Source organism: Phoxinus phoxinus (assembly GCF_949152265.1).
Source record: "Phoxinus phoxinus genome assembly, chromosome: 18".
Taxonomy (NCBI): domain Eukaryota; kingdom Metazoa; phylum Chordata; class Actinopteri; order Cypriniformes; family Leuciscidae; genus Phoxinus; species Phoxinus phoxinus.
Genome location: NC_136893.1, coordinates 30810233 through 30882321, shown reverse-complemented (window position 1 = coordinate 30882321; position 72089 = coordinate 30810233). Strand labels below are relative to the sequence as shown.

At 42.1% G+C, this 72089-nt stretch overlaps 2 protein-coding genes across 2 annotated transcripts; one reads left to right on the top strand and one right to left on the bottom strand.

Annotated features, from left to right (window-relative positions):
* Positions 1–38210: 38210 nt before the first annotated feature.
* On the bottom strand, positions 38211–43196 carry LOC306985987 (uncharacterized protein; the record flags this gene model as incomplete). The annotated part of the gene is made up of 14 exons (XM_079588819.1): positions 38211–38439; positions 38581–38745; positions 39356–39552; positions 39723–39827; positions 40115–40206; positions 40292–40501; positions 40578–40601; positions 40784–41069; positions 41151–41514; positions 41646–41714; positions 41811–41885; positions 41994–42066; positions 42249–42355; positions 43045–43196. 14 exons carry the CDS (start codon positions 43194–43196, stop codon positions 38211–38213), a joined length of 2148 nt encoding a protein of 715 aa, XP_079444945.1.
* Positions 43197–44905: 1709 nt separating this feature from the next.
* Positions 44906–55276, top strand: ogfr (opioid growth factor receptor). Its single transcript, XM_079589319.1, has 7 exons — positions 44906–45398; positions 47415–47483; positions 47560–47641; positions 47719–47797; positions 50607–50673; positions 50797–50945; positions 53662–55276. The coding sequence occupies exons 1-7, from the start codon at positions 45294–45296 to the stop codon at positions 54566–54568; spliced, it is 1458 nt and encodes a 485-aa protein (XP_079445445.1). The 5' UTR covers positions 44906–45293; the 3' UTR covers positions 54569–55276.
* The last annotated feature ends 16813 nt before the right edge of the window (positions 55277–72089 follow it).

The following is a 72089-nucleotide window of genomic DNA, read 5'->3' as shown; positions in this document are numbered from 1 at the left end:
CGTGGTCAAAACTCAAAATGAACACAGATTGACATGAAAATATAGTAATCTCACCATAAATGCATCTAATTAAATTATAGTCTACTACTATTTGTCATAGACATCTTTTTATTTTAAGCCCGGGGTAAAAGCAATTAACACTTACCAGGAGTAGGCCTATACTTTAGCAAAAATAAAAAAAACTAATGAATAATAACTAAGCCAAAAGTTTTTATTTTATTATTATTATTATGTGAGTGAATGCAGTATGTTCTGAGTCGAGAGGATTTATCGCGTTTAGGGTAAAAATAGGTTTGGTGCTTCGCCGTTTGTTGTTGTTTCAAAGCAGCTTTACAGAGATAAACGTATAATTTAAGGTAACAGATTGTTTTGGCTTTATAGCGATTTTTGAATAAAGATATTTTCCAGCTAAAGTTAGTTTTGATTGATTCACTTCCTTCGAAAGGATCATTTGTTATTAAATTAGGGGCCGCTAAGACGACACCGTTCTCTCTACACAGACTTTAAACGCGAAACTGTGAGAAACGCTGATGCCGCTCACGTGCGCATCAAGAATTAATTCTATAGTTATGTGCGTTTGAATATATGTGCGCATGTTTGTAATTCCCTGCAAACCAAGCCTTAAACTACTTGTCTTAAATTTTGATACAGAATTTTATTTTATCACTACGGGGGAGATACGCGAGCTGAAATTCCCCACAACTCTTTATCTGTAGAGTGGTAAAGGGATCCTCCATAGGGAGAGACTAGTTAACACTTCAGCACTGCGTTGGCATCGGGTCCAGGCGAAGGTCCTTCGTCAGATCTGGATACGGCCTGGATCCGGCAGGCTGCGGGAAAACCTCGGGATAAACAAAGACACTAAAATTAGCGTAGATGCCATTCTTCTTATGATGTAACGAGTACATCAGGATTTACGGGAAGTGTTCCCAGTTCCGGCTGACCTAATCTATGCAGCCTAACATTGAGTTATAGAAGTCTATAATGTGTTATGTGTATGCTAGGCCGAAGAGATGTGTTTTTAGTCTAGCTTTGAACTGACAGAGTGTGTCTGCTTCCCGGACAATGGTAGGAAGATTGTTCCAAAGTTTTGGTGCTAAATAGGAAAAGGATCTACCGCCAGCAGTCGATTTAGATATTCTAGGTATTATTAACTGGCCGGAATTTTGAGATCGCAGTAGACGTGAAGGACTATAATGCGCTCAAGTACTGCGGAGCTAAACCATTTAGTAGGCAGCCAATGCAGTGTTGACAGAACGGGGCTAATATGGTCATACTTCCTGGTTCTGGTAAGAACTCGAGCTGCTGCGTTTTGAACTAGCTGTAGTTTGTTTATTAAGCGTGCAGGGCAACCACCCAGTAGAGCATTACAATAATCTAGCCTTGAGGTCATGAACGCATTAACTAATTGTTCTGCATTATTCATTGAGAGCATATGGTGTAATTTAGATATATTTTTAAGATGAAAAAATGCGGTTTTACAGATACTAGACACATGACTTTCAAATGAAACATTGGTATCAAAGAGCACACCCAGGTTCCTAACCGACGACGAAGACTTAACAGAGCAGCCATCAAGTGTTAGACAGTACTCTAGGTTATTACGTGTGGAAGTTTTTTGTCCAATAATTAGAATCTCTGTTTTTTTCTGAATTTAGTAGTAGGAAATTACTAGTCATCCAATTTTTTATATCAGCTGTGCATTCCGTTAATTTTGTGAATTAGTAGGTTTCGTTAGGTTTTGAAGAAATATACAGCTGAGTATCGTCAGCATAACAGTGAAAGCTAATTGCATGTTTCCTAATGATATCTCCTAATGGTAGCATGTACAGAGTGAACAGCAGCGGTCCTAGTACTGAGCCTTGTGGTACGCCATACTGAACTTGTGATCGATAATACTGTACATCTCGTCATTTACTGCTACAAACTGGGCCTTATAGGATCTTCTTCATGTAGCCAATCAAATGAGCTTATCGCTGACTCTCATTTTACTTTGATTGGTTCAATAAACACGCCTGTCGCCAGAACACATCTTTATCTTCTTTTAGCTCAGCATCGTTCTCGTTGCCGAAATTGTACTTTTAATGCACACAGACATGTTACATAAATAAATAAATAAATAAATCATGATTGCTTAATAAGCTGTGCACCATTAGGCTGACTATATGAGTTAATACTGAATTTCGAGCTGGTGTGTTAAAGGAACACTCCGACTTTTTGGGACTTTAGCCTATTCTCCTTATCCCCGAGAGTTAGATAAGTCCATACATACCTTTTTCATCTCCGTGCGTGCTAGAAGTCTGTTTGACGCACCCACCGCTAGCCTAGGTTAGCACAAAGACTGGATGTAAATGGTTGCAGCTAGCATACTAATCCAAATAAGTGACAAAATAACGCAAACATTTTCCTATTTACATGTTGTGATTTCTTTGTATAGTCACAGAGTGTACAAAAAACAAAGTCACATGAGACACAGACATATTTTAACCGTATAAATACTGGGAACTATATTCTCTGAAGGCGAAGCACTGCTACTTGGGCGGAGTGATAACCGCAGCACCTGAGACATCACGTTGGTTTTGTTGACAGAAGAAACAACGGCGCGTCTCAGGTGCTGCGGTTATCACTCCGCCCAAGTAGCAGTCCCAAAAAGTCGGAGTGTTCCTTTAAGAAAGAAAATATCTGTATTCAGTTCATGGATCCTGCTCATCATCCTCCTCAGCAGGCCACATTAGTTTGTAATCTTGATGCTGCTGAATGTAGGCCTAGAATCTGCACTACTGCATGAGTAATTTCACCTGTCTACTGATCAGGGGTGATTCCAGAATCATTATTTTGATTATTTTACTAAAATGAGTTATAATAATATTTTTCCCTTTAACATGCATTTCAAGGGCATCTCTAAATTAGGTGTAACGGGTGTCTGCAGTATTTAACAATTAATTAATTAAATTGCTATTGGTGCAGATAATTCATCAGAAGATTCTTTTTTTAGCTCATAAAGGAGGTCACGGGTTGTGGTGAGGAACAACAAACGACACAGGTTGAATACGAACTGGTATGTAATTTGGTTTCTAATGAAAAAAAATCAGAAAGGGTAATTACAATGTCAGTCAATTATACACACAATTCAAACATGAAAATTCCCCTAGAGTGCACTCTTCCTTTACCCCAAACATACACAGATAATTGCAATGACAGAAGAAAATAAAATAAAATGAATAAAATAATGAATAATGGAGTGGTGTCTTTTTTTCCTTTTTTCCCCCTTAAACACTCTTTTCAAAGCACATATCAGTTTTGTATCAGTCTCTGTATTCGTCTTTAAATCTTGAAGAAAAACTCAACAGTCTCTAAATGTGAATTGTCTTGCTACAGCAAGACTGGAGCAGAAAGGAAAGGATATTGTCCTCTTCTTTACGAATTGTTGTCCTTTAACCGTAGTAGATTCTTTCACCGTAACAGATTCGGGTGGCTCGCCATCAAACTTGAAATTTCTCACAGGATATCACAGATCATCACCATCCGCAGAATCAAGGACACAATAGAAATGCAAAGAAGAAAAAGAAAGAGAAAACAAAACAAAAAACCTCTAGAACAATCCTACTTGTCTTTCTCACACAAGCGCACGTGACCAATAATGGCGCCAGTGAACTCTATATTAATCGTCTTTTGCTTTCACCCAGGCGCGTCTCACAGGCCAGCAATGGCGTCGGTGAACGAGGAATATCCACACGATTCACTATAATCTCGGAGTAAAATGCAACTCAACACTCACTCAGCTTCTCCATACACTGCACGGTATGAATTGAATTAAATTAACGTTTTTTCTACTTTTCTTATATACTCTATATACTTTTATCGCGAAGATCGACTCACGTCTTCTCTCCTCTATGCTCAACTCTCTTTTTTCCTCTCGTTACGCACAGCGCGTGATGTCGGGAGCGTTCTCATTGGTCAATCGCAAATCAACTAATAATAACTGCTTTTCTTAAATCACCCACTATTTTTCTTAAATCGCTTTTACATCACTATTTTACCTTCATTAGAGAAATTAGATGTTAATAAATTAAACTTAACTTCCTTTATTTAACCAGGGTTACATATGCACCATTTACCTGCAAATACATTGTGTAACCACTATAAGGCTGTATAGCCCTATATATAAACATATCTATGCTGTGTATTCCCTGGTTTCTGGGTTTTTATTCAGACATAATTAGTTACTTTGCATTTGATTTTGCATTTGGATATGTATATTTAGACAGACATTATTAAAGACTACTTCAACGCAGTGCTGAAGTGCCAACTAGCCTCTCCCTATGGAGGATCCCTTTACCACTCTACAGATAAAGCGTTGTCGGGATAATTTCGGTTTTGCGTATCTACCCCGAAGTGTTACAATTCGGTCTAAAATGTTTTAAGGACAGAGTAGTTTAAGGTAGTTTAAGGTAGTTTAACCCTCTGGGGACCAAAAACGCGGCGGCGCGTTTTCCTCTGTTTTTTTCACATAGCAGCAAAATAGACTTAAAATACTCCCGTCATTTTTTGTCATACAGGCTTAAGAAATATGAAAAAATAAACTGTTAAATGTCTTATTTATGGGTTCACTTAAAATCGAAATAAAACATTGTGCTTTTGTAAAATAAAGAAAGTAAACAGGGAGTGCTTTCTGCCTCTCCGTCTCCGTGAACTTTTTTTCTAGAGCACGTCTCTAAACTTAAACAAAACTCAGCGAATACTATCCAGCAATATATCTCTATAATCATTTAAGTGTGTAGTTTTAATTATCTAATTCAAAACTAAAACAAATATTCTCTGTTTATGTAATCTATATATAAAGAGCGAGAGATCAGCCGTTCTCATTATCATTCTGGCAGCTCATTACTCTGCTAATGTGACACGCCCATCGAGAGCGCGCGCTATTCAAACGCAGATCTGAAGCAACACATGCAAACCAGTCAACGCCCACAACAGCTGGAAAACACACTCGCTGTGAGGAATAATAATATCGTGATAATCCTGGAAATTTGACCTCAAACGTGCTGGAGTAGCCTAACAACGGATCCAGCTGCAGATCATCAGTAAGTGCTTTGATCTAATCGCGATATGAAATGGTGTCTGCAAACCGCAAAAGACTGTTTAAATTTAAATCGCGTTTCTGTGTTTGAATGAATGAACGGCACATGTGCATGCGTTTGTTTACTAGCCTACAGCTCGCGCATGTCTGTGTGTGTGAATGAAATATCTATATTGCCTACTGAGATGAGTAAAAATCGACTGAATACGTTGAAATAAAATGTCTTTGTATAAGCAACATATTAAACTGCAAATTAACATTTATGCCCTAATATATATTATAAAAGACGATATGTTACAGACGAAATATGAAAGACAACATTTCGTTTTGGATAGATTATAAAGTTTTTACTGCCACATCAAAACCTAATTTACAAGGTGCAAACAAAATCTTAAAAGGTCAATATAAGCCTTCTCTTTAAATTATTTTTGACAAATTTGGGGAGAGAATAGCCTACATATTACAAAACTTTCTGAAAATACGAATGAGAATTAACTGCACAATTACTAGAAATGTTTACCTTGGATATTATACAATTTGCAAGCATACAAAGTTTGTGGAAAAATAAACTTTTTTTCAAGATGTTTCCAACTCTGAACCAATTCTGTAGTAATATATATATATATATATGTGTGTGTGTATGTATGTATGTGTGTGTGTTGTCTTTGCATTCTTTCTTGTGGCTCAGTGACACCTGAATGAAAGGCTCATTAGTATGCAGCATTAGCAGGTCTTTGTCTTCAGGTGTGAATGAGGACATTATTCATGACCTTGTTGGATCATTCACGCCCACCTGCATATTGCCTTTCCAAACAAAAAGTGTTTTACAAAATTTAAATCAATCTATTGTTTAATGTGAACGATTAGCCCGGATGATTTTCAGATCATATTGAAGTAAAAACTCTAGCCGACAACATCCATTAGTCAAAAGTATTGTGGGAATATGTGAAGTTGGTCGTTTGTGGTCTTATATCAGAAAATTTAAGTTTGAGTTTTTTGAATACACATAAATAATATTGGTAAACACTTTACAATAAGGGTGCACTAATAAGCATTAATTCATGCTTAACTAATGCACAGATAATACTGAATTAATGTATTACTAATGATTATCTAAGCTATTAATTAATGATTGCCTCATTAGCAACTAATGAAGAGTCTGTCTGGTTAATATACTAGTTCATATATGAATTGTTATTAATTAAATATGAAAGTGTGTATTAATTCCATACTACCTTATTTTATTAACTAATAGTGTTAATTCATTACCATAATATTCTCTCAAAAATGCAAACATGTACATACATGTTGCTCACATATTATGATAGCCATGTTTGTGCTAAATAGAGTGTAATTACCAGGACAAGCTTCAGTCTGCGTGAAGGACGAGAGCGCGCAAGTGTTTTTTTCTTAATATTCAGTTCTCTTGTTGTTCAGTGTATTATTTTCCAGAAAGTAGGGCTATTTTCGATTCTGTGGTTATTTGTACATTTTTACCTTCAAACAAATCTGTATTTTAATTAGACGCATGACTACTCTAAATAACAGCCGCGTCTGAAAAGTATTGAAGTTTAAATTTTATAGCACTTAAGTGTAGCTGTCCAACAGGCAGTTTCGATTTTCTCCCATTTTCGGATTATTTGTTTTGCCTGTGTTAATTGCTTGGAGAGACAGCTGTCCTCACTCAGGCGTTTGAAAGCACTATATTTCTGTAGTGTGCGCGCTGTCGCGGAAGCGTCAGCGGTAGCGTTCAGCTCTCCTCGTGTGAAGACCGACTCGGGTAAAGACCATCGACTCTACCTGCGCGACTCCACCGAGCAAGGACACCTAAAAGCACTTAAGTATCCTCTTCTCCCTCTTCCTTTCACACTGATATAGTATTTCCCAACTAAATATGTGCTTTCAATACATTCCTGTTGTCTCTCGACGACGATCTCTCATCACGCACAGAAGGCAGCGCAATACTGCTAATCTGCGTCACATTCTCTCATCCTCACACACACCTCTCTCTCTTTCTGTGGGTCTATGGAATTGTCAGTCAGCGGTCAACAAAGCTGATTTCATTCCAGCCTTTGCATCTCATTCTACTCTTAATATTTTAGGCTTGACTGAGACCTGGATTTGTCCAGAAGACTCAGCAACCCCTGCTGCTCTCTCTAACAACTTCTCTTTCTCTCACACTCCTCGCCAGTCTGGGAGGGGTGGGGGCACAGGTCTTCTCATTTCTAACTATTTTCAATACTCAACCCTCTCCTCTCTATGCAATAACTACTCGTTTGAATATAATGCTATTACACTTACAACTCCCATTAAGATCCATATTGTAGTCATATATCGCCCCCCATGTCAACTGGGAAGCTTTGTAGAGGAGCTGGATGTGCTGCTGTCTTCTTTCCCTGAGGATGGCACCCCACTTGTAGTCTTTGGTGATTTCAACATTCATCTAGAGAAGCCGAATGCAACAGACTTCATCTCTCTCCTAGCCTCATTCGATCTCAAACGGCTCATCACCACAAGTACTCACAAATCAGGCAACCAACTGGACCTGGTTTACACACGCAACTGCATCACAGACAACATTTTGGTGAAACCTCTCCATGTTTCTGATCATTTCCTCATTACTTTCAATCTACAACTCTCTACCCATGCTCCACCAACCCCCCTACCAGTTACTTTCAGACGAAACCTGCGCTCACTCTGTCCCTCCCATCTTTCCTCTGCTGTGTCATCTTCTCTCCCCTCACACTCACAATTCTCATCTCTGGATGTTAATACCGCAACAGTTTCTTTATGCTCCACTTTAACCTCTTCTTTAGACAATATCTGCCCTATCTCCTCCAGGCCAGCACGCACTACTCCCTCTAACCCCTGGTTATCTGAGGTTCTTCGTGAACACCGGACCAAACTCAGGGCAACAGAGAGGAACTGGAGACACTTCTGACCTGAGTATGTATCAATCTCTGCTCTCTTCCTTTTCTGTTGATGTTCATGCTGCAAAATCTTCTTATTTCCACAACACGATCAACAGCACCGCTAACACACGAACACTTTTCAAGACATTCAACTCTCTCCTCTGTCCACCTCCACCACCACCCACCTCCTCTCCTACCATTCATTGCGAAAACACTTGAACGAGTTGCCTTCAACCAAGTATCATCTTTCATCTCTCTGACCAACCAACTAGATGTAAACCAATCTGGCTTCAAGAAAGGGCATTCAACCGAAACTGCATTGCTGTCAGTCACAGAAGCCCTACGGATCGCAAAAGCTGCCTCCAAATCATCAGTTCTCATTCTCCTGGATCTGTCTGCTGCCTTCGACACTGTGAATCATCAGATCCTCCTGTCCACCCTCTCATCACTGGGCATTACAGGAACTCCTCTCCACTGGTTTGAGTCCTATCTCACAGGTAGGTCCTTCAGGGTCGCATGGAGAGGTGAGGTATCCAAAGCACATCAACTGACTACCAGTGTTGTTTTTGGCAGCCCTTTTAGTTTTAGTTTTAGTCTTAGTCTTTTTGACGAAAATGCTTTTTAATTTTAGTCACATTTTAGTCACTTATAAACTTGATAGTTTTAGTCAAGTTTTAGTCGACGAAAACGCAAAAAGGTTTTAGTCGACGAAAACACAAAAAGGTTTTAGTCAATTTTAGTAAAAAAAGAAAAGAAAAAAAAGTAGTCTTTAACAAATTAATTTAGGTTAAAAAGTATTGGAAATGGGCTTAGGTTTGACAGGTTGCAGCAAGTGTTGCAATTCATAAAACAACAGTTAACCTTAAAACCTTTGCATAATAAACTAGACTTTCTGAATAATTCGATTGGTTGGGTCCTTACATGCGCTTCGTGAGGCACACACGCACATTAGCACACACACGCAAGGTCTCTCGCTCCCTTTCTCTGCTGTGCACGCGCTACACATGCGCGCTCTTGCTCGCTCGATCTAGATTCCGGGAGAATTTAACTAATTTGCGGGCAATTCTGAAATTATCGTACATTATGGGATTTGTTTCATTATTGATCGTACATCGTACAGAGGTCAAAATGATCGTATTTATAGGCAGAAATGACATGCATTGTGAACGTCAGACTTATAATCATTTTCGTTCCATCTCGTCTCGTCAACGAAAACTAGAAAACGTCTCGTCATGTTTTAGTCACCTTGGAGCCATTTTTAGCTAGTCATCGTAACGTTATCGTCATAAAAAAAGGTGCGTCAACGAAATAATTGCGTTATCGTCATCGTTGACGAAAACAACATTGCTGACTACAGGGGTTCCTCAGGGTTCAGTTCTTGGACCGCTCCTCTTCTCCATTTACACCACATCACTGGGACCCATCATACAGGCACATGGCTTCTCTTACCATTGCTATGCTGATGACACCCAGCTCTACCTCTCATTTCAACCTGATGATCCCACAGTAGCTGCACGTATCTCAAGCTGCCTGGCGGACATCTCGGCATGGATGAAGGAACATCACCTGCAGCTCAACCTGGCAAAGACTGAGCTTCTCGTCCTCCCTGCCAATCCGTCTCTACAGCACGACTTCACTATCCAGCTAGATTCAACTTTAATCACCCCATCAAGGTCGGTCAGAAACCTTGGAGTAACACTTGATGAGCATCTGACCTTCACAGACCACATCACAAAGACAGCTCGATCATGCAGGTTTGCACTGCACAACATCAGGAAGATCAGGCCTTTTCCTAACTGAGCATGCAACAACACTCCTCGCCCAGGCCTTGGTTATCTCTAGGCTTGATTACTGCAATGCTCTTCTGGCTGGTCTTCCATCATTTCAGCAATTATATTTATGTCAAAGTTTAATTTTCATTTTAGTAATTGTTTTTTTTATTGTAAAATTGTTGTATTTACTATCAAAAAAATATATAAAACATATAATTGACATACGAGTAGGGTGTCTGTAGCAGTAACATTCCATAAATTAATTTTAAAATTAATTTTAATTTTAAAATTAACAGAATGTGGCACACATTCAGTAAATTTTGTTTATTGCAAGCAGTGGTTTGAACAAAAGAAAAAGTGCGTAGTTTACAACTGCAACATGTGGAATCAGCTCTTATTCTTGTGCCTCTGGGTGCCCTGTACACAAAGAAACACAAAAAAGCTTTTCAATTATAAAAACAAAAACAACATGTGAAAGTATGATGGTTTATACAATATCTGCATCAACAAAATGGTAGAACCATGGACATTAGTGTAAATTTTGCAAAGAGAACATTGTCTTACATATTCCTCTGGTGTGCTGTGTCCTCAGAAGCTCCTCCGTTGAAGGTGCTGGCACTCCAGAAAGGGTTCCAAGACGTCTTGGGTCACCAGGTCGTCTTGTTGTCTTAACGGGAAGCCCTGCGGATGCCAACCTCTTCCGTACAATATCAACTTGTAACTCTGTGATGTAACTGTAGTCTTTCTTGTCCTTTACGGAGTAGAGGCGCCATCTCCGGGACCGTTTGCTGTAAAGCTTTGCATATCTATAAATAAATAAAAAGTGCGTATAAGGGCATCTTAATATTTCAATGTTGGTAACTTAGTGCTACATTTAATTGACATTTCTGAGATCAACAAGCACAGTTTTGTGTTTTGCTGTAAAATATAGTGTATGGCAATAGACGTTGTTCCAAAACTAGCTGAAGTTGTGTGCCTTGATGCCAAGGTATGTGTGGATTAACTAATAACCCCTGCCTATCAGTCAATACTTTACATAACAATTCCTCCGTGACCAAACTGACCATCATGCATAGATTAGCTTGGAACATCTTACTGAAGAGTGCCATCTTTCTTTTTTCTTGGTGCCCTGTTGATGTGGTGATTGTAGTCGAGTGCCGCAAGAAAGACTTGTGAGCTGTACACTGCATGTGTGAAGCAGAAACGCTTGCTGGCGTACATGAGGATGTGATTGTGGAAAGACTCAAGTTCTGCAGTTGATCTGAGGGAAACAAAAATGATAAGTTCAACCATTTCCAAACACTGCACACATGCAATGTGTTGGCAACAACAGTCTTACTCACCTGATATGCAGATACTTGTGAACATCCTTGAGCCATCGTGCGTCAAGAATTAGTTCACAGAGTTTCTGATGGGCTTCTGAGTTAGGAGCTATCCAATCCTTTTCCCTTGGCTCCACAAGGGGACCGTGATGGCAGCTACCCAGAGCCCAAGAGTGCTCCCCCGGTTACATGGTGGAGTAGGCCGATCCACATGTCCCTAAAATTTAAATGAATGCAGAAATTTCAATTTCTGTGACAAGCAAACAGATCCAGCAACTCATAACCTTACTTGTGCAGTAATCAGGTGATCAATTCAAAGAAGTCTGGGAGAACTAGCAAACAGAGAAACAGATCCGTCAGACAGATCTGTTTCAAAGCATTTCAATGTTCTCAAGTGTTATACTGAGGAGTGTGCAGACATGGAAAATAGTGTAGAAGTGCTTTGCAAACATTGGGTAAGTCATGGACTGCTTCTTTTGCACAAGCACTTCTTTCCATTTTATGAGTTTTACACAGTTATCTGTCGAACACTTGAGATCATACAAACATCATAAAGCAGATCTGACTTGATTCCAATGTTTTCCTGAGTGCAAGTAAACAAATTTATATCCACGTGTCAATTATTTTTTTGAGACTGTATTATAATTATAGATGTCAGATTTGTTGAAAAAATACATACAACAAATTCATCATAGTTCTCTGCGGTCTTGCAACAATGCCAAAAATGGTTGCAGATGTCTCTACACCATTGCAGAATAATTGAGCACCCCTTCTGTTGGCCTAACTGTAAAACAACATAACGTGCATGAGAACAAAAAACTAGTGATTTATGGCATAACACAAAAATACTATTACATGTGTTAAAATACAAAGTATGTCAATACCGCAGTCAGTCTTCTAGAAAGATTTTTGGAACCATGCCAGACATCGAGAGAATGGTGAACCCCCTTATCTTTGAACTTCCCTGTCTTGGTATCTGTAAAGTAAGAACAAATAAAAGAGATACATGTTTCAAATTTTGTGACAAAACATGTTTAGTCAAATGTGTTGCAATACAAAAGATAAAGCCAATTAAATACTGAATTATAACCACTGAAGCATTACCACTACTTACTGAAAAGAGCCGAAATCTGTAGGTTGGCATCCGTGCAAAATTCAGCCAGTTTGAGATCTCGACAGAGGTCATCAAATGTTCGGAGAAACCCCTCCTTCTCCATGGCCACTGAATTTATTGCTGTCTCCCTCTTGTCAATATTGACAATGGAAATAATTTTTTTTGTGTCATTTTCCATGACAGAGTAAGAACAGTATTGCGCACAAAAACCAGGACTGTCCATCCGGCCATCTCCTGTTTGCATGTTGGAGAAGCAAATGTGAGAATAGAAGTGCGGTTATATTGGCCCGTGACATATATAAAATGAGCAGTCAAGTCCAGAGTTATTTCAAAACGAGACTTACCCAGGGCCACCACACTTTGCTTCGACTGAAGCTGCCTGATGAATTCTGTCCTTTTTGTGTCCCAAAATTCTTTTATTGGGTCGATGCAGAAGTGATCCTGGATACTGAAGAAGGTTGTCTGGTTGACTATTCTCATATTCATGAACTTGAATAGTAAAGCAATCTTGGTGTAATTGTTGCCAGACAACAATATGTTGGTGCTAAGTAGGAAGTCGCCGGCATGCATTCCTTGTGCAAACATCAGTTGCGAAGACCACTTCCACACGACGTGACCATGTAGACATATCTGTAATACATTTAAACATAAGCAATGTGAATAGTTATTGTCACAAATGTGATACCTAATACAGTCTATTACTCGACACAAAATGACAAATCCCTGATATGAAAAATAATTAAAATGTACCCATTCAACAACTGCAGCAGTGCCCCTTTCCCGGACAACCACCTCAAATGGTTTTGGTGCACCACAACGTTGCTTGGTGGTCCGGTCCATCGCTGTACATGCTATGGTTGAAATGTTCAAATACTGCAAAAGCTGCTTCAGGCTGCTGTGGTACACTATGAAGCAGGCACACCAATGATGTCATCTTCACATATAACTTTAATTAAAAAAGGAGATGGTGAAGCATCAGCTGTGGTCTCTTCATCTTTCTCCTCCACCTCCTCTATATCTTCAAAATCATTCAGTGTGTCTTCCATATTAATTTCACGAAGATCATCCAAGTTTAATGGTGTTTCAAAGGCTCCACCAGTCCTGTTGAAAAGCATGATGCTGAGAAATCATAATCTGAGTTTGAATGCAGAGCAAAAAAATATTCATGCAACAATGATGGGTATGACATACCTGACACAAATCCTTGGTATGTACTCACTATCACTATCAGAACTCCAGGCTTCCTCTTGGTAGTCTGAACAGCTTATGGTGTCCTCGTCTGGACAGCTTATGGTGTCCTCATAGTCTATACTACACAAATTGTTAAGAAAAAAATATTAGTTTGGGATGCTTTTACAAATTTGAGATCTCCTTGAAAAATACACAACCACAATTACTTACATGGCATTCCTAAGGTCAATGAACACATTCTCATCGATTGTGAGTGCAGTGACTGTGGCCTCATTCAGATCAACTGATGACATACTATAAAAAAAATTAAAACAGTATCAGACTATGTTTTGTAAATACAGCATGGGTCTAAAACAAACATAGCTATGTGTGTGATGCTGCAGTGGCCAATGACAAGGTGTGTGATAGCAATATTCAAGGCCAATGATATTTTAGAAAGGTTCTATTTATGACAGCAGGTAGTGGAATAGTGTTGTGTTTTTCATAGAGCCCTATCCAGTGTATTGAACAACACTACAACGAAAAGAACACTTCCATATGAAAGAAGGTAGATATTTTTGTTCCTGCAACCAGGATAAACGTGAGTTCATCAAAAATTTAATCAAAGCAAACTCAATCAAACTCAATCCCTGTAGTTATTTTACACACCTGGCTTCCAACTGTTCAATCACTGATAAAGTGCTACGATCCATAGCTTCAACTCCCTCTATGGAAAAATCAACTCTGTACATCAGCACCACCAACACAAATATATAAAAAAGAGATTTACACATAATTACATTATGCATACCAGAAATGTGGACTGTAATCAATGGCAAATTGTCTCACCGTCCAGACAAAGACTGTGAGCCTATGCTAGATAATTGTGGTGGTGAAGGTCTCCCGGTCCCGGTCCCAGCCCTGAATGGCGTGGAGGTAAATTTGTCCCTATCGTAGCTGCGTTGGCAACAAATTGAAATGATTGTTAGAAAATAAAGTCCCTGAGCACTTACAGCTTTTGGTTAGCGCAGTGGTTCCCAAACCTGTCCTGGAGTACCCCCAATACTGCATGTTTTCTTTGTCTCCCTAATCAGACACTCCTGATTCAATTAATCAGGTCAGTTGAATCAGGTGTTTAGGGAGATTAGGGAGACAAAGAAACCATGCAGTATTGGGGGTACTACAGGACAGATATGGGAACCACTGGGTTAGCAAGTGATTTGTGTGGGCATAAAGGAAAGTCAAAGTAGTCACTACAAACAAAGTAGAGTTTTATTGATACTTCAGTCAATGTGTAATGTCACCAAGTTAGGTAAGTGCTTTTATAAATTGCAGAACAGAATACATAAAAAGAGAAACTTTATTTGAAAATCGTTTCGCCACCAGAGGTTATAATTATAGCTTCCATACAAGGACGCAATAATAGCAAGATAACGTTAGCTTCGCGTTTCCCAGTGAGCATAAACAACGGCGTCGGCGTAAACAAATTTAGTCAAAGTTGTCAATACTCTATAAATGAACATTCAAATTCATAACAAACAGTGGATGAAAACAATCATTCACATAAATTGTCGCCCTACTATTAATTTGATTGATCATTTACAATACAGATTGTGCTACAAACATATGTTGTATTCACCAAAGTTAACGCTGACTGCATAGTTCTAGCTAATTATATCCTTGTGTGGGTTTGGCGAACATAAGCGTCAATTTAGAACAAAAAGGATTTAACGTTACCCACCTGTCAAGCAAAAACAGAGCAACCTGAATGTTGGACTTGAAGCCCTTCTGCCGGCCGAGTTCTCGCCATCTTTCGAATGCTTTACCGATGTAAATTCGGTACTTCGCGCGTTCTTTATCCTTTTCACTCTTCTTTTTAAGTTGATCATCGGAACGTCGTCTCTTTGGTCGTGTGTCGGCCATTATTCAAACTTCCCTCTTGATGCTTCGCTCTCCTTCACACACCCCCTTCATGTGGACGCACACTAACCCCCCAGACCCACCCTCAAATACTTCTTGCCAGTGATTGGCTGGAACACTGTTTGTTATGTTTCGTGGTGCGGGTAAGCCCAGTTTGTTTTTGTTGCCGTTTGTGGAGCCTGTGGTGTCTACAGAGACCGCGTTTTTTTACAGTGTGTTCAGGGGACAGGCAGCTAGCGGATAGTGAGGAGATGTTTGCTTTATGTGACAAAAACATATTTTGGCCTGACATCACTTAGAGCACCTTTAAATTATCCGTTTATCTCTGTAAAGCAGCTTTGAAATAATCTACATTGTTAAAAGCGCTATATAAATGAAGATGACTTGACTTCACTTGACTACTTTTTGTTAAAGTTGAGTTTATGTTAATTTGAAGAATCAGTTTCTCATTAGCTACAGTCAAATCTGGACACAGAGAAAGCATTTTGTTATTCATACTAGCTACAAATAATAGCTTGACCAGTCAAACGAAAGTAATCAGAATACAATATTGAGAGTGCGACTAAGACAATATTTCAAAATATATAATTAAGTGTCAAATACAATGAACAGAGACATGATGTGAAAAACACTGCATCAGAATGGTATTATTACATATTAAAGCTCAGTAGTGTAACAGATTATATAATATTACAAATACTACCCTACGCATGTCTTTATGGTATTATATTACCTATTAAAACAAACTGAGATCAGGTGGTGGTGGTTACCTGTTGAAGGTTTTAAAAAGTCATCATGAAGTAGCCTGATGTCATTTGAATCTAGCAATTGCTTTGTTCCATTAATGTTTAGATTACAACCCGCAGTATGTGATCCAGCAGGATTATGACAATCAGCAAAAATACTTTAACAACCAAGAGCACAACTAATCATCAACAGAGACATGCAGACACACACAGACATCAATAATCAGCGTATGAATCTCAACAATGGTGACAACCAAAAGTACCATGCTGCAATGCATGCTGGGTAGCAGCATAGTAAAAAAACTCTCAGCATGCACTGCAGCATTAATAAATTATGCAGCTGAATTGTCCTATTATTTAGTTTCATTTTAAATACATGCTTTTATTTTTCGCTGTTGCTTTTGTTGTGACATTTAGTAGCTTTTTGTGATGTTCAGAGTTGATCTGATTATCTGAATATTTTGTTGATTGTCACCATTGTTGAAATTCATGTGCTGATTGTTGATATCTGTTTGATTCATCATTGATTAAGTTTTTGTGCTCATGTTTGTATCATTTAACTGATTGTTATAATACTACTGGATCTCATGCTGCAGTAACACAGGGTTTGTAATGTAAATGCATTACAGTTTTCTCGTTGCTTGAACACATTTTGCAAAACTTCGCTCATTGTGCTCAAAACTCTACACACAAGTAAACATGACACAACACTGGGAAATATACCATTCACATCTGTCAAATTGAAACTCTACTATCAAAACCTAAACTCTGCTATCAAAACCTAACATTCCTTTTTCAAAATGTAACTCTGAAGACAAAATGACACATACTTGCATCATATGCATACACTTTCAGATCAGGGGGAACACACTAGTCTACTTTATATAAAACACTGCAGTCTTTGATTTCCACTGTTTATTCAGGAGGCACATTTTCAAACAACCAAAAAAGCAAATAGGCCTACTCAATATACTACATTGCAGCAACATTAATTCAGATAAAGCAAAAAAAAATAAAAATAAAAAAATTAGAAAAAACACTATGTAAACACATAAAATCATGGCAATTGTGCATACGTGGGCTCATGGATCAAAATATCCCCTTGCATGTCGAAACCATCCATGGATTGCTGTCACCAAGAGGCTCACCTGTTCCATTGCCTGCAGAAGAGGCATGCGGGCATGTACTGTAAGCAATCATGGCAGGGGCCTAGCACAAGATCCCGGGCCCTATGGATAGGCAGTCCTGATGGGCCCCCATGTTCCAAATAAAATATATTCCAGACTTTTCAAGGGCCCTCTCTCTCCTTGGGGCCCTGGTAATCAGTACTGGTTTTACCCCCAGTCCGACGCCCCTGAATCATGGTATGTTTCACAAAAACTACCACTTTGGCTGCAAATGGAAAGGAGCATTAGCACCCTGTACACATGATGTGGTAATGGGATATACTGTAGTACAGTGCTGTAAATACCATCTGAGAAGAGTAGAGGGTAGAGAGGTGAAGACATACCTGTTTTCTAGTCGGAATGTTCTTACAGTTTTTACCTATTGCTTACACACGTTTTGCTAAATTTGGCTCATTGTGTCAAAACTCTACACACAAGCAAATAAGACACAACATTGGGAAATAAACCATTCACATCTATGTCAAATTTAAACTCTACTATCAAAACCTAACAATCCTTTGTCAAAATGTCACTCTTATGACAAAATGATCAGATCAGCAGCAACACACTAGTCTACTTTATATAAAAAACTACAGTCTTTTGTTTTCAATGTTTTTATTCAGTTCCATAGAGGGCATGTTTTCACAACTACCAAAAAATGAAATAATGAATTCAAAATCATTGCATTAGTATATTTTAGAGTACAGTAAATTCAGTTAAATCAAAAATAAAACAAACAATACACTACTGTAAACACAGAAAAACACAATTGTGCGCAAGTGGGCTTATGGATCCTGCCGTCTGTTGGGGTCTGGCCTCAGGATCTCATCAACATCACAAGCAATGTCTTCTCTTGCCAAACATCGGGGAAAATATCTCCTTGTGTGCCGAATCCATTCCTGGATTGACCTCACCTCAATGTCTCCGCAGGCCTGTTCCATTGCCTGCAGAAGAGGCATACGGGCATGTGGTTGGCGGTCATATACGCGCCATCTCCAAGCGGAAAAAAAATCCTCTATAGGATTTAAAAATGGCGAGTAAGGGGGCAAGTACAGAACTTCAAATTGATCATGGTTGGTGAACCAGTTCTGGATCAGAGCAGCCTGATGGAAACTGACATTATCCCAGACAACAACAAACCTGGGCTGCTCTGGTCCATCCTGTACAACTGCATCATGAAGTGCATCTAGAAATGTTATTATGTGTTGCGCATTATAGGGACCCAGTTTGGCATGATGGTGCAGTAGCCCTCGAAGACTTATGGCACAATGTGATATTTCCCCCGCGCTGCCCCAGGACGTGCAAAATTGCCCTTTGGCCAATTATATTACGTCCCCGTTGTCTGTTTTTGCTAAGGTTGAATCCAGCCTCGTCATTGTAAATACATTCATGCAGCTGGGCAGCTCCATCCATGTCCAAGATTCTCTGTAACAAAAAATACATGTTGTGGATGACTTTACTCAAAGCACACACTTACACTACTACATATACAGAACCGAACCGACCCATCCCACCACACAGATACCGGTGTAGCTTTCTGAATGAATCTATGTGGTACTAATCCAGTGGTACATATTCATCTGTTACTGTGCACCCATTCTTTATTGTAAATGTAAAAGACTGAAACACTTACCTGTACATATTCATGTCGAAGTTCTTTGACCCTGACACTGTTCCTCTCAAATGGGACCCTGTACAGTTGCTTCATAGTCATGTTGTGCTTTACCAAGATCCGTCTGATAGTTGTAATGCTTACTCGATTTATGTTGTTGAATACTTGCCTATCTGCAAGTATTTGTTGCTGTAGCTGGTGGAGACGGATTGCATTGTTTGCTCTGACTAGGTTCACTATGGCAAGTTCCTGCTGTTGGGTGAACAGGCGTTGGCGTCCACCCCCAGCAGGTCTTCTAGCCATTCTGTAGAAAAATGCAACCACAAATTGTTCTCGTTTGCTTCTTTTTTACAGTACTGTGTATACTGAACTTTACTGTATTTACCATATACAGTACTGAAACATCTCAACACGTTATCATGGTATGTTTCACAAAACTACCACTTTTGTTGAAAAAGGAGCTTTAGCCACCCTGGAATACAATACATGTGATACAGTAACGTGATATGGTACAGAACTGTAAATACTCTAGATACAGTCTGAGTAGAGTAGAGAGTTGAAGACATACCTGTTTTCCAGTCGGAATGTCCTTATTATGGATGAAACTGTGAAGCGGCTTAGATTAGGATGGACTCTCTGCCCAGCTTCCCTCATAGTCAGGCCATGGTTTATGACATGGTCCACCAAAGTTGCCCATCCGAAATAATGGTCCTTGCGTGGCCTCTTTGACCACGTCCCCCTCCTCTCTCTCTCTGTCCTCCTCTCTCTCTCTGTCCTCCTCTCTCTCTGTCCTCCTCTCTCTCTGTCCTCCTCTCTCTCTCTGTCCTCCTCTCTCTCTCTGTCCTCCTCTCTCTCTGTCCTCCTCTCTCTCTGTCCTCCTCTCTCTCTCTGTCCTCCTCTCTCTCTGTCCTCCTCTCTCTCTGTCCTCCTCTCTCTCTCTGTCCTCCTCTCTCTCTCTGTCCTCCTCTCTCTCTCTGTCCTCCTCTCTCTCTGTCCTCCTCTCTCTCTGTCCTCCTCTCTCTCTCTGTCCTCCTCTCTCTCTCTGTCCTCCTCTCTCAAGTTATGTTACTTTGGTTTAAGCATGTGTCTATAGTGTTCAAGCAACGGGCAAAAACTGTATTACAGATGCCACTGTGAAGCGGCTTAGATGTGGGTGGATTCTCTGCCCAGCTTCCCTCATAGTCAGGCCATGGTTGATGACATGGTCCCCCAAAGTTGCTCTTATATCATCAGAAATAGGGGTCCGTGCATGGCCTCTTCGACCTTGACCTTGTTTAAGGTATGGGTACATGTGTTTGAGGTATGGTAACAAAAGCTTCAAGTTGTGTTACTTTAGTCTAAGAATGGGTCTATAGTGTTTAAGCAATGGGCAAAAACTGTAATGGCACGACGCAGTTGTTAGATTCAAATGACTTCAGTGTATTAGGGACCGTTCGGTATTTATGTAATGGACCACCGGAGGAAAATAGGCGAGGGTCGTGTCTTTTTATTCTTCGTTGAGGGGAGGGTCATCCAACGTTTTTTAGTCTAGGGGGAGGGTCACCCAACTTTTGTAATCATAAAAACAGCAAAATGTCAAAGTGGCTTATTTTGTGCTTTTTCCATGTAGCTCTCTCAGTCTCGGCCCCCCATCGCTAGCAGATGGGTCTGACGCACGCAGAAAAGGTGCATCATGTCAGAACAGAACACCAATTAAATCTTTATCCGGCAAAGCTTTAAAGCACGAGCAAATAATGATCTTTTGTGATTCCGAAGTGCAGTTTCCTGTGAGTGTAACTCTACCACTGCATTAACATGTGATTTGAGTTTTACACAAGGGGCAACCTCCCTGTCTCTCTCTTGAAACCAACACGGAAGTGAATTAAACGGCAATTCATCGACTGGCCGCTTGAGGCTGGCTGCAGAAGGGAGTCAAATCTGTATCTCCCCCATGTTAAAATGGCCAACTTTACAGCAGAAAGAAACATGTTTACAGCCTGGTTCTCTCTGTGGCTTTGGTCTATACAGCTAATTTTGCCCTTCATAACAACTGTGAGGGGGGTGAATTTTTTTATAACTCACCCAGAGCCCGACCGATAAAGGATTTTGAAGGCCGATACCGATACAAATATTTGTTGGTTTTAAAATCCGATATTCCGATATATCGGCCGATATTTAAAAAAATAATAATAATTCAGAAACGCGCAACAAAACATTAACAGATTTCCCTAACATTAGTTATTTGTAGTAATAAACATACAAATAAAATGATTGCTGCTACAGCCACAACTATTACTACCAGCATTATTATTATTATTATTACTATTGAGAGTAATAATTACAAAAAATAAAATAAAAATGACATTATTACTATCATCATCATGACTTTTATATTATCATTAAACAAGATAAAGGTTTTTATCAACCTAAAAAACAAAAAATTTTCAACCTATTTTTAGGACAAAAAACCTTGTCTTATATTCCGGTATACTACAATGTCAGCTTGCTTATCCCTTTACCTGCACTTTTTAAATTCTTTCCATCAAGCTACATCAAACCATTTTCAACCATCAGTTGCTGCCTGCCTTCTAAAACCTACTATTTAGCGATCTAAATCCATTATGTGACTCGTTAATGCTGCGGCTGAATGACAGTCTGCAACGCACACTTGGCGTCATTGGATTTCACACACGTGTAAAAGAAAAGCTAACTTTTTTGCACAAGCTACGTTTGATACTTTTTCTCTATGTCTAAATGTTCACTCCTCGCAAGTTGAACTTACATTTTACAATGCAGGGCCTCTAACTAGAGATATGCTAGTTATAAATACATTAATCATTACTTTATTTAGGCAGAATAAGTTCGTTGTGGTTTCCAAGCTCGTAACGTTAGCGGTCTTCCACTGATAGTTTCCAAACCGTGTAGCGCGTGCACGGCAGAGCAGAGAGGGAGAGAGAGCAAGAGACCGCGCGCGTGTGTGCCTGTAATATCCCTGAAGGCTGTTTCGTCCGATTTTTTTTTTTTTTTTTGAAATATTCATTTATCGGCCATTATAAATGCCGATACCGATAGTTTGGAAAATGCCTAATATCGGCCGATAATATCGGCCTGCCGATATATCGGTCGGGCTCTAGGATTAATATTTAAAGTTCTGCTAAATTAATGGTGTGTCTACTTTTGAGTGACAGGTGGATTCCCGCTGATGTAAATGCTAGCCGGTTAGCCGTCACTTCACCTCGGCAAATTCCAGCCGCTGAACTTGCCGTCTCTGCCGTGTTTGTGCTTTTTTTTCATATAATTTAATACACCCATTACCTCGCTGTCACAGTGTCTGGTGGTTCCCTGGGTTAAACACTAGAGGTCCTCAGTTTTCACGGTGTCTAGGCATTCTCACTACAATTCCCATCATCCTGTCTGTCACTGATTGTTCATTGTGTTCAGCTGTTTCTAGTCACCTCGTTTAGCACTTGTGTATATATACCCTGTCAGTTTCAGTGTTTGTCATGGAGTCCTTGTTTATTGTCCCCACACTTCTGTTCCTGTTGCTGCCCGTTTCTTGTCCTTGTTCATGTCTTGTGTCTTTAGATTGCCCTATCGGATTTTGACCCTTGCCTGGACTGGTTTTGTGAGTACGGATTACCCTATTAAAGAATACTGCATTTGGATCTTCGTGTCTTGTGTGTGTAGCAGGTGGGGCGTAGGCAGTGAGAATTGCGCCTTGATTGAATCAGGTGGTGGCTGTTTGGCGCTGCACCTTTAAATCCAGCAAGCTGGCAGTTTTCCGGATTAGTGCTGTTACAGACTGTTGATTCCGTGGACTCTTGGTTGGGTGTACGAGTTGACCTGCATCTGATGTTTGCGTGGTTGTGCCGGGGTTGCAGTTAGTTCCCTGTCTTCGCGAGCCCTCATCGGCTGCGAACTTGTGTCGGCGTGTTTCAACGAAGACGTAACTTTCGGGTTTAGAGTGACCACTACAAGTTTGCTGAGTGCGTTTGTTGTGCCGAGAACTCTGGTCTGGGAATGTACGTATAAAAACCAGACGGAGTAAAGCGATCACTACAGTATAAGTAACCAAGCTTTTGGCTTGACGCCGTGGTCTGTGTTCATACAGGAGGAGCGGCATATGCTGTCCTGGCCACTGTTTTTCCTGTGCTTTTATTTTTAGGATTCAGTTGTTTGAGTGTGAGTGTGACTGTGTGCGTGTGTGAGTGGGAGACTGGCCCATTGTTTATCAGTCCATCCCTGGTGCATGTTGTATGTTTTTATATTGTTGGTGTCTTAGGCCATTGGGTTGATGCAATATTCTGGGGGGGGTAACGACCTTGTTGTGTGATCACTGGTTTGCTGAATGTGAATTACTTTCTTTGTTTTTTTTGTGCATGTGATTTGTGACGTGCCTTATTTATATTTTGATTTATACTTTTGTTTTTCCCAGCCCTGAATCTGTCACCCCGAGGCCTAATGTCTTTGTTTTTATGTGTGTTTAATTTAAGAACTAAATAAATTGGTTTATTTTTATAATACTCCAGTCCCTCTCTCTCCTTTTATTTCCCTTTATTGTGGAAGCCTGCTGGTAAACATCTAAAATTCTGACAGTCGCTAATCAACAAGCGACTGGTTGTGAAGAGGCCCCCTAGGGGCTACATGTGTGTGTCGTGACAGAAGGACTCCGTCACCACAAGATCCAGCGGTATGTCTCTCAATGTCTCTTCAGATTTAAAAGTGTCTATAGATATAAAGGCTACACTCGTTCTGCGGTACCGTTGCTCTGGAACAGATTCTAACATCATGCTTATGTGCCGTCAAGATGAAATCCTGCAGGTGTCTGTGTTTCTCCGTCCATGCAATAAATGCACATTCTTGAATGAGCGCGGATTTCTAGCGCATTTACTTGAACTTCATAGGTAATATATCTATGTTTTGACCCATTTGAGAATTGGGATTGCGGCTAAAATCTGAATTTAAAATGGACTGAATAATAAAGCTCTCTACGAACTTGACGAGCGATATCCGCGCTGACGGACCAGAGACCGTAATAAAGAGTGACTGACATGTATAATCACGGTCACACACACTCTCTCAGAGTAATATTGTAAGTTACTGAATAATATAATACATTTTCAACTAGCAGAATAGCTGTACAGAATCACGATACACAGTCTCACTTGTAGCTATGTCTTTTAACTATTATAATATTTCGAAGGGCAAAAACAGGACCTTTTAATTGGCATTGTGATTTTAATCATCAACTGTCACTTTAGCGCGAGGCCCTGTGCAGTCGCAGACTTGGTACTGTGAGTAGCACATAGCATTAGCTACCAAGCCAGCGCTAACTCCATAACGTCGCGCTAGGTGGGCGTGGTTTCAGATAGCCAGGCTCCTCAGCTCCGCCTCTTTGCCCATATTCTGTTTTCCGGGAGTGACGAGTGGTGACGCGAGGCCAAGATGGCGATGGCCGGCTCCGCCCACTTTAGGCTTCAAAAATTATCTTCAGAAACCTACGGGTGACGTCACGGACACTACGTCCATATTTTGTTACAGTCTATGGTTTTACAGTACTGGGACTCGAGGCGCCATAACTGCGCTGTAGCACGATACTGGGCAATTCCAGCGTTATGGACGTGACATTTGCAGTCAAAACTTGAAATATAAATTCTCATAAAATGCATTTAATACCAATATATTGGAACGTCTGTTTATATATTCATACTCCATTAATAAAGGAGTCCAGACATTAGAAAAATATCAGTCTACACATGCATTTTATATTTAAAATGAGGGAAATACATGTGCGTTACGGACGTGACAAAAAAATCTCGTAACTTTTTGGTGGCAACATTTTTTTTTTTTAGTAATTGTGTGAATTACAATGCGTAAACCAAAAGTAATACTACCCACCGGATGAAGAAGGGTTGTGTGATGTGGAAGCTGAGGCAGTTAGATCCATTTGCAGAAGTTTATTAATACAGGATACAAAAACGAGGAATGCTGACATAAACTCAGGCTGATGATAAACGGAAACTCAGGCAGACATAAGAGGAATACTCAGGCTGGCATTATTAGAAGGGCAGTCAAATAATCAAAGTGAAACACAGGCAACGGTCAGGGCAGGCAGCGCAGGTTCATGAAAACATCAGAGAGTCCAGGGTCGAGATCGAGGGATCAGAGATAACAGGGAAACGTGAGACATCGGCAAATCAATACTTCACAGAGAACAAAAGAAAGAGCAGTCCATATAAAGGGAGGGTAAGGATGCACAGGTGATAATGATGAAGATGACCAGTGAATACGACAGGGCTGGACGGTGATGAGTTGAAGTCTTAATACTCAGGAGAGAGGGATCGAATGACGCCAGAAGGAGGCGTTGTCGGACGTTCTGTGACAGGTTGGCTCTCAACAGAACACAAAATATTCATTTTATTTCATTTTTCGTGTTCGCATTTGAGGAAAAAACAATGTTACGGACGTGACCACTCTGAAAGCGGCATTAAAAGACTGCTTTAAAACTTCCTCAGAGACCTCAAACAGGCATTTAAAGTCGACATGAAATCAAAATTGACCCTATTTACTTTGTTAGCACATATTACTAGTCTTGTGGTGAACAATTCATCCATGCAAGTTAATACACAGAATAAAATAGTTTGCCGTGGTAATCTTTAATCAAACTCTGAAAAGTTACTTCTGTCTGGAATGGCGTTCCTTTTCTGATGACGTAGGTTTGGCAGTTTGGGTTGAGAACGCTTCACACACACTCGTTAGTCTGCTATGACAATATGATCAATATTCCCTTTCACTGGGAAATACGTCACAACACTGGAGAAAAGTCGTTTGCAACTTCCGGTTCACGCAGACTTTAAAACACCAAATATTAAGGATTGGCATTTCAGCAAAAAATAATATCCGATGATTGTTCGAAAATCGTACCTCCCTTTCATTAAAGGAACACTCCCCCGTTTTTTAAAATAAAATAATGAATGGAATCCTTTGTTGCCAGCTAGCATGTCCTGAGTAAAAGTGATCCAAAAAAAAATTATAATAATAATTACTTACGGCCTGCGTATTCACAGCGAGTAAAAATAGCGATGCAGATTGAGACCAGGTGATTTCCTAGGCAGATATTGATTGGGACTATATTAGGGTGAAGCACAGGCGAAGCACTGCTACTTGAGCGCAGAGATATCACGCAGCACCTGAAATCCGTCAACATACCGGCGTGACCTGCACCGAAAGACGGTGAATAAGCCCTATTTCAAAAATCGGTGGAGTGTTCCTTTAAAGTGAATTTAGTTTTGTATGAATTGTATCTTAATTGTAATCAATGTTTCATCAACCAATAAAATAATGTAATAAATAAGCTGCAAATATAGCAGACAATATAATCAGGACATGGATGCGCCGGCGCGCGAACTGGAGCTCGTCTCATAAATGAACCGAAACTCAGTGTATAAGTTGCTTGCCTCACAGACCAGAGAGATGTATATAAAGCTTGAAATGTCTACTTTACAACAAAACAATTAAAAATGAAAGGGAACAGACTGCTCTCTGCTAATGTAATCCGTATGTGCATTTCTCTCCGGAAAGTTCACTACTGCGCAGATCGCGAGTCAGCATTGTCAACTTCCTCTTTGCAGCCGACACTGACACAGAAAACACTTATTAATAAAGACAGCTTTTAGGAGCGCTATTGGCATCGCCACCCTCTGGTTACATTACCGCGTCACCAGCGCATCAGCACCGGAAGCATCGTGCACACCACGTTTATCCTTCACTTTCTTGAAGGGTAGGGGGAGTAAAATAAGGCATAGCGCTGTGGCTTGCGAGTGGAGAGACTGAGGGTCCTCTAGAGCAGTGGTTCCCAACCTTTTTTTGTCCCCCTTTTTCTCAAGAACATATTTTAGGGCTGATATTTTCACATTTACTGATATTATCGCTCGTGTAAGCTTGCAGCAAGGATGACAAAATATGTTGTTTTCAAACAAACGGTATGTTTACTATAACCAGATATGTTTATGCACAAATAATAGCCTATAATATTGAACATACAATAACAAAAACATCAGTTGGCCCTTTGTAATTTAAAAGCGTAAGCCTAGGAGTAGCCTATAAACTGGCCCTATTTAATATGCAATAACATTATTCACACTGGTGTGTAGAAAAAGAAAAAAAATAGGTAAAGAAAGAATATAGGCTATTACTAAATGAGTGCTGTCTGGGACATCAATACTTGCATGTTATTTGTGAGGCTTTATTTTTGGCGCTATAGCGAGCGATAAACTTGCATTTATTAACAGAATAATGTGTCTTCCGGAAGAACATTGTCGCCGGAACTACTTCTCTCTGTGACGTCTATGACGAGTCACGCAGGTCCTGGGCTACTCCGCATTCCGAACCCGTGTAAAATAGTCCCAGTGTAAACACTTATTATTATAGGAGTACCAGTGGCTCAGGATAAGACAAAACACGGATTGGGAAATGGATTCATGATGAACTCGCTCATTATATACATTAAGTACATTTTGAACAGAAAAAAGTTAAGGACTTTTATGTAATGCTCATTGCTCAAAACTTTTCAAAATATGACGCGACCCCCGACAGAGCTCGCTGACGCCCCCTTGTGGGCCGCGACCCCCTGCTGGGAACCGATGCTCTAGAGCAGGGCTATTCAATTGGCGGCCCGCGGGCCACATGCGGCCCGGAAGCAACCTCCAAATGGCCCAGCCCGTGGTCCCGCCAAAAACGCACATCCCTACGTAAATTCATTCAGTAGTACAGACCACGTAGCCTAGCAACACGCAAACAATGCAGAGCGTGCAGGTAGTAGCCTAGATTACTATCAATATGTCTTTCTCAACACTGAAACGTAAAATTGCCAATGAAAACCGTCAGTTTAACCCTGCCTGGACTGACAAATACTTGTTTATTTTACCGCCACATCCAAACGCCAAACCGATGTGTTTACTTTGTAATGAGTGCGTTGCAGTACTTAAAGATTACAATGTGCGGAGGCACCACGTTGAGAAACAGGACTTTCCGCACCAATTTTCCCAGGGATCTCAAGAGAGGGCAGCAAAAGTGCAGAGTTTAATTGCATCTTACAACCAGAGCAGTACTACCATGGTACGGTCATTCACAGCCCAAGAGAGAGCTACCGCAGCATCCCTTCATGTTTCCTGGATATTGGCAAAAAAGAAAAGGCCATTCACCGACTCTGAAACCGTGAAGGAATGTATGCTGGCCATCGTGGATGAGGTGATAAATTACGATAAAATTAAAACGAGCGTGGCATCTGCTATAAAAAAACGTACCCCTGTCAGATACTTCCAACATTCGTAGGGTTGAAATTCTTGCTGCAGATGTGTATGAAACGCTGTTAGGAGACCTGAGGAAAGCTGATACTATAGCAGTAGATGAGTCCACAGACAAAACTGATACTGCTCAGTTGTGCATATATGTCCGTTTTTTTGACAGCAAATGCTTCAGAGAGGAGCTACTCGGCCTACTGCCGTTAGAAGGACACACAACGGCGATATAGTCTTTGGGAACATTTTCGCTTTTTTTAAAGACAATGGTCTGGATATGACGCGTGTGTGCATGCTTGTGACAGATGGGGCTCCATCCATGACAGGGAAAGTGAATGGTTTGGCAGCACGTTGGTCCGCTGTTGCACCTCAGTTGATCTCCTTACACTGCATTGTGCATCAGGCGGTGTTGTGCGCAAAACAGAGCGGGGCACTGAAAACGACAATGGACAACGTGATGGCTACAATTAATTTTATTTGCTCCACATCAAGCCTCCAACACCGCTTGTTCCGCATGCTGCTGTCAGAAATGTCTGCTGAGCACCACGACCTGCTTTTGCATAATGATGTGAGGTGGCTGTCCAAAGGCAAAGCACTGGAGCGTTTCTGTGGTCTCCGAGAGGAGATCATAACTTTCCTCCGCAGCAGCAAGCAAAAAAAGTCAGAAACGCACTTGAGTCGCATACTGGACGACAACTTCATGGCCGATGCCTGCTTTCTGAGCGACATATTCAAACACCTGAATGATCTCAATTTGGCACTACAAGGCAGAGACAAAACTGTCATCGACCTTGTGGAACAGATGCGCGCATTCTCAGTTAAACTGGACCTTTTCGCAACTGATTTGAGCACAGGCCGAATGCTGCATTTTGCGACACTCCGCAAATGCATCTCATCCCCCGCACAAATCACGGATGTGATGACAGATTTTATTGCGAGGTTGAAAATGAACTTTGCTGGTCGATTGGATGGACTTGTTCTGCCCACAGAGGTGGCCGTTTTTGTCGGAGACCCGTTCACTGTTGCAATAGAAGGGGACTTATCCGCCAGAGCGAAGCAAGTGGTTCCTTCCATTGACGAGGGGAAATTCGCACTCGAACTTGTTGACATGCAGTCATCTGTAACCATGGCACAGGAGCTTTGCACTAACGGTCCTACAATGTTTTGGACTGATGTCAACATACATCAGTTCCCTAACATTAAGAAAGTAGCGATCGTCATGCTCAGTATGTTTGGATCAACATGTCACGGGGTGACAAATAATCCCCGGAACTATTCCCACCAGAGAAGTGTTCCCGCCGGGGCACTTTTAGTGTAACACTGTCCCCGGGCTTGTGTGTGTGTCTGTCGTCATGACAACTAAACGGCAGATTGGCAACAGGTGTGGGGACTTCACTCTGAGTGTCTGATTGAGGTGGTGCCAGTGTTTGGAGAGGATAAAACACAAGGGGAAGAGAAGGCTGTGTGTTCTCTCTCCGTGTTGGCTTGTTGTTTCTTTGTCTTCCCCCGTCGATCTGGTGTGGTTCTCTCCCATTGGGAAATGTTTGTAGAGTGTTGCAGCTGAAGGATCATCGTGAAAGAAGAGGAGTGTTGCTTGTGGGATCCGAGGGCAGTTTTTGAAGAGTGGAATTCGTCGCCTGGACTGGAAAAGAGTGAGATGAGTGATTGACAAATTGAATCTCATAAACGCATGTTTTCTACACTAAATTGGATACTGGTTTGGAGTGCTCAGATCACGTTGTACACCTCGCACTGAGTGAAATATACTGATTCCTTGTCGATCTCTTGCCTCCTCCTTGACCATTGGAAACAGCGAAGTGAAGCCCGCTTGTAGTGGTGAGGAAATTATTCACAACATCTGTCCCAACTCTGACGATCATCGGCTCTTCAGATCGAGACCTCTGGGTGAGTTTTGGCCTTATTTTGCACTTGAAGAGTGGATTTGTAGTGCTGGAATTGACGTTTCCCATCACGTTGCATGTTTGGAGTTGGACTGTCGTGTGTGTGTGTGGAAGATTTATCTTTTATCGCCGTGCACTCCCCATGTGTCATGCTGGTCTACCGTTCATCATAAGAGTCTAGTAAGATCGATTGTAGTCACCTGTTGGATGTCAGAAGGAAAAGCCCCCGTGTGCACACTACACGTGAGAACTGTTTCCTCTGCTTGAAGTTTTTTATGCTGTCTGTCCCAGTGAAAGCCCTGCTCAGCTTGTGACCCTGTCTCCTACCACCAATGTGAGAGCTGTTCACCTCTACTTGAAGTGTTGATTCCGTCTGCTCCAGTGAAAGCCCCGCTCAGCTTGTGACTCTGTCCCTGCAACACACGTGAGAACGGTTTACCTCTGCTTGAAGTTTTTATGCTGTCTGCCCCAGTGGAAGTCCCGCTCAGCTTGTGACCCTGTCCCCTGCCACCCATGTGAGAGCTGTTCACCTCTATTTTGAAGTGTTGATTCTGTCTGTTCCAGCGGAAGCCCCACTCAGCTTGTGACTTGAGTCTGCTGCAGCCCTGAAACCCACCTGTATGGTACGAAGTGCCCGCCCTTTACAACCCACGTGAGAACTGTACATCTCTGCTGGAGGTCCTGATCCGGCCTGTTCAAAGAGTTCTGCTCCGCCGACGACCCTGAGGTTGCTGTGGCCCGGAGGCCCCTTGTGTGGTGTTCGTCACTTACCACTGTGAGTCTGGTACTAGTGTCAGGAGGAAGTGAGCCCTGATCCACCTACTCACCTGTAATAACCACCTGTTTGTCACTTACCACTGGGAGTTGGCACCAGCGCCAGAAGGAAGTGAGCCTGACCATCTACTCACCTGTGATACCACCGGTTCAGTACTTACCACTGTGAGTTTGGCACCAGCGCCAGAAGGAAGTGAGCCCTGACCCATCTACTCACCTGTGATACCACCGGTTCAGTACTTACCACTGTGAGTTTGGCACCAGCGCCAGAAGGAAGTGAGCCCTGACCCATCTACTCACCTGTGATACCAACGGTTCAGTACTTACCACTGTGAGTTTGGCACCAGCGCCAGAAGGAAGTGAGCCCTGACCCACCCACCGGTCCATCACTTACCACGGTGTCGCCTTGGATTCCTGGGAAGAGGAAGGAAGAGGATTTTAGATTAGGATTTTCAAATTACTTTTATATATTTAATAAAGCTTGTCATTCTTTTTATTCCTGTGTTCTGCCTCCTCCTTTGACACGCTCCTCAGGGTGATCCTGGTCCAGGGGTGGGTGCAGTCTGGCTTGGCCCACCTCGACCTGTGACAAACATACACATGTGAGTCAAGTTTTTCACACATGAACTCCATAAAAAGTAACTCTCGTTGCTCCCTGACTGACCGTACTCTCCACCAATGCCTTAGGATCGCATTGACAACTTACGAGCCAAAAGTCACTGCTCTTGTTAAAAACAAAATGTCACTTCTCCCACTAAATCAGCTGGGTAACTGTAGCCTACAACAATATAATGTTGGATATGTAACAAAGGTCCTAATCACAAATGTGGTGCTTTAAAATGTTCCCTCAGTTTGTGCAATATGTGCAGTACTCCAGCTTGTATTCATGTGTTAGTTATAGCCTAGTTGTGAATACTGTGCACTTTTCATTTTATGCACTTTGAGATGTTTATTTTGTTTCAAAAGGAAATGTTATTGCTTATCTACTACTGTGCACTATTTTGTTTTATGCACTTTGTAATCAGATAGGTCAGATATGTAGCCTAGGTAGGCCTAGGAAAGTTTTTTTTTTTTTTTTTTTTTTTTTTTTTTGTAAGTGGAAAAAGTAGGGGCTACCTCAGATCATAGCCTCAGATTCTGTTGTTACCTCTTTTATTGTATTTGTATGCACCCTTTGATGTGCAAACTGACCGAAGTTAAAAGAGAAACAAATTAATAAACTTTACGTATTCAATAAATGTGTTTGTGTTGCTTCGCCGCTAAAATAACTGGCCCAGCTAACCTTCTTGGTTTGAAAATCTGGCCCAACTGAATTTGTAATTGAATAGCCCTGCTCTAGAGGGCACTTGATTTCTAGCACCAATAGGCTACTCTTCAAATATCCTTTCAGTCCCGGTGACCGACAGTCATTTCAAGGCATCTGAGAAGGAAGGAGTGGTAGCATGCAAGCTCCCAAATTGAGGCTCGTCTGAGAAATGTTTTTTGGATGTTGTTCAGCTTCGGCAGCTTTACCTATAGCCTAGGCCAGAGCCATATAGAGAGAGAGTTGCGACAACTCCATTCACTCCAATGGAACGTTTTTTTTCCAGCAATGGCGGCTCGCGGAGCCTCTCAATAGTTCCCGGAAGTAGCAGCCGCGCCGTAGAGTTCCAGCAGAACAGACCGTTTGTGATGCCCTTTTAAAAGGTAAGACGTTTAAAGAACAAGATTGTATATTATCAGTACATCGGAATCAATTTAACTTGTGTATTAAAGCATGCTAGTTGATTATTGCTATCTAAATTAGTAGTTTTAGGGGACGTTATCGGATAAATTATAGGTCATTGGATAAAATTAGTAGCGCATAACAAACCCACGAACAGCCTATTAATGTTAAACCCGTTATATTAATGTAGTTTTATCCTTTCTTGTGTGTAATAAGAGGGAAACGCTTCTAAACAGAGGCTAAATATAACATTGGGAGTGTGATAGTCATTAATGGAAGTGGTAATAAGAATATCCGTTTAATTTCGTATTAAATGTGCAATAACAGAATAAAATCCTTATTTTAGATTGCATATTTGAGTAAACAAAAACGTATGGGTGGAGTTTTTTAGGCATTGTGTTTCTGTTGACTATTATCTGTCTATATTACGGTTTCAGCCTAGCTGATTTTGTATATAATTTGTCCCGTTTTTGTCTCCTTTATCTCTTTCAACACAAGAAGCATAAGCGGATTCAGTGGATCCTGCAGACTCCTGCACTGACGCTGTACCCTCACCTTCAGTCTCGGCTCCTTGGATTTGCAAAACTTTTCTTGCTCCTTATTTTAAATAAACATTAAACTTGCCAGTGTTGGTCTTTGTGAAAAAGTGCAGATATACCTAAGTAGCCTACTGTATAATTAACGCTCAATTTAACAAAAGTTGTTAAATTATCTCAACATCTTTAAAACGAAAGGTTTATATGAAAGGTTTTAAACAAAATGATGCCATAGAATTTCGTTTTCAATTTTTTATTCTTAAGACAATAGTTTATTTATTTTAAATGGTTTACTTGTGCGTACAGTTGCACAACCTGACATTTTGGGGGTTTAAGATAACAAAACATAAAATATGTATTATTTAAATGTATTAAAAATGAATTTAAACTAAATAGGTTTTATAGATTAAAGTGATTTATGTCATGAATTTATCAAATTATGTTAAAAGGAAATAATGCACTTGGACACAAAATGCAATTGGACACTTGGAAATAATGTGTGTGTGTATATATAATCATGTTTTGTTTTAGAACTGAATATATTGTGTATTAATTTATATAGTAATACGTGCATGGGGTGCATAACCATGGTAAACATAAGATTATTTGAAATTTCACTTAATTCAATTTTACATTAAGACCAGTGTTGGGTATAGTTACTTTGGAAAGTAGTTAATTAGGTTACAACGTTACCATCAATTAAAAGTAATCAGTTACGTTACTGCGTTATCTATTCATAAAAGTAACGCGTTAGAGTACTCATGCGTTACCAAAATTTAAAAGCCGTTTGCAGCGCCTCACACATGCTGCAGCTTGATTGACAGACACGGCCCCCTTTAAATGCACCTAGAAGTCGTGACTCCTGGCAATGAATAACGTCAGTCATCCGACTAAATTAACACTGCAGGATAACAATAACAGGAAAGACAGTCATAGGCTATTCCACATAGCGTTTTATTTATTTATTATCACAGAACATATTAATCAAAATTCACACCTTCCCAGCCCGGGTAGTAGAGATGCGCGGATGGGCTATTATTTCAATAAAAAAATCAATAATTATAATGGCGATATTATTTCAGTATAGAAATGCAGACATCCCAAGTCTATTGGAAGTTCCGGGAGTCTCCCGCATATTGATAGCGGCTCACTGATGCCCGCGAATTAGTTAAAATCTCCCGGAATCTAGAGCGAGCGCGCCCGCGAGACAGAGACTGTGCTCCAAACTGCGCAGCGCGTGCACGGCAGAGAGGGAGAGAGAGCAAGAGACCGCGCGTGTGCCTTAAAGGGGTCATGACATGGGTTTTTTTATTTTATTATTATGTTCCCTTAGGTGCAATTATAGTATTACTATAGTTTTTATAGTAATACTATAAAATACTCTCCTCAGTACTCTGAGGAGAGTACTGAGGAGAGTACTGAGGAGAGTACTGAGGAGAGCAGTGAGGAGAGTACTGAGGAGAGTACTGAGGAGAGCAGTGAGGAGAGTACTGAGGAGAGCAGTGAGGAGAGTACTGAGGAGAGCAGTGAGGAGAGTACTGAGGAGAGCAGTGAGGAGAGTACTGAGGAGAGCAGTGAGGAGAGTACTGAGGAGAGTACTGAGGAGAGTACTGAGGAGAGCAGTGAGGAGAGTACTGAGGAGAGCAGTGAGGAGAGTACTGAGGAGAGCAGTGAGGAGAGTACTGAGGAGAGCAGTGAGGAGAGTACTGAGGAGAGCAGTGAGGAGAGTACTGAGGAGAGTACTGAGGAGAGCAGTGAGGAGAGTACTGAGGAGAGCAGTGAGGAGAGTACTGAGGAGAGTACTGAGGAGAGCAGTGAGGAGAGTACTGAGGAGAGCAGTGAGGAGAGTACTGAGGAGAGCAGTGAGGAGAGTACTGAGGAGAGCAGTGAGGAGAGTACTGAGGAGAGCAGTGAGGAGAGTACTGAGGAGAGCAGTGAGGAGAGTACTGAGGAGAGTACTGAGGAGAGCAGTGAGGAGAGTACTGAGGAGAGCAGTGAGGAGAGCAGTGAGGAGAGTACTGAGGAGAGCAGTGAGGAGAGTACTGAGGAGAGCAGTGAGGAGAGTACTGAGGAGAGTACTGAGGAGAGCAGTGAGGAGAGTACTGAGGAGAGCAGTGAGGAGAGCAGTGAGGAGAGTACTGAGGAGAGCAGTGAGGAGAGTACTGAGGAGAGTACTGAGGAGAGCAGTGAGGAGAGTACTGAGGAGAGCAGTGAGGAGAGTACTGAGGAGAGCAGTGAGGAGAGTACTGAGGAGAGTACTGAGGAGAGCAGTGAGGAGAGCAGTGAGGAGAGTACTGAGGAGAGTACTGAGGAGAGCAGTGAGGAGAGTACTGAGGAGAGCAGTGAGGAGAGTACTGAGGAGAGCAGTGAGGAGAGCAGTGAGGAGAGTACTGAGGAGAGTACTGAGGAGAGCAGTGAGGAGAGTACTGAGGAGAGCAGTGAGGAGAGTACTGAGGAGAGTACTGAGGAGAGCAGTGAGGAGAGTACTGAGGAGAGCAGTGAGGAGAGTACTGAGGAGAGCAGTGAGGAGAGCAGTGAGGAGAGCAGTGAGGAGAGTACTGAGGAGAGTACTGAGGAGAGTACTGAGGAGAGTACTGAGGAGAGCAGTGAGGAGAGTACTGAGGAGAGCAGTGAGGAGAGCAGTGAGGAGAGTACTGAGGAGAGTACTGAGGAGAGCAGTGAGGAGAGTACTGAGGAGAGCAGTGAGGAGAGTACTGAGGAGAGTACTGAGGAGAGTACTGAGGAGAGCAGTGAGGAGAGTACTGAGGAGAGCAGTGAGGAGAGTACTGAGGAGAGTACTGAGGAGAGCAGTGAGGAGAGTACTGAGGAGAGCAGTGAGGAGAGTACTGAGGAGAGCAGTGAGGAGAGTACTGAGGAGAGTACTGAGGAGAGCAGTGAGGAGAGCAGTGAGGAGAGTACTGAGGAGACCAGTGAGGAGAGTACTGAGGAGAGTACTGAGGAGAGTACTGAGGAGAGCAGTGAGGAGAGTACTGAGGAGAGTACTGAGGAGAGTACTGAGGAGAGCAGTGAGGAGAGCAGTGAGGAGAGTACTGAGGAGAGCAGTGAGGAGAGTACTGAGGAGAGCAGTGAGGAGAGTACTGAGGAGAGCAGTGAGGAGAGTACTGAGGAGAGTACTGAGGAGAGCAGTGAGGAGAGCAGTGAGGAGAGTACTGAGGAGACCAGTGAGGAGAGTACTGAGGAGAGTACTGAGGAGAGTACTGAGGAGAGCAGTGAGGAGAGTACTGAGGAGAGTACTGAGGAGAGTACTGAGGAGAGCAGTGAGGAGAGTACTGAGGAGAGTACTGAGGAGAGTACTGAGGAGAGCAGTAAGGAGAGTACTGAGGAGAGTACTGAGGAGAGTACTGAGGAGAGCAGTGAGGAGAGTACTGAGGAGAGTACTGAGGAGAGTACTGAGGAGAGTACTGAGGAGAGCAGTGACCCTGGAAGGGGGAGGGGGAGAGCCAGAGGTAGAGCAAGAGCGAGAGGAAGGGGGCGAGGCAGAGGTGCAAGTAGAGAAAGCGGTAGGGGAAGAGGACGGGGGAGGGGCAGAAGAAGAGCAGGAGCTGTCAGTGAGGAGGACAGACTGAGAGTGGAGGAGCTGACTGCTGCCAGGACAGCAGAGATACAGGTTTGTCATAATGGTCAGTCACACCATCTAGAAAACAGCACACACCCAAATAGACATATGTAAAATAAACAATGACTGCTGTTCCATTTTCAGGCACAGTTACAGCAGCTATCCCTGGAGGAGAAGGATGAGGTACTTCAGAGGATGGTCAGTCGTCTGCCAGGTGTTTTTCTAGATGTAATGGAATACAGACAGGCCACACCAAGACCAGCCACACCAAACAGGGGTCAGCCAGCGTGGTGCACCTGCCTAAACTGCAGAATAATGCCTACTGATCTGGAGAACAAATGCTGCAGACAGAATCCAGCAGATTGTCTCAGCAGGAGCGCCCACATGGAACTGTACTGTCTGGATGAAGGCATCCTCCGCTTAGCTCGGCAGACATGGAACGACATCCTTGCACTCCATGACAGCCAAGACCCTGGGGCAGATAACTGAGAATATCGGTATTCTGCTTATCGCCAAACTACGATTTGGCAGCATGGACGTCTGAACCCAGGAAATCGTATAGTAATACCAAGCTGCTGCGTATGGCGAATAAGAGACACATTCCCTGACCCATTTGGGAACTATGTTGGCTTCAAAGAAGCACCGTTTAGGGTAAATAAAAAATGTACAGTTTACCACATCTGAAAAAAAATGTTCCTAAGCCATTCTGCAAATAAATTTATTGTAAAGTAACATGTATGTACATATTTACACTTTATAATAAACAAATTTTAACTGTAGCCCACTGTTGCCTTTCTGCTGATCTCCTTCTTGGGAGTAGGGTGACCACCCGTCCCGGTTTGCGTTGTACCGCACAGCATTTTCACCCCTTGTCCCGCACGTCGCATATTGAGAAAATGTCCCGCATTTCCATCAGTCTGTTGGTTTTTAATGATCATATTAAGAAAACGTGCATGCGATCTTTTGGCTTTTTAAGAAAGCATTTTATTTATTGTTTTTGTGCCGTAGTTTTTCACCTATATTTAACAGCGCTTCGTCAGAAGTGCAAATACAACAGCCGTTTTTAAAATCATATCCAATGGTTGAAATGAAAGGAGTAAACACAGTCACTGGTAGGTTGTGGCGGCTGTCAATCAAAATGTGGAGCGGTGATTCGTTCCATGTGTTCCCTGTCAGAAAACAAATGGATAATTCGGTCAATTAAAATGTGAATTTAACAGAGTTAGAACTTATTGCCTGCTGTGGTTGTTCTAATTCACATCCTTTCTAAAAATATAAAAGTTTTTGGTTTAATAGATTCTTAATATATAAGACTGTCAATTAACTAATTTTATGTTGTTTTTTTATTTTATTTGATCTTTATTTATTTTGTTGGATTTTAGTTGGACTTGGTCAGAACTGTTTCAAAAATAGTTATCTACATGATGCTGCTGCCTTTGGGCTCAGTGATGTTGAACTTAAATGACATGTAAAATAAAGACATGTTATGTTACATTGTAATGTAATGGTTTTTTCTGGAAGGGACTAACGAACAAAATATTTTAATCAGCTGAAAGGCAGAATACAAATGTTTTTATTAAGTTAGATTATATTATATAATCTTTACATTATATAACAGTTTCAGGTTATTTTTTAGTGTTGGCAACATGTCCCACATTGTCCCACACAAACTTAGTAATCGTCCCACATTTGGTTTGTTTGATGGTGGTCACCCTACTTGGGAGTCCCCCTGCTGAATTAAGTCGACTCTGTAATATTTTAGTCTGCAGTTGAGGGATGTAACTGTAGTCTTTTTGCTCCTTCACTGTGTAGACACGGTAGCGCTTTGACTTCTTGCTATAGACTCGTTTTTGTCTGCAAAACAACATATGACAGAATAATAAATATTGTAAAACAATATTAAAAACAAAAAAGAAAGAAACAAATAAACAAGAAGAAAACATAAGCATGTTTTACAGGACACACAAATATCATTAATTTACAATAGCGACTTACGAAACATTGCCTTTCATGTTTATATGCACTGGTCGGTGGTTATGATGATTGTAGTCCAAGGCTGCTAGAAAAGTCCTAGCCTCATAAACAGGAGGCGAAAAGGAAAACCGTTTGCCTGCATACATAAGGATATGATTCTGGAAGGATTCCAACTCAGAAGTTGACCTACAGGACAAAGAAAGCATTATATTCTCCAAAGATCATCTTCAGAAAATATCCAGTGCAAGAGCTATGGCTGTATGTACAATAGGGGTGCACGATTCAGAAAATGCCACGATTCGATATCGATTTTTAGGCTCAAGATTCGATTCAAAATCGATATTCGATTATAAAAAACGATTCACAGTATGTAATGTTAGGGGTGGAAATCTTTAGTCACCTCACGATCCGATCCAATTCCAGAATGATTCTTTATCTACTCCTCCCCTCCCCTCCCCTCCCCTCCCTATTAATTCATTAGTTTGCATAGGTAATTAAGTACTTTTTTTTTTTATAAAAAAAAAACAGTAAAAAAAAAAACAGTTGTATGCTAAGAATTTTAAAACTATTATAACTTCAAAACATACAAGTAGCAAATAATAAAGAGGAGCATTGAAAATAAACAAACAATGCTTTCAGTAGCCTATTTAAGATTATTATTATTTAAGATTTTTTCTCTCACCCCTAATGTACAAATAATAAAACATTGCAATTTTGTGGTTTTAGTTATTTTGTGAAGTTTGTTGTTGAAGATAGAACATATTTTAGCAAGTATAAGAACTTTTAGCACTCTTACCGAAACGTAAGAAACTTCTCCACATCCTTCAGCCACCTCCTGTTTAGCACAATTTGTGACAAAGCCTCATGTGCAGCAGAGCCAGGTGGTATGACGACTTTGTTTGCGGTTTCCTCATCCATAGGTGCATGGAGGCATCTGCCGAGGGCCCACTCGTGCTCTCCACAAACATGGTGCAGTACACCTCGCCAGATACACTGAATAATAAAGTAGAGTAAATCATAGTCATAATGCATGTCAAGTTAAAATACAACATCATAGGCCGGACATAGCATATAGAACTGAGGACACCCAAATTATAAGAGTCAAATTTAAAATGATCAAGTTTCATCTGATTATTGTATGTATTTTTATCTGTCATATTAACCATGAACTCCTCCCGGTTGCCTGCTTTCTGACAAGAAAACCAAAAGTGGTTGACAACATCCTTCAGCCAAACAAGTATTTGTGACTGACCAGATATCATCCCAGCCTGTGGAGAAAAGTCAAAAAGTGTTTTTAGGAAAAACTGTTAAACAGTAAAGTACAGGGTGGGCCATTTCTATGGATACACCGTAATAACTTGGGAATGGTTGGTGATATTAAAGTCCTGTTTGTGGCACATTAGTATATGTGAGGGGGCAAACTCCTCAAGATGGGTGGGGATGGGTCACATATACTGATGTGCCACAAACTTATTACGGTGTATCCATAGAAATGGCCCACCCTGTACTACTCAATGAAATAAACCAAATAATACCAACTGTATTTTTGTCTTACCGCATGTAGTCTCTTGGTCAGATTCTTAGCTGCATGCCAGATGTCCAAGGAATGGACTACACCCTGGTCCTTGCATCTCCCTTTTTCTGGATCTGATGAGCAACAACCAAACACACATGAAAAACAAAAACAAATTCTCACTCAAATATCAAAACAAAATCATGATTTCATTCTTACGCATTAGGGAAGCAATCTGCACGTGGGCATCGGTTACTATTTCTTTGATGTTTAGCTCCCCCATGAGTCTATCAAAGGTCTTTATGAAAGCATACTTCTCCATGGCCACACTCTTACGGTCAGTCTGCCTCTTGTCCACAGTGACAATACTGATGATGTCCATTGTGTCCTGCTCCATAGTAGTATATGTGCAGTACTGGGCAGAGTGACCTTTGATGGTAAAAAAAAAGTCAGTAAATCAAATAAATTCAACAGTACTGACAAGTCACAAACCTTTGTGACTTACCTGGAGAGTCCATCCTTCCATCAGCTAGAAAAGAAATAAATAACCTTGTAAACCTGCACCAAACTCTGACTGTTTTCAGTTTATTGTCTAAACTGAAGCTGATCATGTATTATTAAGGTTTAATTAGTTATAAATTGTAGTAAATTACTTGACACCGTCGTTTCAAACATCTGAGGCCTTGTTAATCAACAGAGTTTAGTACTTACCAAGGGCAACAACACTGTCTTTTGAGCCTAATTTTTCGATAATGGCCTTCCTCTTCTCCTCCCAAAACTCCTTTATTGGATCTACACAGTAGGCAGACTGTATAGCGTAGAAAGTGTTGGATGCCACCATTTTCATGTTCATAAACTGGAAGAGGAGGGCGATCTTGGAATAATTGTTGCCAGACAGAAGAATGTTTGTGGATAACATGAAGTCTCCCCCTTGCATGTTATGCTGTAGTAATGGCTGGCTGTTCCACATCCACAGTTTATGTCCATGTGGGCAATACTGTGTAGAGAAGAGAACAGCTGTTCTCTATTACAAATAATTTGATACTATGACTAGTTACAACTGATAATGTAAATTCACCCATTCCAGAACAGCTGCAGTGCCTCGTGGTTGCAAGTTGACCTGAAAAGGTGGGAGCCCATCACATTCCACTCCCGTGCTCTGGTCAATGTAAAAACATTTGTTGATTGGCAGTTTCAGAAAACAGACCAGTTGGATAAGGTTTTTGTGGAAAGCTATGCTTGCAGGCTGGTTAATGAGGTCGGTTTCTGCATCGACTCGAGCAAAGGTAGGGAAGGTGGGAATGTCTGTTGTTGGATGATGAAAATCTTCCGAAAGGTCTGGCTCTTGAACCGTCTCCTCGCGGTCATAAATGTCCAGGACAGCCTCTTCAAGCCCAATGACGGGGAGGCTGTCAATGTTTTTCTGTAATGTCCCACTAGCACTGTGTAAAAAAAACATCATAAAAACACCCAAGTGAAAAATATGAATATAGACTATTTTCCAGATAACAAAAAAATAAAAAAATATGAACATTGATATATCACTAGCTTGTAACATTGCCACAATACAGACCGCACATAGATAGGTGGGACATAGTCTGCATCAGATGGGTCTGAGGCCAGTTCGTCCAGCAATTCTATCCTGTAATCGCAAAAACAGGGAGAAATATTCGTACACACAAACTGTAATATTGACATGCTAGAAGCCAAAGTATGGTGTTGATCATTTGTAACTTACACACTGTTCTCAAGGCTGTTGGCTTGCTTTTCATCTATGAGAACTGAGTGATCCCGCAACTCCAGTGATTTGATGCTACAGAAACACACAGCATGAATATGTGAAGCACAAAATTGACAATGTCACAATATTGAAAAATGAAAAGATATGCATTTTATTCATAATAATGACACACATGTTTACCTTTCCTCCAATAGCCCCAATGCTTGATCTTCTGTCAGCGGTTGTACTCCTGCTATTTGGAAGTCATCCCTGTTTAAATAGTATTTTGGTATTACAAACTAACACATTGTGCCATAGCCAAATCACACACAACAGAATTGAACAGAATGCCATCAACAGTCAAATTACATTGTGACACCGCCATAATGCATAGTAGTAATTCTGATTGCTAAAGTGCATTTTCAATAGAGCAAGGATAAAATAAAACATTCCTGTCTGATTCCCCTGTAGTTACTGAACTAGGAAGGTCTGGCAATTCTAACACCTCCATAGGTGTCGACGTAGATGGACCCTTTCCTCCTGACAGTGTTGATTTCTCATAGCTGTAAACAAATAGCCATTGTTAGAAAGCTGGGAGTACCGAGTGCATTTACAAGTGTTACTTTTGTTAGTGTTTCTGTGTATCTAGTCTCCCCTCATGTGTACACTACTCAATCCTCAATCCTACACTTAATCCTGTATGTACGCACACCTCAGGAGAACATCAGATGGTTGAGGCGCTCTTTGTAAAGGGCTAGCAGCTAACGTAAACGTTATAGTTACGAAGTTTGTCATGGCTTGCCCTACTAGCCAATAAATTTAGCTAAACACTTTTAGCAAAAAAAGCCAACATACATAACAACCCAACCAGTACTTCTTTGGCCATTTTTATACTTCTATGGAGTAACAATCTTAATGCACTCGTGCTCTGAATAAAGATCCATAAAAGACAGTAACTTTTTGAAACGGTCCCGTGGCTGGCTACCTAGCATCCACATTTTGGCTAGCATAATATCGTTAGCATTACACCACAAAAACAATGAAATAATAATATATTGCAAATGGCCTGTATATGTCTTACCTTTTCAGTAAAAAGAAAGCCAGCTCGCTCGGGATCTGTTTTTATACCCAGCGCTGACCGGAGCTCCCGCCAAGCATCAAATGCCGCTCCGATGTTGACTCTAGTCTTTGCACGACGCCGGTCGCTTTCTCTTTTTGCCACACTAGATACGTTTTTTTTTTTTTTTTTTACTTCCGAGGAGTGTCCGTGGGTGTCTGAGTTGTGCTGGGGGCTGGTCGCTTCTTTCCATCCGAAGAGTCCATTTGAAAACACAGATTGCCGCTGCTTACTATAATGGCTGCCGTGCCGTACGGTTGTAAGCCCAAGTAGACGAGAACGCGCATGACGTCACATTTTGTGAATTTTCGCGCCGATTCGGGCCCGACTCCTCCACACACGATTGAGCCTACAGGCGGATAGAGGCAACCGTGGTGGACAGTCAAGGTGTCATTCTTTTATGACATCATGGTTGGCTCAAACATGTACAAATGAAAACTCTATCTTAAAGATTTTTTTAAGTAAAAACCTACACAATGCTCCTTTAATGAAGCTGGAGGGTGGTGGGGTATTGAAGCGCAGAAACACTGTCTTGATCCTGGGGAAATTTTTTATTCGGGATTTTCCTTTCCTTAAAATAACGGATTACTTTTTTTAAAAAATAACGAAGTTACTGATTACTTAACGCACAAAACTAACGCGTTAAGTTACACATTTCACGAAAAAGGTAATTAGAGCACTCTAACGCGTTACTTTATAACGCGTTACGCACAACACTGATTAAGACAATCACCTGTCACCAAGTCTCCTGTCCTTGTGAAACCATAGCACATTAGGCTACGTGATACTCTTAAATAACATACAAGTTCAAGAACACAAAAATACTTCAAAACAATTGCAACACGGTCTTTTACCGAGGTAACGTTGGCTAGAAATATGTTAACAAAGGCAGGCAACGCAAGTTGAGCACACTAATCATTAAATATTATCAGATTTTTATATTTTAAAAACAACATTGATGTAACTACATACACATACTACATTCACATGTCAGTGTATTATATACATATTGTAAATAAATGCATTTATTGACTACAAATGACCAAAAATCACAGTTCTGCTCTCTAACTCCATTGATTTGAATTGGCGCCGAAGCACTTCCTGGAACTATCCGCCGTTACGCGAATCACGTGACGAAGAACCATTTCGAACTTCCGTTGTCGCAACTCTCTCTCTATATGGCTCTGGCCTAGGCTATGCTAAAATATACAATGACTGAGGAAGCCTAGTGACGAGTCCATAGCAACCAGTTATTAATGTGTTGAATTTGTTATTACCCAGTGTGCTTTGTTGAATGGTCTCAATGTTTTATTGTTTTATTTCATGTGAATACTAGTTTAGAGGAGTAACTAGTATTTGAAGTAATGCAGGAAGTGTGCATTTAGTGTCCATGCTTATTGTGTTTCCACAACAATGTTAGTGAATCTACTGCAATGGCCACACACAGTGTAGTGTGATGTGCAAGATGAGAAAGCAGAGGTTGAACAGTTTGTCAGGGTTGTAAAAAACAATGGCTATCTGAACATCTTTGCCAAGCGCAAACCAGTAATCAATACATTATCGGGGAGGGTCATGCCTTTTTCACAATCATTTCACTTTACAGCACTTGATCTGAATTTAATCTGGAGTTAACTGACTTTAGGACCCAGCGGAACAGCTCGTTTGCTCAGAATAGAGCTATAGGGCCATCTAGCGGCGATATCATGCTTTATTATATTTTGTCCACAAGAGGTCGGCAAAGACTCCCAATGTAAGATATTTTAAGCTGAATTAAAAGGTTTAGGTATGAAATTATTTTGAATTCACGTTAAAAGAATGTGCTTAAATTACTAAATTATTATTTATAAATAATTTATTGATCAAATCTAGTAATTTAAAGGTAAATAAAATAAACAATAACAAGAAATCTCCCAAAAAAATGCATTATAAAAATTATCAAAATGAAATAAAATAAGCTTTCTGGACAAAAAAAGAAAAGAAAATGAGTATAATTTTAAGGCTTCGGGAAATTTTGACCCGCGATGGAAGGATATGAGGGTTAAATGGCTTAAGCATCCAGGAAGTAGAGATCTATTTGCCCCAAACACTGGTGATAAGAGGAGCACGAGTGCTTGTGAGCATGTGCGGTTTAACAAACAAGCCATAAGGTGACGCTTGAGTTTGACTCCCCTGTAATACAGCAAAAAGAAGGGACTGTATAACTCTCAGCATACAGGGCTTCTGTGACGAGCAGCGCGCGCGGGCGTGAGTGGTGACGAGCGCAGTCAGTGAGCGAGCAGCGCGCGCGCGGACATCATCATCTGCACATCCAATGGAGCCGTGCGGACTCTCAGCAAACCCCAGGGCTTTCATCACATGCACCATCACTCATATGACCTGCAGGGATGGACGACGATCTGGTGTGTGAATATGACTCCACCTGGGACACGGAGAGCGACGGGGACGAGCTGGAAAACACCGGCCGCAGCAAGAAAACACGGCCCGCATTCGTATGTCTCTCTCTCTCTCTCTCTCTCTCTCTCTCTCTCTCTCTCTCTCTCTCTCTCTCTCTCTCTCTCTCTCTCTCTCTCTCTGTCTCACACACACATCTGTGAACCACTGCACTGCCACTGTTTTATTCCATATTGTCCGTTGTAGCGGTTTTATTGGCAGTGTGTCTCATCTGGTGTAACGTTGTGTGTGTGTGTGTTGACGCAGCGTCAGGCGCGCGCCGAAACCTCCACGCGCACCTTTTCCTCTGAAACGAGCACTAGCGGGAAGTGTCTGAATAAACCATTTTGACAGGTTATTTATTTGCAGTAGGTTTACTTTTATTGTTTGCGTGTGTTTTGTAGAATAGCGCGTTAGCTAGTCATTTAACGTAAGCTCTGCTGACCGGAAGTACGTCACTCGCCGCCGATCTGCACGTCATCGCATATGAAAACAAGTCGCGTGAAACACCTTCAGTCCTTCAAAACCACACTATTATCTTGACAATGAGCAACAATGCTAAATATACTTGGTTTTTAGACCGGACTGTATGCGTTAATTATTGGTTAATTCATGGTATTTTAATCTTGTGCTCCTGCTTTTTAAATTCTAGGAATATTTCATGATATATTTGACAAATGATCATTTGCAGTCTTGTGCTTCAGTGCATTCACAATCTACAACTCAACTTAAGAGCTTTGAGAGCTTGGCTCTATTGTGTTACTTAAATAAACACATTTCAAGTAGCAAACCATAGTCCACAGCTGTGATTTAAGCCTAAGGATATGCCTAAAAAGGTCAGCGTGTCCTGTACTTGTTTTAATAGAAAAACAATCATTATTACTTCACTTTTTGGTTCATACATATTAAAACTGCTGTGGCAGCGTCGGCCTGTCACTTTTTGTAACTCGTTTCTCTAGAACTGAAAAAGTAAATAGAAAACCAGCACGCGCTTCTCAAGAATGACTGTAGTGCTGTTGGTTGTGGACAATAGTAGTCCAATAAAAACACAATTCGAAAGTACACCGGACACATTTCCTTCGGCACACTATTTTCAGAGTATTACGAATACGAAACCTCAAACTGTGGTGTCCGGCTGGCCCTCAGCACGACTTATTGATTTAATGAATTAATTTAAATGTAATTATTTATTGAAATAAATGAATTTAATTTAATTTGTAACATTATTGTTAGAACCCATATTGTTGTGTGTCTGCAATTTGTAATTGCAGTAAAAGATCCTAAACTTGCCCAAACTGGGACCTTCCCAGAATGGGACAGCACTTCTTCCCGTAAGGGAACTAAACACTCATAAATCTGCAACCATTTGATCCTGGAAAGTGAAATTTGATGTGTATCTTCTATAGGCAAAGTGTGAATCAAGCTATGAAAAATAATTATTACTATTACACCAACATAAAATAGCTTCCAGCGACCAAATTCAATTCCAGCTGCGATTAGCTTTTAAAATGTAATAATTCAGCAAATATGTTTGGATGGCCCATCATTATTAACTGGCCTACACATGAGCCTCTGACGCTCCTCTCGAGGGACAGCAGTGTGAGAGTCGTTTGAAGTGCTTTTCCTGATTTCCTTCTGAAGTCCCTCGTTGTCCCTTATATTTGGAAACAGACATGGCAATTGTACAGCGATGCTGCTTGCGACTATATTTTATCCCATTTACTACTTTACGTTTATTTTATTTAATATGTCTTAATGCATCTATAAGATTCACATGTCCATTGGCAGTGCGGGATGCAGACAGATGAGCTTCTGCTTAAAGTTTTGCCACATTCTGGATTGTAATAATTGAGAAGGGCTTGCAAAATGTGTTCTGCACAGATTGGCTACAGGGATAGTCATAATAACCACATTTTGAGTAATGTCATATTTTGATATTTGATGTTGGTAAATGCAGGAGACTTGGAACAGTCGGAAATGTTTGCAAAGCACTGTTCTCAGCATGGATAGTTTGTGAGTTGGGACGCAGCCGATTGAAGGAGCTGGAACTAATGTCTGTCCTGTGATCTCCGCAGTGGTCCAACTCCTCCTCCAGAAACCTCCGAGCCGCCAAGGACATGCAGAACTACAGACATGGATATCCAGTAAGACTCGACCACAGTGCACTTTACGTCCATAACACTGACCTGATGATGTGATCCTCTCTTCATCTCTTTATAGAATATCAACGAAGAGGAATGCCCAGAAGAACGAATGACCAATTTAAAGTTCTACCTAAATGAAATTAAGTCTTCGCCTGATGGTACGTCTTTGCTTCCGCTTGTCCAGTCCCAGAGCGAGGTGTTCGCTCTTCATCTGAGCTCTTGTTCTGTGTTCTAGATGTGTCGATCGAGGCGTTTCACACGGAGTGGAAGACGGATTACAAAAGACTGGAGAGAGTTCATTCCTACATTCAGTGGTGAGAAGCTCCTCTTTAACCTGATCTTGTTAAGCAGGGCATGATGGGGTTTGTACGGTGGCCCAGAAGTGCAAAACAAATCACAAATCTAAAAAAACAAAACAACAAATTATAAAGGCAATGGAAAGACTAAAAACAAATGAACAAGTTAGAAAACACAACATCAATTCAAAAAACAAAATAGCAAGCCAGAAACCACAAATCAGACAAGATGGAAAAGGTATATGTGGCGAATGGAATACTGACCGCTGATTGGACGAGGCATCTGTCAATCAAGACTGGCAGAAGCTACAGCAGACTGTGGCAGTCAATCACCTTCATTTATACAGCGCTTTTAACAATACAGAGTGTTTCAAAGCAGCTTTACAGTGATAACAGGAGATTACAGTAACAGAGAGTGTTTTGGCTTTACAGCAGCTCGAGAATAAAGTTATTGTCCAGATAAAGTTAGTTTTGATTGATTCACTTCCGTCGCAACGATCATTAGTTATTAACTTAGCGCTAACAGTGTCCAGGCGAAGGTCCTTCATAGGGCTGGGCGATATATCGCATGACATTGTTGGGCGCATCTCGTCAGTAAAGCCGGTTCCTTGATTAGTGGTCGTGTTGTGAGTGAATGCGGACAGAAGATCAGCTTCACAGGAGACGCCATCAAAAAACTTTAAATCCTTCATTTTAAAATATTCTGTGCTATATCCAGTTGCCAACTGTGTCCTATTCATATCGTTTTCACTGTGTTGTATGTAAAATTAGCGTTACTTTGTCTTTATTTGAAATAATATGATGACCAGTGCGCACGAAATTACCAGATTACTGAGTGCCCTGTTACAGTGTTTACTTCCTTTTTATTCACATATTCATCAACAATTACTTTGTGAAAAATAGCCTACTGTAAGGATTGTAGATTCAAGAAGTTGCCCTCTAAAGTATTAAGTATAAGCATGTTTATTTTACAGATTTGTTTTCTAATTTATTTATAATTTATTAAATATTGATTAAAATAAATATAAAGTTTATATATATATATATTATATATATATATATATATATTTATAAAAATATCGGCTTTATATCGGCCATCGGCCACCCTGCTCTCTAAGATATTGGCATCGGCTATCAAAAAAACAATATCGGTCGACTACTAGTTTTTAGTCTAGATTTGAACTGACAGAGTGTGTCTGCTTCCCGGACAATGGTAGGAAGACTGTTCCAGAGTTTTGGTGCTAAATAGGAAAAGGATCTACCGCCAGCAGTCGATTTTGATATTCTAGGTATTATTAACTGGCCGGAATTTTGAGATCGCAGTAGACGTGAAGGACTATAATGCGTTAAGAGCTCGCTCAAGTACTGCGGAGCTAAACCATTTAGTGCTCTGTAAGTGATCAGCAATATTTTAACATTTATACGATGTTTAATAGGCAGCCAATGCAGTGTTGACAGAACAGGGCTAATATGGTCATACTTCCTGGTTCTAGTAAGACCTCGAGCTGCTGTGTTTTGAACTAGCTGTAGTTTGTTTATTAAGCGTGCAGGGCAACCACCCAGTAGAGCATTACAATAATCTAGCCTTGAGGTCATAAACGCATGAACTAATTGTTCCGCATTTGTCATTGAGAGCATATGACGTAATTTAGATATATTTTTAAGATGGAAGAATGCGGTTTTACAGACACTAGACACGTGACTTTCAAATGAAAGATTGGTATCAAAGAGCACACCCAGGTTCCTAACCGACGACGAAGACTTAACAGAGCAGCCATCAAGTGTTAGACAGTACTCTAGGTTATTACGTGTGGAAGTTTTTGGTCCACTAATTAGAATCTCTGTTTTTTCTGAATTTAGTAGTAGGAAATTACTAGTCATCCAATTTTTTATATCAGCTATGCATTCCGTTAATTTTGTGAATTGGTAGGTTTCGTTAGGTTTTGAAGAAATATACAGCTGAGTATCGTCGGCATAACAGTGAAAGCTAATTCCATGTTTCCTAATGATATCTCCTAATGGTAGCATGTACAGAGTGAACAGCAGCGGTCCTAGTACTGAGCCTTGTGGTACGCCATACTGAACTTGTGATTGATAAGACATCTCTTCATTTACTGCTACAAACTGATAACGGTCAGATAAGTATGATTTAAACCATGCTAGTGCAATTCCACTAATGCCAACATAATGTTCGAGTCTATTTAAAAGGATGTTGTGGTCAATGGTGTCAAATGCAGCACTAAGATCAAGTAATACTAATAGAGAGATACAACCACGATCGGATGATAAGAGCAAATCATGTGTGACTCTAACGAGAGCTGTCTCGGTACTATGGTACGGTCTAAATCCGGACTGAAAATCCTCGCAGATATCATTTCTTTCAAGAAAAGAACACAGTTGTGAGGATACTGCTTTTTCTAATATCTTTGACAGAAATGGCAGATTCGAGATCGGCCTATAATTGACTAGTTTTGTAGGATCAAGTTGCGGTTTAACAAGCGGTTTAATCATAGCTAGCTTAAAGGTTTTTGGTACGTATCCTAGAGACAAAGATGAATTAATGATATTAAGAAGAGGATCTATGACATCTGGAAGCATCTCTTTCAGCAGCTTAGTCGGTATAGGGTCTAACATGCACGTTGTCGATTTAGATGATTTGACGAGTTTGCAAAATTCTTCCTCTCCTATAGCAACGAATGAATAAAAATTTTCCCTTTGTTTTCTGAATTGTGGTTTGTTTTGCACTTCTAGATTTGTAGATTTGTGATGGTCTCTGGAAAAGTGTGCAGATAAAGTGCCTTGTAAACGAGAGTTTGTGTTGCTCTAGGTTGTTTCCTCTGCGGGAGCCAGGCGTGAACTACATGGCAGCAGAGCTCACCAAGAAAGAGATCCAAGTGAGTCTTAAAGTGAACCGCTGACAAACACAGTAGCAGAGACTCCAGACGTGTGTGTGTGTGTGTGTGTGTGTGTGTGTGCTGGACTGTGTCAAGCTGTGTCTCGTGTCCCGTTGTCCGCAGGCGTTCAGGGAGAGCGAGGAAGCTAAGAGTCGTCTTCTGGATTCCTACGAGCTCATGCTTGGCTTCTACGGTCTACAGCTGCTCAACAGAGACACTGGAGAGGTGAAGCGCGGCGAGAACTGGAGGGAGCGGTTCGCCAATCTAGAGAGGTGAGGATCCTGTCCTGAGACCGCTCAGTCCGAGGACTTATTCAGCACTTCTCCTGTTCTGAAAACGAGTGAGAAGATGGCTGTTCATTGGTCCTTTAGTGTTTAGATGAAATCTGCATTATATCTCTGTTTTTGTTCAGTTATCAGTTGTTAAGATATAACGCGGTTTAGGAGAGATCCCGACATGATTGTAAAGCGCTTTGGGTGTACAGTAGTACATATGAAAAGCGCTATATAAATGCCTCTTTTAAATTTTAAATATTGTCTCAGGTGTAGATTAGTGCTCAATATTTTTTTTCCTCAACATTTTCAATGTCTATAACCGATATCCAAGACAAAGCTGACCAATGACCATTCAATACTTGCTGACTGTATATCAATTTAATTCAACATGTATTTAAAAATAGAAGAAAAAAAAATTACTGATACAGGGTATCTGCACATTTTTTAAAGTCAAATTTAAGGCTTTTTAAGACCTGAAGAAATCAAAATTAATACCGTACATTAGGGGTGTGAAATATTAACAAAAATATATCTCGATATTTTCTAAGTTTTGTTGATAATAATTAGATGATATTTTACTGATGTTGTACTGGTACCATGGCTGGTGTAGGCCTGTTGTTGACAGCACTCACGGAGATATTCATATTTAACATATTCTATCTATGCAGTGGTCAGTTCACAGTAGTGACTGAAATTAAATATTTGCCACCATAAATTGATTTCCAGGGGCATTTACACCTAAATATGGAAATTATTTCTAAACGTATTTAGAGGTATGCATCACCTTTTATGTCAAATTCTAACATTCAAATTAAATTCTATTAGAATAAGACTGTACCACTGTCAAATTAAATAATTACATTAAAATCCATCCTTGCAGTGCAGAGGTGACACAGAAGCGGCATCCGAACTGGCATTACTATATTTACACTTAATTTGCAATTGCATAAATAAAGCTATTCAATATTTAAATATGAAATTATTTATAATTTTAACATTTTAATTAAAGGGTGCTTTAAATATGCAACTAAACCCGCCAGTAGGTGGCAGTAAGTCACTGTCTTAATAAGCGAGTTGTTGGAGTTTTATTCAACCGATTTGTTCAAACGGCCGATTCATTCATTGAATCAAATGATTCGTTCAAAACGCGGATTTCAGTTTTTAAAAAAAGAATCGCTGTCTGTTGGACTACAGTTTCATTATGAAATTCTCGTCGGCGAAATAAAGGGGGAAACAAACAATATTGACAATATAAAAAGTAACACATAATGTTAACTTTATTGTTAATTTAACTGTTGTATAAAATAAATAGCACATTTGCAATTGTGCACAGGAAAACGGCACTCTTGCTCGTGATATTCTAATATAACAACATAATATGATATAAATATAATAAGACAAAAACTCATTTGGGGACATACCTATAACTGCACTGACACATCACGCAGTGAAAGCAAGCATGAGAGACAAACGCGATGTCAGCTCGCACTCGCGGTGCCTCGTACGTAGTTTAAACAATGATTACAATATCATCATAGTTCATAGACAATGCTAAGCACAAAGAATGAACTTACTATTGAACTGACATTTACTCGTTCTCTTATCCTCTCCTCACTCGCGCGCAGGAGACAGACGCAGGCTAATACTGCCGTAAATGACGCGAATTGTCACGTGAACAAGCAAATCCACAAAGATAGAATAATAAAAAAATAATATGTACGCTAATTATATAGTTTTCATTTGGAAAGTATTTAGATACGTCTAAGTCAAAGTGTCATCTAAAATCTAAGACCTTTCATAAGTAAAAATAAGACTTTAAGACTTTTTATGGCCTTAAATTTTAAAAATCGATAAGATTTTTTAAGGATCCGCGGGGACCCTGTGACAGTCACAGACCTTTTTCACTGCAGCGCCATCTTTGAGTTTTTTAAACGCAGCCCTGTAGTGTTCAAATAATCCCGAAGCACTTGATTAGCTCGATCGAGTGTGTTTAATTAGGGTTGAAGCTGAACTCTGCAGGACTGTGGCCCTCCAGGGCCCGAGTTTGGCACCACTGGTGTAATGGCTGTTATGCTTCTGCGTTTTCATTAAGATTAACTGTGGTTTACAATTCCAGCTCTAAATAAAACTATTGAAATGCTGAGCTGGTCTCATATTTTCAAATGTACTTCACAATTTCAATGAATTGCCCGCCGTAGCCCTGTAAGTGTTCCATGTTGTCTTATAGATATAAAACGAAGGTGAGTCAATTGAGCTGTTCCTAATAAGCCCACTTGACAAAAAGGTCATATATTTTTAGACAGATATTAAATTATATTTTGGCTGATTTTTTAATTCAGGCAATGCCTAATCAAATCCAATTTTTCAATCCATCTATAACATACCAAGATACAAAGTCATATCAGGTTGCAACAGATTTATTAATCGCGTGTTTTTAACTTTTTTATTTTTATTAATGCTAAACCAGTTTTGTCATCAGTTTTTGTCTTTTCAGACAGAAAGCAATTAAGTCGGCTCCAAATAAGAAATTAAATGACAGTAACAAACATGCATTTGCTACAAAATTAATAATACTTATATTTCAAAATTGCAAGCGGGCTTAGGGTGTATAATGATGTGTTAAACCATCCAAGTAACTGACTGATTTGTCTCTTTTTTTTGTGATTGTCTTTATTTCACACATAACTGAAAATAATGTAATGTTTGCTTTCAGAAACATGCACAATAATCTGCGGATCACCCGGATCCTCAAGAGCCTGGGCGAGCTGGGCTTCGAGCATTTCCAGGCCCCTCTCGTGCGCGTGTTCCTGGAGGAGACCCTCGTCAGGAAGACCCTCAGCGGCGTCAAGCGCAGCGTGCTCGACTACTTCCTGTTCGCCGTGCGCGACAAGCGTGAGCGCAGGAAGCTGGTCCGCTTCGCCTTCCAGCACTTTGAGCCCAAAGACAAGTTTGTGTGGTGCCCCAGAAAAATCCAGAAGCGCTTCAAGAAGAAGTCTGAGAAGCGGCAGAACTCTTTAGCCGGCAGCGCAGAGAGCGCAACCACTGACGAAGGCCATTCACGACACAAACACAAGGATGGAGAGGACGCAAGCGAGCCCAAACACAGCAAGCCCGTCGGTGATGTGACCGACGCAAAGAAGCAGGGCGACAGCGACTCCGCAATGAGAGATGACTCTGAGAAACCCTCTGAGGAAGAAGACCAGGAGCCAAGTCTAGAAGCTGCTCCTGTAGAGTCCACGCTCAGTCACGACACCAGTGCGAACAACGGAGAGACGGTTCGTGTTGAGCCAAGCAGTGTTGAAGGAGCAGAGCTTCCTGAAGTCCCTCACGCAGCCGAGAGAGCAGAAGAGGTCTCGGACACCCGCTGGGAACGTGTGGCTGGATCCACGGCGGGATCGAGCGACTGCGACGACTCTCGGGAGGAGATGGACAGTCCGGCGGACTCGCAGAAGGAGCTCGAGGAGGCCGCCTCAGGGGCGCGTGCGGACAGGACAGTGACGGACCGCTCCCCGACGCCGCCCGACAGCGGCCCAGAGGAACACAACAACGGAATACACGCCAACCAATCAAATGGATCAGAGAAGGAAGAGCCTATGGATATTGTGGACATGAGTTCATAGCTCGCCCATGAGTTCCTGCATATAAAGATAACGCACTGAAAATGGACACTTTATAAACGTATTATAAGATGAGATGATGATTTGACCTGTGGTTCTCTAAAGGCCTGTGTGTTCTGTGCATCAGTTCAGTCCGCAGGAATGTGTCTGTAACCTGGCCAGATGTACACCGTATAGTCCTATAGCTGGGTTACTCTTGGTGAACGGGGACGTGTCCATGCTTTCAGATTCAGTTTTTCCCCAAGATTTGTTTTTTAACTGAAACTGTGAAAGAAGAATGTCATTTTTACATTCAACTAATAAACAACTATTGATCAATATTTCCATAGTGAATACATTTGGTCCGGATCCAGTTTCTGAGCAGATGAACGTGTGTTGATTAGGGGATGTTCGTTTTACATTTGCAGTGAATCAGTAATAACTAAATAATCTCTGATCAGAGTTTGTATAAGTAGAGATTCTCTGTATGTTCAGCACATGCATTAACTTCCAACTTATAACTACAGCTTTTTACCTTTTTCCACGTGACCTTAAATGAACCCTTCATGAAATATTCTAGAATTTAAAAAAAACTAATGTTGCTGTTCATATATTGTTCTTTTGTTGCTTTAAAACACATTTATCCTGTTTTCTGCACACATGATTATATGCTTTTTAAAGTAATAATTAAAGTGTACTTTCATTTGGCTTATACTTTCATTTCTGCATTTCATTACAGTTTTTTTCGATTGCTAAACGACAGTGAGCACAACTGGAGCTACATGTGCAAAACTCTAACTACAGTCTGCACAGCAGCAGTTCATGTGGACCAAACTCTAGTTCGTTTTTCTTTGCTTGAACACAGTTTTCAAAACTCTACACACTTATCACATGACTTTAACCACAACCTGCACAACACTGTGGATTTACAGCACTTTGTTCAAATGCTAACACACTGCTGTCAAAACTGTGAACCACACATTTAAAACAGAACAGATTTCAGCCTTGTGCCTTTCAAACACTGCTGATGGCAACTTCAGCTGAAACAGGAGAGAGTTACATCCTTACAGTAAATGACAACATTACAGGAATATATTTTGTATTGCAATTATAGAATATTTACAGAGATATATATTACAGTAAGTTTGACTGTAAAATATATTTTTACTGTATTACTGTATATACTGTAATATACAACATAACCCAAAGGCTGGCCCCAACAGGAGGAAGAGGAAAAATATTTTCAGATGCGCAGGAAAATGCTATTGTCGCAGATTTATGGTTTTGTACCTGCCTGCATATTCACCCTTCCTCAACCCAATAGAGGAGTTTTTCTCTGCCTGGAGGTGTAAAGTGTTTGGTCACCACCACCCACATGACCAAATGTCTCTTTTGGAAGCCATGCGTGCCGGATGTGAGGACACGAGTCCAGAGGACTACCAGGGATGGATAAGGCACTCCAGAAGGTTCTTCCCCAGGTGCATGGCAAGAGAGAACATTAGATGATGTTGATGAAAACCTGTGGCCTGATGCTGGAGAGAGGCAGGATTAGCCCCTCAATTATTTGTTTGAATTACATGTACTTTTAGTTTCTACCTTTTTTTCCTCATTACTGTAATTCCGTAAATTACTACAGACTATTGTGAAGCAAACTGCTAATTTTCATTTACCTTAAAGAATTATGTTCTAAAAATTTACTGTAAATAAATCATGTGAAAGAATGTCACTCTTTTCTTTGAAGAAAATATTACTTTGTATGAAGTCACTGAAATTGTTCAAACTGTAAAGATGAAAACTTTGTATTTTCTGTATTGGTGTTTGATGCTAGTGTTTTTACTCTCAGTGTGTTCTGAGTGACAGTGTGTGTTATCTCAGTGAGGGTTGTGTAGTGTTTTTACTCTCAGTGTGTTCTGAGTGACAGTGTGTGTTATCTCAGTGAGGGTTGTGTAGTGTTTTTACTCTCAGTGTGTTCTGAGTGACAGTGTGTGTTATCTCAGTGAGGGTTGTGTAGTGTTTTTACTCTCAGTGTGTTCTGAGTGACAGTGTGTGTTATCTCAGTGAGGGTTGTGTAGTGTTTTTACTCTCAGTGTGTTCTGAGTGACAGTGTGTGTTATCTCAGTGAGGGTTGTGTAGTGTGTTTACTCTCAGTGTGTTCTGAGTGACAGTGTGTGTTATCTCAGTGAGGGTTGTGCACAGTGTTTGGCTGCACTGAGCCTGTTGTGAGCCATGTGTTAAGAGTTGTGTTGCTTGGAGTGAGTTTTGCAGGTGATGTGAACTGTTTAGCTCAGGTGACTGTTGGTAGTGCAGACTGTAGTTAGAGTTTTGCTCCAGTTGTGCTTACTGTCGTCTAGCAATCGAAAAAAACTGTAATAATAAGGTGTATGTTGTGTACATTTTCTGTTCTTTAAATCTGAGCACTAATCCTTTTCCAATTTAATGAGGTGTCCAATCGCCCGAGGTCAAGCGGATCATGAGGAAAAGGAGACCGTTGTAGAAGTGTTTTGTAACTCGTGCAGAAACTGAACATCATGCTAGTGGTTTGGAAGGATCACCGCCGCTTTTTCCCAGCGTTCACCGTCTCATTATATAATGAGGGTTTGTTTCTTTGCCATCAGCCTTTGTGAGTATAAGGTAGACTACATGCATAGTATGATGTGTGCAGTTTCTGTGTGTGTAGAAACTGACAATATGGTTTGATGACTGAAATTAATGAAACTTTGTAACTAGAAATATGGTCACTTTTAAAATATTATCTTCGTCTATGGGAACATGCATGTTCTTTTTAGACACCATGTTCTGGTGCCATGAATGCATTTTTACACTGCAATTATATTAATATTATGATATTAATGTTTTAAATATAACAATTTTATTATGGAAACGTAATGGTTGAAAAAAAAAAAAGGAATCATGATACTTTTTCGAAGCAAGTGACTCCCTGAGACTCCTTCGAGTTTAAAATGCATACTCTTGAGTAGTTGCTTATTTTGAATAATGTTCTACAGTCATGTGAAAAAGAAAGTACACCCTCTAAGCATTTTTAATAAAACATAATACAAAAATCTGGTCCTTAGCAGGTCTTAAAATGAGGTAAATAGCCTACAAGATGAACAGTAACACATGGCATATTAGACTGTGACTATTTAACAAAAATAGAGCCAAAATGGAGAAGCCTGGTGTGAAAAACTAAGTACACCCCATGATTCAGTTGCTTGTAGTGCCAGCTTTAGAAGCAATGTCTTAAAGTTATCATTTTCTGTATGACTTTATCGGTTTCTCACATCGCTGTGGAGAAATGTTGGCCCGCTCTCACTTGTGAATAATCTTCCTCAATGTAGAATGATGGACTTCAAAATCACAACTATATGACCAGCTATATTCACACTAACAAATAGATAGATAGAATAAATGATATGTGTATTTGGCGAGCTGTCTGAGAGGAGGGCTTCGAGCTGTTTGAGGTCCCGAACCCAGATTACTCCGCCGTATTCCTGGCTGTGTCGAGAGTCGAGAGTGAGGAGTCGGTGGTGGAGGGAGGCTGAAAACTGCCGACGGATGTTGGTGAGCAGACTGTGTGTGTACAGGTGCTGGTCATTTATTTAGAATATCATGAAAAAGTTGATTTAATTCAGTAATTCCATTCAAAAAGTGAAACTTGTATATTATATTCATTCATTACACACAGACTGATATATTACAAATGTTTATTTCTTTTAATTTTGATGATTATAACTGACAACTAATGAAAATCCCAAATTCAGTATCTCAGAAAATTAGAATATTACTTAAGACCAATACAAAAAAAGGATTCTTAGAAATGCTGGCCAACTGAAGAGTATGAGCATGTACAGCACTCAATACTGAGTAGCGGGTCCTTTTCCTGAATTACTGCAGCAATGCGGCGTGATGGAGTCGGTCAGTCTGCGGCGTGATGGAGTCGGTCAGTCTGCGGCGTGATGGAGTCGGTCAGTCTGCGGCGTGATGGAGTCGGTCAGTCTGTGGCGTGATGGAGTCGGTCAGTCTGCGGCGTGATGGAGTCGGTCAGTCTGCGGCGTGATGGAGTCGGTCAGTCTGTGGCGTGATGGAGTCGGTCAGTCTGCGGCGTGATGGAGTCGGTCAGTCTGTGGCGTGATGGAGTCGGTCAGTCTGTGGCGTGATGGAGTCGGTCAGTCTGCGGCGTGATAGAGTCGGTCAGTCTGTGGCGTGATGGAGTCGGTCAGTCTGCGGCGTGATGGAGTCGGTCAGTCTGTGGCGTGATGGAGTCGGTCAGTCTGCGGCGTGATGGAGTCGGTCAGTCTGTGGAGTCGGTCAGTCTGTGGCGTGATGGAGTCGGTCAGTCTGTGGAGTCGGTCAGTCTGTGGCGTGATGGAGTCGGTCAGTCTGCGGCGTGATGGAGTCGGTCAGTCTGCGGCGTGATGGAGTCGGTCAGTCTGTGGCGTGATGGAGTCGGTCAGTCTGTGGCGTGATGGAGTCGGTCAGTCTGTGGCGTGATGGAGTCGGTCAGTCTGTGGCGTGATGGAGTCGGTCAGTCTGCGGCGTGATGGAGTCGGTCAGTCTGCGGCGTGATGGAGTCGGTCAGTCTGCGGCGTGATGGAGTCGATGGAGTCGGTCAGTCTGTGGCGTGATGGAGTCGGTCAGTCTGCGGCGTGATGGAGTCGGTCAGTCTGCGGCGTGATGGAGTCGGTCAGTCTGCGGCGTGATGGAGTCGGTCAGTCTGTGGCGTGATGGAGTCGGTCAGTCTGCGGCGTGATGGAGTCGGTCAGTCTGTGGCGTGATGGAGTCGGTCAGTCTGTGGCGTGATGGAGTCGGTCAGTCTGCGGCGTGATGGAGTCGGTCAGTCTGCGGCGTGATGGAGTCGGTCAGTCTGTGGCGTGATGGAGTCGGTCAGTCTGTGGCGTGATGGAGTCGGTCAGTCTGCGGCGTGATGGAGTCGGTCAGTCTGCGGCGTGATGGAGTCGGTCAGTCTGCGGCGTGATGGAGTCGGTCAGTCTGTGGCGTGATGGAGTCGGTCAGTCTGTGGCGTGATGGAGTCGGTCAGTCTGTGGCGTGATGGAGTCGGTCAGTCTGTGGCGTGATGGAGTCGGTCAGTCTGTGGCGTGATGGAGTCGGTCAGTCTGTGGCGTGATGGAGTCGGTCAGTCTGTGGCGTGATGGAGTCGGTCAGTCTGTGGCGTGATGGAGTCGGTCAGTCTGTGGCGTGATGGAGTCGGTCAGTCTGCGGCGTGATGGAGTCGGTCAGTCTGCGGCGTGATGGAGTCGGTCAGTCTGTGGCGTGATGGAGTCGGTCAGTCTGTGGCGTGATGGAGTCGGTCAGTCTGTGGCGTGATGTAGTCGGTCAGTCTGTGGCGTGATGTAGTCGGTCAGTCTGTGGCGTGATGGAGTCTGTCAGTCTGTGGCGTGATGGAGTCGGTCAGTCTGCGGCGTGATGGAGTCGGTCAGTCTGCGGCGTGATGGAGTCGGTCAGTCTGCGGCGTGATGGAGTCGGTCAGTCTGCGGCGTGATGGAGTCGATGGAGTCGGTCAGTCTGTGGCGTGATGGAGTCGGTCAGTCTGTGGCGTGATGGAGTCGGTCAGTCTGCGGCGTGATGGAGTCGGTCAGTCTGCGGCGTGATGGTGTCGGTCAGTCTGTGGCGTGATGGAGTCGGTCAGTCTGCGGCGTGATGGAGTCGGTCAGTCTGTGGCGTGATGGAGTCGGTCAGTCTGTAGCGTGATGGAGTCGGTCAGTCTGTGGCGTGATGGAGTCGGTCAGTCTGTAGCGTGATGGAGTCGGTCAGTCTGTGGCGTGATGGAGTCGGTCAGTCTGTGGCGTGATGGAGTCGGTCAGTCTGCGGCGTGATGGAGTCGGTCAGTCTGCGGCGTGATGGAGTCGGTCAGTCTGCGGCGTGGAGTCGGTCAGTCTTAGGCGTGATGTAGTCGGTCAGTCTGCGGCGTGATGGAGTCGGTCAGTCTGCGGCGTGATGGAGTCGGTCAGTCTGCGGCGTGATGGAGTCGGTCAGTCTGCGGCGTGGAGTCGGTCAGTCTTAGGCGTGATGTAGTCGGTCAGTCTGTGGCGTGATGGAGTCGGTCAGTCTGCGGCGTGATGGAGTCGGTCAGTCTGCGGCGTGATGGAGTCGGTCAGTCTGCGGCGTGATGGAGTCGGTCAGTCTGTGGCGTGATGGAGTCGGTCAGTCTGCGGCGTGGAGTCGGTCAGTCTTAGGCGTGATGTAGTCGGTCAGTCTGCGGCGTGATGGAGTCGGTCAGTCTGCGGCGTGATGGAGTCGGTCAGTCTGCGGCGTGATGGAGTCGGTCAGTCTGCGGCGTGATGGAGTCGGTCAGTCTGCGGCGTGATGGAGTCGGTCAGTCTGCGGCGTGATGGAGTCGGACAGTCTGCGGCGTGATGGAGTCGGTCAGTCTTAGGCGTGATGGAGTCGGACAGTCTTAGGCGTGATGTAGTCGGTCAGTCTGCGGCGTGATGGAGTCGGTCAGTCTGTGGCGTGATGGAGTCGGTCAGTCTGCGGCGTGATGGAGTCGGTCAGTCTTAGGCGTGATGGAGTCGGACAGTCTTAGGCGTGATGTAGTCGGTCAGTCTGCGGCGTGATGGAGTCGGTCAGTCTGCGGCGTGATGGAGTCGGTCAGTCTGCGGCGTGATGGAGTCGGTCAGTCTGTGGCGTGATGGAGTCGGTCAGTCTGTGGCGTGATGGAGTCGGTCAGTCTGCGGCGTGGAGTCGGTCAGTCTTAGGCGTGATGGAGTCGGTCAGTCTGCGGCGTGATGGAGTCGGTCAGTCTGTGGCGTGATGGAGTCGGTCAGTCTGTGGCGTGATGGAGTCGGTCAGTCTGTGGCGTGATGGAATCGGTCAGTCTGCGGCGTGATGGGGTCGGTCAGTCTGTGGCACTGCTCAGGTGTTATGAGAGCCCAGGTTGCTCTGATAGTGGCCTTCAGCTCTTCTGCATTGTTGGGTCTGGCGTATCACATCTTCTTCTTCACAATACCCCATAGATTTTCTATAGGGTTAAGGTCAGGCAAGTTTGCTGGCCAATTAAGTATTAAGTAGATATGACCAACACCAGCAGATGACATGGCTCCCCAAACCATCACTGACTGTGGAAACTTCACACTGGACTTCAAGCTACGTGGATTCTGTGCCTCTCCTCTCTTCCTCCAGACTCTGGGACCGCGATTTCCAAATGAGATGCAAAATTTGCTCTCATCAGAAAAAAGGACTTTGGTCCACTGTGCTTTATTACAGTTTTTTTCGATTGCTAAACGACAGTAAGCACAACTGGAGCTACATGTGCAAAACTCTAACTACAGTCTGCACTACCAACAGTCATCTGAGCTAAACAGTTCACATCACCTGCAAAACTCACTCCAAGCAACACAACTCTTAACACGTGGCTCAAAACAGGCTCAGTGCGGCCAAACACTGTGCACAACCCTCACTGAGATAACACACACTGTCGCTCAGAACACACTGAGAGTAAAACACTACACAACCCTCACTGAGATAACACACACTGTCACTCAGAACACACTGAGAGTAAAACACTACACAACCCTCACTGAGATAACACACACTGTCACTCAGAACACACTGAGAGTAAAAACACTACACAACCCTCACTGAGATAACACACACTGTCACTCAGAACACACTGAGAGTAAAAACACTACACAACCCTCACTGAGATAACACACACTGTCACTCAGAACACACTGAGAGTAAAAACACTACACAACCCTCACTGAGATAACACACACTGTCACTCAGAACACACTGAGAGTAAACACACTACACAACCCTCACTGAGATAACACACACTGTCACTCAGAACACACTGAGAGTAAAACACTACACAACCCTCACTGAGATAACACACACTGTCACTCAGAACACACTGAGAGTAAAACACTACACAACCCTCACTGAGATAACACACACTGTCACTCGAACACACTGAGAGTAAAACACTACACAACCCTCACTGAGATAACACACACTGTCACTCAGAACACTGAGAGTAAAACACTACACAACCCTCACTGCGATAACACACACTGTCACTCAGAACACTGAGAGTAAAACACTACACAACCCTCACTGAGATAACACACACTGTCACTCAGAACACACTGAGAGTAAAAACACTACACAACCCTCACTGAGATAACACACTGTCACTCAGAACACACTGAGAGTAAAACACTACACAACCCTCACTGAGATAACACACACTGTCACTCAGAACACACTGAGAGTAAACACACTACACAACCCTCACTGAGATAACACACACTGTCACTCAGAACACACTGAGAGTAAACACACTACACAACCCTCACTGAGATAACACACACTGTCGCTCAGAACACACTGAGAGTAAAAACACTACACAACCCTCACTGAGATAACACACACTGTCACTCAGAACACACTGAGAGTAAAAACACTACACAACCCTCCCTGAGATAACACACACTGTCACTCAGAACACACTGAGAGTAAAAACACTACACAAACCTCACTGAGATAACACACACTGTCACTCGAACACACTGAGAGTAAAAACACTACACAACCCTCACTGAGATAACACACACTGTCACTCAGAACACACTGAGAGTAAAACACTACACAACCCTCACTGAGATAACACACACTGTCACTCGAACACACTGAGAGTAAAACACTACACAACCCTCACTGAGATAACACACACTGTCACTCAGAACACTGAGAGTAAAACACTACACAACCCTCACTGAGATAACACACACTGTCACTCGAACACACTGAGAGTAAAACACTACACAACCCTCACTGAGATAACACACACTGTCACTCAAACACACTGAGAGTAAAACACTACACAACCCTCACTGAGATAACACACACTGTCACTCGAACACACTGAGAGTAAAACACTACACAACCCTCACTGAGATAACACACACTGTCACTCAGAACACTGAGAGTAAAACACTACACAACCCTCACTGAGATAACACACACTGTCACTCAAACACACTGAGAGTAAAAACACTACACAACCCTCACTGAGATAACACACACTGTCACTCAGAACACACTGAGAGTAAAAACACTACACAACCCTCACTGAGATAACACACACTGTCACTCAGAACACACTGAGAGTAAAAACACTACACAACCCTCACTGAGATAACACACACTGTCACTCAGAACACTGAGAGTAAAACACTACACAACCCTCACTGAGATAACACACACTGTCACTCAGAACACACTGAGAGTAAAACACTACACAACCCTCACTGCGATAACACACATTGTCACTCAGAACACTGAGAGTAAAACACTACACAACCCTCACTGCGATAACACACACTGTCACTCAGAACACACTGAGAGTAAAACACTACACAACCCTCACTGAGATAACACACACTGTCACTCAGAACACACTGAGAGTAAAAACACTACACAACCCTCACTGAGATAACACACACTGTCACTCAGAACACACTGAGAGTAAAACACTACACAACCCTCACTGAGATAACACACACTGTCACTCAGAACACACTGAGAGTAAAACACTACACAACCCTCACTGAGATAACACACACTGTCACTCAAACACACTGAGAGTAAAACACTACACAACCCTCACTGAGATAACACACACTGTCACTCAGAACACACTGAGAGTAAAAACACTACACAACCCTCACTGAGATAACACACACTGTCACTCAGAACACACTGAGAGTAAAAACACTACACAACCCTCACTGAGATAACACACACTGTCACTCAGAACACACTGAGAGTAAAACACTACACAACCCTCACTGAGATAACACACACTGTCACTCAAACACACTGAGAGTAAAACACTACACAACCCTCACTGAGATAACACACACTGTCACTCAGAACACACTGAGAGTAAAACACTACACAACCCTCACTGAGATAACACACACTGTCACTCAGAACACACTGAGAGTAAAACACTACACAACCCTCACTGAGATAACACACACTGTCACTCAGAACACACTGAGAGTAAAAACACTACACAACCCTCACTGAGATAACACACACTGTCACTCAGAACACACTGAAAGTAAAACACTACACAACCCTCACTGAGATAACACACACTGTCACTCAAACACACTGAGAGTAAACACACTACACAACCCTCACTGCGATAACACACACTGTCACTCAGAACACACTGAGAGTAAAACACTACACAACCCTCACTGAGATAACACACACTGTCACTCAGAACACACTGAGAGTAAAAACACTACACAACCCTCACTGAGATAACACACACTGTCACTCAGAACACACTGAGAGTAAAAACACTACACAACCCTCACTGAGATAACACACACTGTCACTCAGAACACACTGAGAGTAAAAACACTACACAACCCTCACTGAGATAACACACACTGTCACTCAGAACACACTGAGAGTAAAACACTACACAACCCTCACTGAGATAACACACACTGTCACTCAGAACACACTGAGAGTAAACACACTACACAACCCTCACTGAGATAACACACACTGTCACTCAGAACACTGAGAGTAAAAACACTAGCATCAAACACCAATACAGAAAATACAAACTTTTCATCTTTACAGTTTGAACAATTTCAGTGACTTCATACAAAGTAATATTTTCTTCAAAGAAAAGAGTGACATTCTTTCACATGATTTATTAAAATTTTTAGAACATAATTCTTTAAGGTAAATGAAAATGAGCAGTTTGCTTCAATAGTCTGTAGTAATTTACGGAATTACAGTAATGAGGAAAAAAAGGTAGAAACTAAAAGTACATGTAATTCAAACAAATAATTGAGGGGCTAATCCTGCCTCTCTCCAGCATCAGGCCACAGGTTTTCATCAACATCACATCTATTGTTCTCTTGCCATGCACCTGGGGAAGAACCTTCTGGAGTGCCTTATCCATCCCTGCAGTCCTATGGACTCGTGTCCTCACATCCGGCACGCATGGCTTCCAAAAGAGACATTTGGTCATGTGGGTGGTGACCAAACACTTTCCACCAGAGAAAAACTCCTCTATTGGGTTGAGGAAGGGTTAATGTGCAGGCAGGTACAAAACCATAAATCTGCGATGATGCATAGTTGACAACAACATGTTTACAATAGCATTTTCCTGCACATCTGAAAATATTTTTCCTCTTCCTCCTGTTGGGGCCAGCCTTTGGGTCCTGCTGTTGAATATTATATAATACATATATATTTTACAGTCAAATATATATATAATGTGTGTGTAAATATTCTATAATTGCAATACAAAATATATTCCTGTAATGTTGTCATTTACTGTAAGGATGTAACTCTCTCCTGTTTCAGCTGAAGTTGCCATCAGCAGTGTTTGAAAGACACAAGGCTGAAATCTGTTCTGTTTTGAATGTGTGGTTCAGAGTTTTGACAGCAGTGTGTTAGCATTTGAACAAAGTGCTGTAAATCCACAGTGTTGTGCAGGTTGTGGTTAAAGTCATGTGATAAGTGTGTAGAGTTTTGAAAACTGTGTTCAAGCAATGAAAAACAAACTAGAGTTTGGTCCACATGAACTGCTGCTGTGCAGACTGTAGTTAGAGTTATGCACATGTAGCTCCAGTTGTGCTCACTGTCGTTTAGCAATCGAAAAAAACTGTAAATCCAGATGTCTACCAGGACATTTCCAGAGCACTTCATGCTTCCTTCATTTTCCAGCAGGATTTGCACCGAGGATTTGACAGAGCTCTGACATTCCCGGTTTGTCATGTGTTTGTGTTAGTCTGTTTGTTGTGGGCACATGGCTTGTCCTGTATTCCTTGTGCCATGTGGTCTCCTGTCAATTGTCTGTCCCCTCCCATCTTGCGACATGATTATTGATTAATTTGCCCCGTCTGCCTAGTTCGTTACCCTCTTTTGTTTGCTCCCTATTTAGTGTCCCTGTGTTTGGAGTCCTGTGCTGGTTTGTTATTCTATGTAATCCTTCTTTCCCTGCACTTAAGTCCTCGCTTCACTTTTGACAATCCGTGACAGAACGAACCAGCCAAATGAGAAGGATTTACGGCCGCCACCGGTCTCCCCTGTTTCCTGCCCTCACTATGAACGCATAGTGAAGTTCAGCTCATTGAGTTCCCTTCGTCAGAAGGGGACTGACGTGAGAGGGTTTGCCCTGAAGTTTCAGCGCTGCTGCAGAGGGACTGGGGCTTGGTGATATGGCCCTTAAGGACTTGTTTAATTATGCCCTTGATGAGCCCATCAACGTCTGGACAATGATAGGACTGGAGCACTTGACGTTTGGGGAATTTATTAATTTTCTGGATCGCCAATGGAATCCTCTAACTGGGAGGCTGCAGCTTCCCCAGAGGTGTTTTTGCCACACCACCTCACCCTCGCAGGCGCAGGAGGAGAAAAGCGTCTGATGCTTCGGTGGTCCCAGGCCCGGTGCTGCAGGGGGACCTGACTTCGGTGGTCCCAAACATTTACATTACATGTAGTCATTTAGCAGACGCTTTTATCCAAAGCGACTTACAACTGAGGACTACAGCGAGTGAGTCATCGTGAAGAGGCAAATATAACGCAAGAAGTGCTCAAAATACAAAGTTCAGGCACTGCTCAGAGTAGCATAAGCCAAACAAGGGAGGATTAAAGGAAGAGTTTTTATTTTTATTTTTTTATGTCAAGTGCTCATGGAAGAGATGAGTTTTCAGTTGTCTTTTGAATGTGGTCAGGGAATCTGCATTCCGGACGAGGGTAGGGAGATCATTCCACCAGCATGGAACCGTGAATGAGAATGTTCTGGAGAGTGATCTTGTGGCTCTCTGTGATGGACCCACGAGCCGTCACTCATTGACCGATCGCAGGCTTCTGGTAGGGATGTAGACTCGTAGGAGCGAGTGAAAGTAGGAGGAGCTGAGCCTGTGGTCGATCTGTAAGCAAGCGTCAATGCCTTGAACTTAATGCGAGCAGCGAGTGGTAGCCAGTGCAGAGAGATGAACAGAGGAGTGACGTGGGCCCTTTTGGGCTCGTTGAAGACAAGACGGGCTGCAGCATTCTGTATCATTTGTTGAGGTTTAGTTGCACATGATGGAAGACCGGCCAGAAGAGCATTGCAGTAATCAAGTCTAGAGATAACCAAGGCCTGGGCGAGAAGTTGTGTTGCATGCTCAGTTAGGAAAGGCCTGATCCAAACCCGCTGGTCCAGAAGGACCCGACCTCAGGGGTCTCAAGTCTGGTGGTCCAGGAGGACCTGACTTCGGCGGTCCCAGGCCCGGTTGTCTTAGAGCAGTCCAGTCTCCGTGTCGCAGCCCCAGTGGTGGCCGAAGAGGCAGTAACACCACGCTCTCGTAAACGGAGGAAGGTGTCCTCCCTCCCACAGAGCCTGGAAGCCACGCCCAAGCTCTTAGCCCTGCCGGCACCACCCCAGCGTCTCACCCTCCCGGTCAGGGGTCAGGGTTCTGTCACCTCTGTTTGGTTTATATCTGGTTTAGTGACAGAGCTCTGACATTCCCGGTTTGTCATGTGTTTGTGTTAGTCTGTTTGTTGTGGGCACAGGGCTTGTCTTGTATTCCTTGTGCCATGTGGTCTCCTGTCAATTGTCTGTCCCCTCCCATCTTGCGACATGATTATTGATTAATTTGCCCCGTCTGCCTAGTTCGTTACCCTCTTTTGTTTGCTCCCTATATTTAGTCTTCCTGTGTTTGTAGTCCTGTGCTGGTTCATTATTCCATGTTCCCTTGTGTTCCCTGTTATTTCCGATGCCTGTTTTGTTTTTCCCCTACGGGAGGTTTTGGTTGTAGTTTTGTGTTTATTTTCATTACTTATATTAAATTCTTCTTTTCCTGCACTTAAGTCCTCGCTTCACTTTTGTCAATCCGTGACAGAACCGAGGTTACGTTAGTAATCGAGTACGGTATGGCCCCAAATGAGTATTTGTCTTTTTTGTCATATTTATATAATATTATGTTGTTATATCACATGAGCAAGAGTGCCGTTTTCCCGTGCACAATTGCAAATGTGATATTTATTTTATACAACAGTTAAATTAACAATAAGTTAACATTGTGAGTTACATTTTATGCACAATATTGTTAATATTGCTTGTTTTCCCTTTATTTTGCGACGAGAATTTCAAAATGAAACTGTAGCAGACAGCGATGATTTTTTTTGACTGAAATCAAAAAAATTAAACTAATCAATTTAATGATTTAATGGCCTATCACTTGCTTCTTTCCCGAATGAATCAGCCGTTTGAACTAATGACTCCCTCAACTGACTTAATAAGACAGTGACTTGCCAACACCTACTGGCGGTTTTAGTTTCATTTTTAAAGTACCCTTTAATTAAAACGTTAAAATCAGAACTCATTTCATATTTAAATATGGAATTAAAAAATCAATCGGATAGCTTTATTTATGCACTTGTAAATGCAGTGTAAATATATGACTGCCAGTTCTGATGCCGCTTCTGTGTAACCTCTGCACTGCAAAGATGGATTTTGATTTAATTATTTAATTTGACTGGTAACAGTGGTACTGTGTTGTTATTCTAATATAATTTAATTTTAATGTTAGAATTTTACATAAAAGATGATGCATACACCTAATTAGTTTAGAAAAATATCCGTATAGGTGAAAATGCCCCTGGAAATGAAAGCTTCAGCGCAAGTTCTGCCAGGAAGACTCAATCAGCGCGCCACGTAATACTTCACTTCTAACCAATCATGTGCTAACACTCACAGTATAAAAGATCGGTACTTACATTCGTCTGAGTTCGCAGATGCTGACGCTGCCAATTACCTCCATCCTCCCCAACCACCACCAAGATGGTCCCTACCTTAACCTCCAGGGGGGTCGGCTGCGCCCCTGCCTTCGTCTTCAGGCAGGATATGCAGATTCCGCTACCCTCGCATTGCTCTCTAAGGACGGGGCCTACGCCAAAGAACTTTATAAATTCATGCTTGCTGGGCTGTTAATAAATATACGCTGTTATATCAATTTATCTCCCGAGTCTTTCTGGTAGAAATCAATTTAAGGTGGCAAATATTGGCCCTTAATAAAACATGTAATTTATGTCACTGCTATGAACTGACCGCTGCTTAGAATATGAAAAATATGAATATCTTCTTGAGTCAGCTGTCAACAACAGCCATCGACCTTCCGATCGCGGCAGCAGTTTGTCCCGGGCAGGAGAGCCAGATCTGTGGTTTGGTGCAGCTCGTCCACTCTCAGGGGAGAGACCCTGACCCTGGTCCAAATCCTTCCGCAGGTCAGCCTGGCACTCTTGCAACACAGACATAATGTGCAAAGCAGCACCAGCCTGACCCGCTGCCGTGTATGCCCTGTCAGTCAAGCACGATGTCATCTTGAGTGGCTTAGAAGGCAGGGCCGAAGCTTTCAGTGCCGATGCCTCTCCAGCGGCCAGGTAGTTTGCGAACGTCTCGTCGATTGGGGGCATCAACACATACCCATGTTCACACATTCCCTCAACATCAGCATAGTTTGCTCGCTGATGTCAATGGATGCGTGCTGAATACAGGTTCTTTCCTTCTTGATCTCATTGTATTGATCCGGAATGAATGGAAGGCTCACGGGTGCTGGGGAAGGACGGTCAGAAAGGAACCGTTCGTCAAGCCTGCCACGAGCGGTACCTTCCCTCACGCACTCCCACGCCAGCTCGCTGAAGTACGCTTCATAGCACCCAACAGCTCTACATACGCGAGGCAGGGAGGCTGTGGGGGTTCAGGTTGTACATCTTCTTCACCCTCATCAACCATCTCCTGCTCTCTTGGGCTGGGTGCCAGCGGAGCACTCGCTGCTGGATCAGGGGATGTAAGTGACAACACAGCGCACTCTCACAAGCTTCTGACGGGCATGAGAGAGAAACCCCTCTCTCAAACTCGTCAGCTCCATCTGGGATCCCCATGATCTGAGTCTCCGCTCTGCCTCAGCGTGAGCGTGGGACCTGTCCCTCGAGAAGAGGGCCAAACGACAGCAGAGTTTTCTGAGGGGAAGTTTGCACAACCAGGTCTCTCAAGAGCTGATCGTGCGTGCTCTTCGCCCCAAACAGTAAACGCAGAAGTTGTGTGGGTCATCAGGTGTCAAAAACCTGGGACACGGATCCACACACTTCTTGAAACGTTTGTCAGCCATCATTTTCTTTACCTTGAATGTTTCCCAGGTGATCACAATTCAAGCAAGACGAAACGAGGATGACATGTTCTCTAGCTGCCCCTTTTATACCTCCGGGTCGCACTAGTAGTGACGTCATAGGCTGTTGCCGGTCAATATGATTGCCGTGATTGGCTAAGCTCTCAGACAACGATTCACGCGGAGTTCACCCACTGTCATGGAGGCAGTGCGAGTTCCCTCTCGGAAGAGAACTGATCCGTCACGCTCTGGGAGTCAGCATAGTATTCGTGGCTGAAAATAAGTATACTTTTTTTTGGTAATTTAGACTTTTATTTAACGTGCTCTAATCTAGACAAGTGGATTAAGGCAACAAGTTTGCACAGTTTAATGAAGTAAAATGACCAAATGTACTTTCACTGATTTTTACTGAATCCTCTGTTGTCCATGTTACTTAACAAATGCATGTAATTCCTTGAACTTAAATTTAAGAAGTTGTCTATGAAAGTTTCCCCTGGGTTTCACAGACCTTAAAACCTAGTCCCAGACTAAATGCATGTTAAAAATGTTTTATCTGAAAGCAATTTGCTCTAACACATCTCCAAATATGTCAGTGCCATTGTTTTGTCTCAAGATATACACCAGTAATGTTTGTTTTTTTGCTGTTGAATTATTGCTGTTGGACAGTATTTCTTTCAAATCAAACCACATTTGTACAGTATGTGGTTTTAAATGCGATTCTAATCAGATTTTCTACAGCTGCCCCAGTCTGGACAGAGCTGCTCAACTCGGATTTCATATGATCTTTTGAGTCACTCCTAACGCGACACAACAATACCGTCACAACCATTGGCGGAAATGCCGTAAGTATTCATACGGTATTCAAGCGGTATGTTCAAAGAATTTGGCCATGACTACAGCAAAGAACAACACAATATATACCAGTCTGCGTTTTTCTTGCACGACAGAGTTCTGCACCCGACTCGACGGGGCACGTTCAGACTGTCAGTCCAAATCCGATTTTTGTGCACATCCAAATCAGTTTCAAGCTTCATTCATATATGGTTTGAAATCCTTTTCAAATTGCATTTCTGGAAATATGTCTCAGTCTGAATGCGCTGATCGGACTTTGCATGGTTTATGTGACTTTCTCACGCCAGGTAAAAGTCAGAAGTTGTTATATGAAACATGCTGAAAGTCACTGCCGAAATAATGCTGTGTTGTTGCAAAGTGCCGGACGAGCAGAAAATGACAATATAACGGAGACGTATTTGTAAACCGGCGGAGACGACGGCACGGAATAAAGCCACTCATACCAGCCTCCGGTTCTGCCGCTAGACCAGCGAGGCGGCTACACGCTATCATGTTGTAAAACTGAAATTAGACAACATCACTATTGCAAACCCCTCCAT

Coding starts and splice junctions, on each gene's coding strand:
- ogfr (XM_079589319.1), top strand. CDS start 45,294: ATGGACGACGATCTGGTGTGTGAATATGACTCCACCTGGGACACGGAG. Junction 47,642..47,718: donor AATTAAGTCTTCGCCTGATG/GTACGTCTTTGC, acceptor TCTGTGTTCTAG/ATGTGTCGATCGAGGCGTTT. Junction 47,798..50,606: donor GTTCATTCCTACATTCAGTG/GTGAGAAGCTCC, acceptor GTGTTGCTCTAG/GTTGTTTCCTCTGCGGGAGC.